The 62,068-nt window shown below is 44.0% G+C and overlaps 1 protein-coding gene across 1 annotated transcript; it reads right to left on the bottom strand.

Moving 5' to 3' along the window:
• Window positions 1–1,673: 1,673 nt before the first annotated feature.
• LOC119299467 (acetyl-CoA acetyltransferase, cytosolic 1-like) lies at window positions 1,674–43,822 on the bottom strand. Its single transcript, XM_037576694.1, has 15 exons — window positions 43,711–43,822; window positions 7,490–7,733; window positions 7,263–7,306; window positions 6,463–6,561; window positions 6,195–6,368; window positions 5,987–6,092; window positions 5,540–5,678; window positions 4,482–4,559; window positions 4,337–4,402; window positions 3,979–4,064; window positions 3,270–3,369; window positions 2,959–3,069; window positions 2,831–2,872; window positions 2,572–2,658; window positions 1,674–2,111 (listed from the first exon to the last, which is right to left on the bottom strand). Exons 1-15 carry the CDS (start codon window positions 43,820–43,822, stop codon window positions 2,022–2,024), a joined length of 1,578 nt encoding a protein of 525 aa, XP_037432591.1. The 3' UTR covers window positions 1,674–2,021.
• Between the last annotated feature and the right edge of the window lie 18,246 nt (window positions 43,823–62,068).

The following is a 62,068-nucleotide window of genomic DNA, read 5'->3' as shown; positions in this document are numbered from 1 at the left end:
TGGGCCCAAAGTAGTGGAAGAGGAGAGGCAGCAGGAGGTGGCGCGCAGCCCCCCTTGCCCCAATCCGAATTGGGAAAGGGAAGGGGGCGCGGCCCCCCTTCTCCTTCCTTCTCTCCACCTCCTCCTTCCCCCTTCTCCTAGTTGGAATAGGAAAGGGGGGCAAAACCTACTTGGAGTAGGATTGCCCCCCCTTGGGCGCGCCTCCTCCTCTTGGCCGGCCCCCTCCTCCTCCACTCATTTATATACGTGGCCAAGGGGGCACCCCATAGACACAACAATTGATCTCTTGATCTCTTAGCCGTGTGCGGTGCCCCCTTCCACCATAATCCACCTCGATCATATCGTAGCGGTGCTTAGGCGAAGCCCTGCGACGGTAGAACATCATCATCGTCACCACGCCGTCGTGCTGACGGAACTCTCCCGTGAAGCTCTACTGGATTGGAGTTCGCGGGACGTCATCGAGCTGAACGTGTGTTGAACTCGGAGGTGTCGTGCGTTCGGTACTTGGATCGGTCGGATCGTGAAGACATACGACTACATCAACCGCATTGTGCTAACGCTTCCGCTTTCGGTCTACGAGGGTACATAGACAACACTCTCCCCTCTCGTTGCGATGCATCACCATGATCTTGCGTGTGCGTAGGAATTTTATTGAAATTACTATGTTCCCCAACACGTAGATGGGAGGCCAACACTGGTTGGAATCACTGAGTCATGGGGGGTTGGCGGGGCTGCACTTGCCGTTCGGAGGGTGGCATCACCTCCGCACCCAAGAGCACAAGATTTGGCAAAAGGGGGCTTTGAGGCGTACACGGTAGGGTGGGCGACGAGGCAAACCACGTGGGGGTTTTGCCGCGACGGCGTCCAACGACGCCGGCAAGCAAGGACCGAAAGCACGCAGATCCGAGTTGTCGTGGCCTTGACCGTCATGATCTCGATTAGCCAGATAAGCTGGAAGGGGCGCAGCTACCCGGTCGCCAGGCCGGAGCAACCCGGTGGAGGACGCCGGCAGCGAGGGACACCGGAGAGACGCGGGGCTATAGCCGTCGGGGACGGAACATCACAAGCAAAGACACGCCGCGAGGGGCCCAGAGCCAGCCACAACCGCGTACACGTCGCCGCCTCTGCGCGAGAGCCATCATCGTGGCTTGGGGGAGGGCCGTCGGAGACAAGGGGGGCGCCTGCACGGGAGGGCAGGCCGTGAATGCCCCGCAACTGGCCATCACCGCCAACCGGCAGGCTCGAGCAGCAATTGGAAGGGGCCCGAGAATCGCCGGAAGGAGAACGGGTCGCGAGCAGAAGGGGGAGGCGTGTAGGGAGGGGCATTCGCTGCGACCGAGGATAGCGAGACAGGGGGCCGCAACCGGCTAGAGACGCGTGGGGCCAGGCCACCCCGGGGGTGGCCGGATCCCCCGCCGCCAGACCAACAACGGAGGGTGCCGCCGCGGCAAGGTAGAGTGGCGGGCGGTGTGTCTTGGGGTGTCATCAGAGGAGGGTGACGCGGGGGAGGGAGGGGGCAGGGCAGATAAGCCGAGATTGTTGGCAAAGGAGAGACTAAGAGAGGGTAGAAGATAAAGTTCAATAAACAAAGGGAGGGTAGAAGATACTTTTTCTTCCAAAATTAAGTTTGACTCGATCATCATTGGACAAAACCACCACTTTCTGAGAGTACCTTTGGTAGCACAATAATGCTTTATTGCAACAATTATTATCATTATTAAATCAAGAATGTCCAAAACAGCTACTTCCTCCGTCCGAAAATACTTGTCATCAAAATGGATGAAAAAGGATGTATCTAGAACTAAAATACGTCTAAATGCATCTCTTTTTATCTATTTTGATGACAAGTATTTCCGGACAGAGGGAGTAGTACAAGAGAAAATAAAATAAAAACAATCTAGAGTAAGATCAGAAACCGGCACACAAATTCTAAGTTAATCAATTACTTAATCTGACACAGCACTATGAAATACAGTACATAGAATTTTACATGCAGACTCCATCTTTGGTGTCAGAGCTCATTACGCGAGCTCCATAACGAGCGCAGATGCACCGCCACCGCCGTTGCAGACACCAGCAACTCCGATCTTGCCACTCTTCTCCCTAAGAACCTATTGAGAAGAAAGAACACCGTATTGCTTAGTTTAATTTTAAAAGAACTATGAGAAACGGGCATTGAAGACACGATGACCTAATTAAGATGCTGACAACATCTGAACAAGTGAGGATAGAACCACTGAAGACATGGTAAATGAAATCACGGAATATAACTTCCACATATCCTTTTTAAGCCTCAATGTGGAACAATTGTACGGGTTACAGATTAAACTCCTTTCTGCATATATTTTGGACGCAAAAAGGAGTCATGAAGATGGCCAAATAGTTGTAACAAAAATGTCTTACCCCTTATTGTTTGTGGTATTCTGCAGGCAAGATGTTTATTCCTATGATTACTACTTGATATCATTATTTACTCATGAAATAGCTTCTACTAGAAAATAGGATCCATGCTGAAAAACAGACTGACACGGATGATCAAAATGCAAAACAACACCTCAAGAAAGAACTTACACCAAGAAGGGTGACCAAAATGCGAGCACCACTGCACCCAAGTGGGTGTCCTAAAGATACAGCTCCTCCATGTACATTTATCTTTTCCTGCAAGCATAGCCGTTGTCAGCATGGGAGTTGTAACTATCATCTGGTAATCGGATTAATAAGTATTGCTGGTTAATAGCGAGTCACAGTAACCAAGATTTAGTTTCTGGCAAGAATGTTGACTTATTTTCAGGTGCAAACGTAATTTTGGTTGAAACAAGGAAGCACTTACTGAAGGAATTCCGAGAAGCTTTTGATTTGCAAGTGCAACAGCCTGTTTTCAGAAATAAAAATAAATACCATTTCAAATAATGTAATTAACTAATTACTAAGAAATAAACAGAAATGATCAAGAGATACCGAAAAGGCTTCGTTGATTTCATAAAAATCAACACGAGAGGACTCTAGGCCAGCATTATTGAGAGCCTTTGGTATGGCAAGTGCTGGGGTAGTGGTAAATAGTTCAGGAGCCTGCGTAACATGGGAATTGAAAAATATCATTAAGGGATTCAATTTTGGTAGCAAATAACCTTCACTGATTACAATTACATAAAAGTATTCCAGGAAAGACGGACTCCTGTAACCTTCCAGAACCTACATAATTATATGCACTTGCCTATAATTGTACTCACTACCAGCTAAGATAAACAAAAAAGGGTACTGTAGCTTACTTGGGCTGCATCGGCAAATCCCTTGATCCTTGCAAGGACTTGCAATCCAAGTTCTTGAGCCTTCTTCCCACTCACCAATACTAATGCTGCAGCACCATCACTATTCCACTCAAAAGAAAACAGATGTTACTCAGTGCAGATGCATCACATTTTTCAGTGCATAAACAAACACACGACGAAGTTGGAGGGAGTACATAGAATGCCCGTCAAAGACAGTCAGTGCAGGTACTTAGTTTCTAGCTTAGCGTTCCTTGATTGGCCTCTCTAGGAAGTTAATGTATATGAGGATTCCTAATCTATCAATAAACATTGCATCGAGACACTACATTTGCATTTTCTTGAAAAGTTTAATACACAATAGGAACCTCGGCAATTTTTTTCTTGAAAATGAACCAATTTCAGTTATAAATACAAAATAATATATACCATCTCTTGGGCTGAAGTAAAAACATTCTGAGCCGCCCAAACATAAATGTTAAACAGGAGTAGCACTTGGAAACAAAGAGCAGTTGAATATGGCATTGCAGGACAACAATAACACAAATAAAATTAAATGCATAGTGTAGATTGTAGAACAAAGTATAAAATGTCAAAATAGAAAGAAAGAAGGAAAACCACATCTTTCAGAATATCATGCAGTGGTTTCAAAACAATATGTGACAGAAGGACTTCAAAAGGCTTGTAAATAAAATAAGTAACAAGCAGGTACCTTATACTAGAAGCATTTCCAGCAGTAACAGTACCAGCACTCTCCTTGAATGCTGGTCGTAGCTTCTTCAGCTTGGCTGCGTCAAACTACGAGACAGACAATAGTTATATGATGCAGATGAGAGCCTAGACATTTATTCACAAGATACAAATAAATGCAAACTACATATTTTCCTTCTTGCAGTTAACTATATGATGAAGATAAAGTATTGAAATGTTTACCAACAACAAAATACGTACTGATTATTAGTACTTTTTTAGCCTAGTACGTGAAAGCACTGCATTAGGACCAGATACATGCTGCCCCAAATAATCTTCTTGTTTATAGCTTATTTGTGCCATCTTATTAGAAAATTTACCTTGTCTAGGCTCTCATCTTTGTCAACAAGTACTGCAGGTTTCCCTCTACCAACAGGAACTTCAATCTGGATGATAGGACATAGAACATTAGGGAAACAAATAAAGGAACAGTTTCTTACTTTGCCAAAGAGACAGAAAAATCACCGGAACAATCTCCCATGCAAAAGCACCACTGTCACGAGCAGCAATTCCACGCTCATTACTTTGAATAGCATATGCATCCTACATAAAGAACATATAAATTTCAGATGTCACGAATAATAAATATATGGATTACAGATTAAGAACAAAACAGCGAATCTTAGAAGATTTTGGAGGCATCCGACAGGTTTAACGCTGGTATATCAAATTCACCGACGACAACAATAAAACACAAAAGGGAGTACCCAATACCGAAATCTCCCACAGATTCTGGGGAACGGAATTTCTAGGCAGCACTTCCCTTGCCTTTCTTTTTGCAAGGAGGCTGATTCAATCCCAGACCCAGGAAACAAATGGAGATAATCTATGATGCGCAAGGCCCACCCTTCTTAGAATTTTTTACAAAAACTAATTGCAAAGTGATTTAAAGTGCAAAGCATATTGTTCTGCACGGAAGACCAACCTATAAGATAATACTCCCTCCATTCCTAAATATAAGTCTTTCTAGAGATTCCAATATGGACTACATACGGAGCAAAATGAGTGAATCTACACACTCTGAAGTATGTCTATAGACATCCGTATGTAGTCCATACTGAAATCTCTAAAAAGACTTATATTTAGAAACGGAGGGAGTATAAAAGTAATATCTACATGTCTCAAGCAACCATACAAACAAAATATGTGAAATCATGTTCGAAGCAAGCAACGAAGGATCATTTACTCAACCTACCCTAACTAGTAGTGCAAACTAATAGTGGATAATAGACACTGGCAGTAATGCAGAATTGCAGCTATTGCTTCAAAGCATACATGATGATTTATGAGATGAAGAAAAAAGATATAAAACAATGAACCTGCATGAAAATGGTGATTATGGCAGTGATCAGTTCACACTGGAAAGACTGATTGTATGTGCACTTTTGTATTTGGTATTAATCTTCACCGCTACTGAATCTCCGTACATAATAACTAAGACAATGTGTGCCCTTTTGGCACTAGACAAATATAAGAATTATAATTACATCAGAATATGGTTATTGCAATTTGTGGCAAGTTACCTGGTCTTCCCTTGTCAGGGCATGATTGTCAGCACAAAGCTCAGCGCACACTCCCATGGCACAATCACCGTATACATCCCAAAGGCCATCCTTAAGCATGCCATCAACGAGGCTGTCATGTCCGAAACGAGATCCTTTTCTGCATTTGATTGCACAAATCAGTAAGTCAACACCAAGACGTAAACAGCCATACATTAACAGTAAAGTTTTAAATCCATGTTAACCAAGATCCAAGAACATAATATAGTGTAAACATGTTAATAAATAATGAATGAATGAGCGACACGAGAGTACTGAAAAGGCAATCTAAACTTAAGGTCTGACACACAAAATTTTGAACAGATATTTTGGCATTGTATTCCCTAGTATGCTTAGTGTATGCAAGAAAATGATCGTACTTCATTTATGCACTACACAAAAGTAGAACCAGAAGAACACTTGGCTGACCTAGCTTCAGCGATGTATTTCGGAGCATTCGACATGCTTTCCATCCCACCTGCCACAACAATGTCATTGATTCCCAGTTGAATTGATTGCGCAGCAAACATGGTCGCTGTATAGAAAGGAAGGAAAACGGATCATGGTCAGAAAAAATTGGTTCCCTTCAGGAAATTTAGTACACAGATTATACAAGCATGGTCACAAGAATTCAGACCTTTCATGCCAGATGCGCAAACTTTGTTGACTGTGGTGCAAACAACCGTATTTGGTATCCCTGCACCTAAAGCAGCTTGTCTTGCAGGAGCTTGCCCCAAGTTAGCACTCAAGACATTGCCAAAGAAGACCTCCTGCACAAGGGATGGATCGACATTTGCTCTTCTCAGAGCAGCTGATCACCCCGGTAATTATTTTAATATTAAGATGTTACCAAACCGAACAAAGTATACCATCTGGGGTACACAGAGAGAAAGTATTGATATCACCTTCAATTGCTATAGAGCCAAGTTTCGTAGCAGGCAAGGAAGACAAGCCACCAAGGAAACTACCCATAGGGGTGCGTGCAACCCCAACAACACATACATCTGTCAGTAATAAAAGGAAAAGTTACTAATTGCAGCATACAGCAAAACCATCTAGCAGGCTCCCATGCAATTGCTAACTACACAGAGCATGATTATACTCTGAACTTCTGAAGGCATGACTAAACACTGAAGATCAGGGAAGCCATCTGGTAGATGCCAGATTTCTCTTTATTTGTACAAGTTTGCGCAAGGCACCAAACAAAAAATATAAGAATCTGTGATCTGGCATGATGTCACGCTACTAGCGAATCAACTGTTTCCTTTTTCTTGCGGTTGGAATCAATTGTTTCCAGTGGTAATGCAGCAAAAAAAAGATAACCAAGCTGATCTAGAGGAGGAAAAGGGAAATTAGCCTATAGTCAATGATGGACATTATCACCATGTATGCTGCGTAAGCATATCAACTACTCATGGAGTATGTTATACTGGCAACCGCACAGCATAATTCAAATATGCCAAGGATCGAGAAAGAAAACAAAAACCAATATCATTGGCAAGTACGAATAAGGATTAAAACAAAAGACTGACTGCCAATTGGTGCCTATCAACACCTTAGATCAATGTGTTTATCTGAACCGAGTCAAGGCCACAATCCTTTCGATGCAGATCGCTTATGTAGTAGTTACAGAAAAACTGAGTCTCACTGAACTACTGACAGTGAGCAGCTCATTGCCTTGGAAAAAGCTGGGAGGAAACAATACCTCTGGGGTCTGAACCCATGGCCGCTCCAAAGCCCAGCTCCGACCTGCAAAATCAGAACAAGCAACCCAGCGTCAGCCACCTCACACGCAAGCGCGCCACGGAATCAAGCGAAGAGCCGTCGCATCGCGCACGCGATCCCTCGACAGCAGGGGTGAATGGGGGGAGGATTCAATTCGATTCGATTCTGCAGGTGACAAAGGACAGGGGGGAGCGAGAGCGAGCGTGCCTCGATCTGGCGGCGGCGGAGTGCACGAGGACGAGACCTGGAGGAGCCGAGATCGGGGAGAGGGAACAAGACACTGAAACAGAGAACGGAGGTGGACTGGAGTGCTCGACTGCCCCGCCTTCGCTGTTGTTATATTGGGCTCCTCGGACCGTTGATGGTTGGGCGTTGTTTAGATGGCATCTCGACCATCCGCAGTCGACATCGCCATGGCTGTAAAAGAAGAGAAGGCTGAGTTTTTCTTTTTCTTTTTTGGAAGGGTGGGGGTTAATTTGGTTACAAGTTTAATGGCGGTTGAACAAAAATAAGAGTCTCGTAATTAGAAGATGGAAGGTAGTAATAAGCTCCTATTCCCGTACAATCTGATTTCCCTGATTTGGGGGGATTTTTTTCAAGATCAAGACTTAAACGGATTAATAGGAGGGTGCATGCAGCGGTCAGCCTTGCAGGCCAAAAAAATTGTTTTGACCTTGTCTGACCATGTTTTAAAGTTTGCTCAGATTTGACCCCTTTTGCTACCGCCAAATACCCCGAAGGTAGGATTAATGGGCTATCGCCAGCGGTCGTAGACCCCCAGCTATGTCATTTGGTCATGCCTGCGTGTCAAAGTAGGCCACTGGCCCCGGCAATAGCCTTCTAACCCTACCGTCATAGGCGCCGATGATAAACACCTAGAGAGGTAAGGCGCTGGAGGCCTTGGGGTTGAGGGTTTCATTCATATGGTCACTAACAAATGGCTCTATCTGGCCGAGCATTGTGTCAGGTTTGTTGGGCCATTTTGATGACTCGCGGATGTGTTGGTGAAAGCGCGGGTTTACTCCCAGAGAGGGTGAACGGAAATTTTTAGAAATTCGTCAAACTCTGATAAATTTGACGAAGATCAGAGTGAAGAAATAAAAACAGGAGCGACACTAATTCATCACAGAAACATAAAGCATACATATAAGATAGATGCAAGTGAAAAACGTGCAATCATACAAGCATTCTGGCATACGGAAGATGTACTGAAGAAATGAAAAACAACATGATGAAAGTCTTCGGTTCAAATTCTTCAGTAAGTAGATCACAGATTCTTCAACAACGGAATAACAGAAGTAAGGGGTTGAGGAATGTGAAACCAGGTAGACTTGGCGATGCCACGATGATTTGATAGATCAGTTCCAGTTGTTGTATCAACTATATGTCCGGTTGAGGCGGCTGAGAATGAACTCCTAAGACACTAAGTCTTCACCGTATTCGTCTTCAGCTAAGGTCACAACAGACCTAGCCCAATCACTCGTGGTAAGTCTTTAAGGTAAACTTTCAAAACCTTCATAGACTCGTTCACTGGTACACCACAAGTACTCTTGGGTGCTCAGAACATGACGCCTAACTGTCTGGAAGAATGACAGTCTTCAAAGGTAATAGGCGTCGGATCACCCAGATCAAACTCTTTAGTGATGCTCAATCACTTTGGCTCTGGTTGGGTTTTTCCTCACTTGGGTTTCTCATAAAGTCATCAGAGGAAGGGTTGCTCTCAAATGACAAGTATCAATTTCTCTCTAGAGCAGCCAACCAACTAGTAGTTGTGGGGGACGGCTGATAGCCAGGGGCAACCCGACATAAATTGTCATAAATGCCCCTTGGAACATGACAATTCTCAGGATAAGGATTCACTCGACGGCTGTCACTCTGCACAACAACGGTCGAAATTTGGACTCTCAAATTCGTCGGGCACTCAATTTCCTCACAGTATGCAGATCGCTCTGGCAAAATCCTAACAGTCAGACCAAATTTGTCAGTGACCAGAAGAACTGCATCTCCGTCTCTCACAAATTTGTCAGCACTGCCGGAGATTTTCAAAGTATTCACTTGAAGAATTAAGCTTTGTATAGGTTTTGAGCATCACCCCGGAAATACGATTTATGTATCACCTAGACCCCCTTTAACAGTATGGTGTTTCTGAAGAAAATATGCCCTAGAGGCAACAAAGTTGTTATTTTATATTTCCTTATTCATGATAAAGGTTTATTATTCATGCTATAATTGTATTGATCGGAAACCTTACATGTGTGAATACAAAAACAAACACCATGTCCCTAGTGAGCCTCTACTAGACTAGCTCGTTCATCAAAGATGGTTAAGATTTCCTAACCATGGACATGAGTTGTCATTTGATAATGGGATCACATCATTAGAAGAATGATGTGATGGACAAGACCTATCCATTAGTTTAGCATTTGATTGCTCTGTTTATTGCTACTGATTTCATGTATGTGAAATACATATTCCTTTGACTATGAGATCATGCAACTCTCGGATACCAGAGAAATGCCTTGTGTGCTATCAAACGTCACAACATAACTGGGTGATTATAAAGATGCTCTACAGGTATCTCTGAAGGTGTCCTGTTTGGGTTGGCATGAATCGAGATTAGAATTTGTCACTCCGAGTATCGAAGAGGTATCTCTGGGCCCTCTCGGTAATACACATCATAGTAAGCCTTGCAAGCAAATGACTAATGAGTTAGTCACGGGATGATGTATGTGATTGCCTGGCTTATTAGGGATGATAGTGTTGGTGTCAAAACCGGCAGATCTCGGGTAGGGGGTCCCAAGCTGTGTATCATGGATCGATGGGTAACAAGAGACAGGGGACACGATGTTTACCCAGGTTTGGGCCCTCTTGATGGAGGTAAAACCCTACGTCCTGCTCTTGTTTATATTGATGGAGTATCGAGTACAGAGCTGATCTACCTCGAGATCTGCTACGTCTTGAGCTAGCGTTGGTTTTCCCCGAAGAGGAGGGGGTGATGCAGCACAGTAGCGAAGTATTTCCCTCAGTTTTTGAGAACCAAGGTATCAATCCAGTAGGAGGTCACGCACAAGTCCCTCATACCTGCACAAAACGGTAGCAACTCGCAACCAACGCTTAGGGGTTGTCAATCCCTTCACGGTCACTTACGAGAGTGAGATCTGATAGAGATAATATTTTTGGTATTTTTGGTATAAAGATGCAAAGTGAAAAGTAAAAGCAAAACAAGTAAAATAAAGTAATGGAGATTGATATGATGAGAATAGACCCGGGGGCCATAGGTTTCACTAGTGGCTTCTCTCAAGAGCATAGATATTCTACGGTGGGTGAACAAATTACTGTTGAGCAATTGATAGAATTTAGCATAGTTATGAGGTTATCTAGGTATGATCATGTATATAGGCATCACGTCCGTGACAAGTAGACCGACTCCTGCCTGCATCTACTACTATTACTCCACTCATCGACCGCTATCCAGCATGCATCTAGAGTATTAAGTTAAAAACAGAGTAACGCCTTAAGCAAGATGACATGATGTAGAGGAATAAATTCATGCAATATGATAAATACCCCATCTTGTTATCCTCGATGGCAACAATACAATACGTGCCTTGCAACTCTTTCTGTCACTGAGTAAGGACACCGCAAGATTGAACCCAAAGCTAAGCACTTCTCCCATTGCAAGAACTACCAATCTAGTTGGCCAAACCAAACGAATAATTCGAAGAGACTTGCAAAGATAACTCAATCATACATAAAAGAATTCAGAGAAGATTCAAATATTATTCATAGATAAGTTGGATCATAAACCCACAATTCATCGGTCTCAACAAACACACCGTAAAAAGAAGATTACATCGAATAGATCTCCACGAGAGAGGGGGAGAACATTGTATTGAGATCCAAAAAGAGAGAAGAAGCCATCTAGCTACTAGCTATGGACCCGAAGGTCTGAAGTAAACTACTCACACTTCATCGGAAGGGCTATGGTGTTGATGTAGAAGCCCTCCGTGATGGATGCCCTCTCCGGCGAAGCTCCGGAATAGGCCCCAAGATGGGATCTCGTGGATACAGGAAGTTGCAGCGGTGGAATTAGGTTTTTGGCTCCTTCTTTGGTCTAATGGGGGTATGTAGGTATATATAGGAGGAAGGAGCACGTCGGTGGAGCTCCGAGGGGCCCACGAGGCAGGGGGGCGCGCCTAGGGCGGGCGCGCCCTCCACCCTCGTGACCTCCCCGGAAACTTCTTGGAGTAGGGTCTAAGTCTCCTGGATCACGTTCGGTGAGAAGATCACGTTCTTGAAGGTTTCATTCCATTTGGACTCCGTTTGATATTCTGTTTCCTCGAAATACTAAAATAGGCAAAAAACAGCAATTCTGGGTTGGGCCTCCGGTTAATAGGTTAGTCCCAAAAATAATATAAAAGTGGAAAATAAAGCCCTATATAGTCCAAAACAGTAGATAAAGTAGCATGGAGCAATCAAAAATTATAGATACGTTGGAGACGTATCAGGCATCCCCAAGCTTAATTCCTGCTCGTCCTCGAGTAGGTAAATGATAAAAAGAGAATTTTTGATGCGGAGTGATACTTTGGCATAATTTCAATGTAAATCTTCTTAATCATGGTATGAATATTCAGATCCGAAAGGTTCAAGACAAAAGTTCATATTGACATAAAAATGATAATACTTCAAGCATACTAATCAAACAATTATGTCATCTCAAAATAACATGGCCAAAGGAAGTTCATCCCTACAAAATCATATAGTTAGGCTATGCTTCATTTTCGTCACACAAAGATGTTCCCAACTTATATACCCCCGATGACAAGCCAAGAAATTGTTTCATACTCAAATAATCTCAAACTTTTTCAAACTTCACGCAATACATGAGCGCGAGCCATGGACATAGCACTATGGGTGGTATAGAATATGATGATGGGGATTGTGTGGAGAAGACAAAAAAGGAGAAAGTCTCACATCAACGAGGCTAATCAATGAGCTATGGAGATGCCCATCAATTGATGTTAATGCAAGGAGTAGGGATTGCCATGCAACGGATGCACTAGAGCTAAGAATGCTCAACAAAAGAAAACTAGTGGGTGTGCATCCAACTTGCTTGCTCATGAAGACCTAGGGCATTTTGAGGAAGCCCATCGTTGGAATATACAAGCCAAGTTCTATAATGAAAAATTCCCACTAGTATGAACAAGATAACTTATGAGACTCACTATATGAAAATCATGGTGCTACTTTGAAGCACAATATATGAGACTCACTACATGAAGAATAAGGTGCTACTTTGAAGCACAAGTGTGGAAAAAGAGATAGTAGCATTGCCCTTTTTATTTTCTCTTTTTTTGGGCCTTTCTTTTTTTCTTTTTGGCCTTTCTCTTTTTTTTTGATTGGGCAATGCTCTAATAATGATGATCATCACACGTCTATTGATTACAACATAATGATTACAACTCGATACTAGAACAAGATATGACTCTATATGAATGCCTCCGGCGGTGTACCGGGTGTTGGGGAACGTAGCAGAAATTCAAAATTTTCCTACGTGTCACCAAGATCTATCTATGGAGAAACCAGCAACGAGGGGAAGGAGAGTGCATCTACATACCCTTGTAGATCGCTAAGCGGAAGCGTTCATGAGAACGGGGTTGAAGGAGTCGTACTCGTCGTGATCCAAATCACCGGAGATCCTAGTGCCGAACGGACGGCACCTCCGCGTTCAACACACGTACAGCCCGGTGACGTCTCCCACGCCTTGATCCAGCAAGGAGAGAGGGAGAGGTTGAGGAAGACTCCGTCCAGCAGCAGCACAACGGCGTGGTGGTGGTGGAGGAGCGTGGCAATCCAGCAGGGCTTCGCCAAGCACCATGGGAGAGGAGGAGGAGGGAGAGGGGCAAGGCTGCACCAAGAGGAGAAGTTCTCATGTGTATGGCAGCCCCAAACCTCAACTATATATAGGGGGAAGGGGGGGCTGCGCCCCCTTTAGGGTTTCCCACCCCAAGGGGTGCGGCCAGCCCTAGATCCCATCTAGGGGGGCGGCCAAGGGGGGAGGAGTGCCTCCCAAGTCAAGTGGAGGCCTCCCCCTTTAGGGTTTCCCCTTTCCCATGCGCATGGGCCTTGGGGGGGCTTGTTCCCCTGGCCCATTAAGGCTAGGGCGCCCCCTTACAGCCCATGCTACTGTATTGGAGGTGGTGGAACAATTTCCGGACCTCCGGACCCCTCCGGAATCCTCCGGAACCTTCTGGAAGCTTTCCGGTACAATACCGAAAAAACCCGAACTTTTTTCGGAACCTGAACAACAACTTTCCATATATAAATCTTTACCTCCGGACCATTCCGGAACTCCTTGTGATGTCCGGGATCTCATCTGGGACTCCGAACAACATTCGGTAACCACATACAAACTTCCTTTATAACCCTAGCGTCATCGAACCTTAAGTGTGTAGACCATACGGGTTCGGGAGACAAGCAGACATGACCGAGACGTTCTCCGGTCAATAACCAACAGCGGGATCTGGATACCCATGTTGGCTCCCACATGTTCCACGATGATCTCATCGGGTGAACCACGATGTCAAGGACTCAATCGATCCCGTATACAATTCCCTTTGTCTAGCGGTATTGTACTTGCCCGAAATTCGATCGTCGGTATACCGATACCTTGTTCAATCTCGTTACCGGCAAGTCTCTTTACTCGTTCCATAACACATCATCCCGTGATCAACTCCTTGATCACATTGTGCACATTATGATGATGTCCTACAGAGTGGGCCCAGAGATACCTCTCTGTTTTCACGGAGTGACAAATCCCAGTCTCGATTCGTGCCAACCCAACAGACACTTTCGGAGATACCTGTAATGCACCTTTATAGCCACCCAGTTACGTTGTGACGTTTGGTACACCCAAAGCATTCCTACGGTATCCGGGAGTTGCACAATCTCATGGTCTAAGGAAAAGATACTTGACATTAGAAAAGCTTTAGCATACGAACTACACGATCTGTGCTAGGCTTAGGATTGGGTCTTGTCCATCACATCATTCTCCTAATGATGTGATCCCGTTATCAACGACATCCAATGTCCATGGTCAGGAAACCGTAACCATCTATTGATCAACGAGCTAGTCAACTAGAGGCTTACTAGGGACATGGTGTTGTCTATATATCCACACATGTATCTGAGTTTCCTATCAATACAATTATAGCATGGACAATAAACGATTATCATGAACAAGGAAATATAATAATAACCAATTTATTATTGCCTCTAGTTCACATCACTATGTGATTAACACTCAATGAGTTCTGGGTTTGATCATGTTGCTTGTGAGAGAGGTTTTAGTCAACGGGTCTGAACCTTTCAGATCCGTGTGTGCTTTACAAATCTTTATGTCATCTCCTAGATGCAGCTACCACGCTCTATTTGGAGCTATTCCAAATAACTGTTCTACTTGGAGCTATTCTAAATTGTTTCTCCATTATACGTATCCGGTATCTCTACTCAGAGCTATCCGGATAGGTGTTAAGCTTGCATCGTCGTAACTCTTTACGTTGAACTCTTTATCACCTCCATAACCGAGAAAATTCCTTAGTCCACTAGTTACTAAGGATAACTTTGACCGCTGTACTGTGATCTATTCTTGGATCACTCTTGTACCCCTTGACTGACTCATGGCAAGGCACACTTCAGGTGCGGTACACAGCATAGCATACTGTAGAGCCTACGTCTAAAGCATAGGGGACGACCTTCGTCCTTTCTCTCTTTTCTGCCGAGGTCGAGCTTTAAGTCTTAACTTCGTACCTTACAACTCAGGCAAGAACTTCTTCTTTGACTGATCCATCTTGAACACCTTCAAGATCATGTCAAGGTATGTGCTCATTTGAAAGTATTATTAAGCATTTTGATCTATCCTTATAGATCTTGATGCTCAATGTTCAAGTAGCTTAATCCAGGTTTTCTATTGAAAAACACCTTTCAAATAACCCTATATGCTTTCTAGAAAATCTACGTCATCTCTGATTTATGATATGTCGACAACATATATTCATCAGAAATTCTATAGTGCTCCCACTCACTTCTTTGGAAATACAAGTTTCTCATGAACTTTGTATAAACCCAAAATCTTTGATCATTTCATCAAAGCGCACATTCCAACTCCGAGATGCTTATCCAGTCCTTAGAAGGATTGTTGGAGCTAGCATACCTTTTAGCATCCTTAGGATCGACAAAACCTTTCTGATTGTATCACATACAACCTTTCCTTACGAAACTTGGTAAGGAAACTCGTTTTGACATCCATCTGCCAGATTTCATAAATGCTGCTTATGCTAACATGATTCCGACGGACTTAAGCATTGCTACGGATGAGAAAAACTCATCATAGTCAACTCCTTGAACTTGTGAAAAACTCTTCGCCACAAGTCGAGCTTCATAGATGGTGACATTACCATCCACGTCTGTCTTCTTCTTAAAAGATCCATTTATCAAATGGCTTGCCGATCATTGGGCAAGTCCGCCAAAGTCCATGCTTTGTTCTGATACATGGATCCTATCTCGGATTTCATGGTTTCTTAACCATTTGTCGGAATTTGGGCCCACCATCGCTTTCCCCATAGCTCGTAGGTTCATTGTTGTCTAGTAACATGACCTTCAAGACAGGATCACCGTACCACTCTGAAGTAGTACGCATCCTTGTCACCCTACGAGGTACGGCAGTGACTTGATCCGAAACTTCATGATCACTATCATAAGCTTCTACTTCAATTGGTGTAGGTGCCACATGAACAACTTCCTGTGCCCTGATACACACTGGTTGAAGTGACGGTTCAATAACCACATCAAGTCTCCACCATCCTCCCACTCAACTTTTCGAGAGAAACCTTTCCTCGAGAAAGGACCTGATTCAAGAAACAATCCATATTGCTTTCGGATCTGAATTAGGAGGTATACCCAACTGTTTTGGGTGTCCTATGAAGATGCATTTTATCCGGTTTGGGTTCGAGCTTATCAACCTGAAACTTTTTCACATAAGCGTCACAGCCCCAAACCTTTAAGAAATGACAGCATAGGTTTCTCTAAACCGGTGTCATCTCAACGGAATTACGTGGTACCCTATTAAAGTGAGTGCGGTTGTCTCTAATGCCTAACCCATGAACGATAGTGGTAATTCGATAAGAGACATCATGGTACCCACCATATCCAATAGGGTGCAACTATGATGTTCGGACACACCATCACACTATGGTGTTCCAGGCGGTATTAATTGTAAAACAATTTCCACAATGTCTTAATTGCGTGCCAAAACTCGTAACTCAGATATTCATCTCTATGATCATATCATAGACATTTTATCCTCTTGTCACAATGATCTTCTACTTCACTCTGAAATTACTTGAACCATTCAATAATTCAGACTTGTGTTTCATCAAGAAAATATTCTCAACATCTACTCGAATCATCTGTGAAGTAAGAACATAACGATATTCACTGCATGCCTCAGCACTTATTGGACTGCACACATCAAAATGTGTTACTTCCAACGAGTTGCTATCTTGTTCCGTCTTACTAAAACGAGGCTTTCAGTCATCTTGCCCATGTGGTATGATTTGCATGTCTCAAGTGATTCAAAATCAAGTGAGTTCAAATGGTCCATTTGCATGGAGTTTCTTCATGCATATACACCAATAGACATGGTTCGCATGTCTCAAACTTTTCAAAAATGAGTGAGTCCAAAGATCCATCAACATGGAGCTTCTTCATGCATTTTATACCGATATGACTTACGTGGCAGTGCCACAAGTAGGTGGTACTATCATTACTATCTTTTGGCATGAACATGTGTATCACCACGATCGAGATTTCAATGAACCATTCATTTTAGGTGCAAGACCATTGAAGGTATTATTCAAATAAATAGAGTAACCATTATTCTCTTTAAATGAATAACCGTATTGCGATAGTCATAATCCAATCATGTCTATGCTCAATGCAAACACCAAATAACAATTATTCAGGTTTTAACACCAATCTCGATGGTAGAGGGAGCATGCGATGCTTGATCATATTAACATTGGAAACATTTCCAACACATATCGTCAGCTCACCTTTAGCTAGTCTCCGTTTATTCCGTAGCTTTTATTTCGAGTTACTAACACTTAGCAACCGAACCGGTATCTAATACCCTGGTGCTACTAGGAGTAATAGTAAAGTACACATCAACACAATGTATATCCTATATACTTCTATCGACCTTGCCAGCCTTCTCATCTACCAAGTATCTAGGGTAATTCTGCTCCAGTGGCTGTTCCCTTTATTACAGAAGCACTTAGTCTTGGGTTTGGGTTCAACCTTGGGTTTCTTCACTAGAGCAGCAGCTGAATTGCCGTTTCATGAAGTATCCCTTTGTTCCCTTGCCCTTCTTGAAACTAGTGGTTTCACCAACCATCAACAATTGATGCCCCTTCTTGATTTCTACTTTCGCGATGTCAAACAACGCGAATACCTCAAGGATCATCATCTCTATCCTTGATATGTTATAGTTCATCACGAAGCTCTAGCAGCTTGGTGGTAATGACTTTGGAGAAACATCACTATCTCATCTGGAGGATCAACTCCCACTCGATTCAAGTGATTGTTGCACTCAGACAATCTGAGCACAAGCTCAACGATTGAGCTTTTCCCCCTTAGTTTGCAGGCTAAGAAAATCGTCGGAGGTCTAATACCTCTTGACGTGGGCACGAGCCTGAAATCCCAATTTCAGCCCTCGAAAACATCTCATATGTTCCGCGACGTTTCGAAAAATGTCTTTGGTGCCTCAACTCTAAACCGTTTAACTGAACTATCACGTAGTTATCAAAACGTGTATGTCCGATGTTCGCAACATCCACAAAGGGCGTTTGGGGTTCGGCACACTGAGCAGTGCATTAAGGACATAAGCTTTCTACTGTCCGCATAATTGCTACTTTCAACTTTCAACTATATTTTCTCTAGGAACATATCTAAAACAGTAGAACTAAAGCGCGAGCTACGACATAATTTGCAAAATCCTTTTTGACTATGTTCAGGATAATTAAGTTCATCTTATGAACTCCCACTCAGATAGACATCCCTCTGGTCATCTAAGTGATTACATGATCCGAGTCAACTAGGCCGTGTCCGATCATCACGTGAGACGGACTAGTCATCATCGATGAACATCTTCATGTTGATCGTATCTACTATACGACTCATGCTCGACCTTTCGGTCTCCGTGTTCCGAGGCCATGTCTGTACATGCTAGGCTCGTCAAGTTAACCCTAAGTGTATTGCATGTGTAAATCTGTCTTACACCCGTTGTATGTGAACGTAAGGATCTATCACACCCGATCATCACGTGGTGCTTCGAAACGACGAACTGTAGCAACGGTGCACAGTTAGGGGAGAACACTTCTTGAAATTGTTGTAAGGGATCATATTATTTACTACCGTCGTTCTAAGTAAACAAGATGCATAAACATGATAAACATCACATGCAATCAAATAGTGACATGATATGGCCAATATTATTTTGCTCCTTTTGATCTCCATCTTCGGGGCTCCATGATCATCATCGTCACCGGCATGACACCATGATCTCCATCATCATGATCTCCATCATCGTGTCTTCATGAAGTTGTCTCGCCAACTATTACTTCTACTACTATGGCTACCGGTTAGCAATAAAGTAAAGTAATTACATGGCGTTGTTCAATGACACGCAGGTCATACAATAAATAAAGACAACTCCTATGGCTCCTGCCGGTTGTCATACTCATCGACATGCAAGTCGTGAATCCTATTACAAGAACATGATCAATCTCATACATCACATATCATTCATCACATTCTTCTTGGCCATATCACATCACATAGCATACCCTGCAAAAACAAGTTAGACGTCCTCTAATTGTTGTTTGCATGTTTTACGTGGCTGCTATGGGTTTCTAGCAAGAACGTTTCTTACCTACGCAAAACCACAACGTGATATGCCAATTGCTATTTACCCTTCACAAGGACCCTTTTCATCGAATCCGTTCCGACTAAAGTGGGAGAGACTGGCACCCGCTAGCCACCTTATGCACCAAGTGCATGTCAGTCGGTGGAACCTGTCTCACGTAAGAGTACGTGTAAGGTCGGTCCGGGCCGCTTCATCCCACAATACCGTCGAAACAAGATTGGACTACTAACGGTAAGCATATTGAACAAAATCAACGCCCACAACTACTTTGTGTTCTACTCGTGCAAAGAATCTACGCAATAGACCTAGCTCATGATGCCACTGTTGGGGAACGTAGCAGAAATTCAAAATTTTCCTACGTGTCACCAAGATCTATCTATGGAGAAACCAGCAACGAGGGGAAGGAGAGTGCATCTACATACCCTTGTAGATCGCTAAGCGGAAGCGTTCATGAGAACGGGGTTGAAGGAGTCGTACTCGTCGTGATCCAAATCACCGGAGATCCTAGTGCCGAACGGACGGCACCTCCGCGTTCAACACACGTACAGCCCGGTGACGTCTCCCACGCCTTGATCCAGCAAGGAGAGAGTGAGAGGTTGAGGAAGACTCCGTCCAGCAGCAGCACAACGGCGTGGTGGTGGTGGAGGAGCGTGGCAATCTAGCAGGGCTTCGCCAAGCACCATGGGAGAGGAGGAGGAGGGAGAGGGGCAAGGCTGCACCAAGAGGAGAAGTTCTCATGTGTATGGCAGCCCAAACCTCAACTATATATAGGGAGAAGGGGGGGGCTGCGCCCCCTTTAGGGTTTCCCACCCCAAGGGGTGCGGCCAGCCCTAGATCCCATCTAGGGGGGCGGCCAAGGGGGGAGGAGTGCCTCCCAAGTCAAGTGGAGGCCTCCCCCTTTAGGGTTTCCCCTTTCCCATGCGCATGGGCCTTGGGGGGGCTGGTTCCCCTGGCCCATTAAGGCTAGGGCGCCCCCTTACAGCCCATGCTACTGTATTGGACGTGGTGGAACAATTTCCGGACCTCCGGACCCCTCCGGAATCCTCCGGAACCTTCTGGAAGCTTCCCGGTACAATACCGAAAAAACCCGAACTTTTTCCGGAACCCGAACAACAACTTTCCATATATAAATCTTTACCTCCGGACCATTCTGGAACTCCTCGTGACGTCCGGGATCTCATCCGAGACTCCGAACAACATTCGGTAACCACATACAAACTTCCTTTATAACCCTAGCGTCATCGAACCTTAAGTGTGTAGACCCTACGGGTTCGGGAGACAAGCAGACATGACCGAGACGTTCTCCGGTCAATAACCAACAGCGGGATCTAGATACCCATGTTGGCTCCCACATGTTCCACGATGATCTCATCGGATGAACCACGATGTCAAGGACTCAATCGATCCCGTATACAATTCCCTTTGTCTAGCGGTATTGTACTTGCCCGAGATTCGATCGTCGGTATACCGATACCTTGTTCAATCTCGTTACCGGCAAGTCTCTTTACTCGTTCCATAACACATCATCCCGTGATCAACTCCTTGATCACATTGTGCACATTATGATGATGTCCTACAGAGTGGGCCCAGAGATACCTCTCCATTTTCACGGAGTGACAAATCCCAGTCTCGATTCGTGCCAACCCAACAGACACTTTCGGAGATACCTGTAATGCACCTTTATAGCCACCCAGTTACGTTGTGACGTTTGGTACACCCAAAGCATTCCTACGGTATCCGGGAGTTGCACAATCTCATGGTCTAAGGAAAAGATACTTGACATTAGAAAAGCTTTAGCATATGAACTACACGATCTGTGCTAGGCTTAGGATTGGGTCTTGTCCATCACATCATTCTCCTAATGATGTGATCCCGTTATCAACGACATCCAATGTCCATGGTCAGGAAACCGTAACCATCTATTGATCAACGAGCTAGTCAACTAGAGGCTTACTAGGGACATGGTGTTGTCTATATATCCACACATGTATCTGAGTTTCCTATCAATACAATTATAGCATGGACAATAAACGATTATCATGAACAAGGAAATATAATAATAACCAATTTATTATTGCCTCTAGGGCATATTTCCAACACCGGGATGGTGCAATGAATCAAGAGTGACATGTATGAAAAATAATGCATGGTGGCTTTGCCACAAATACGATGTCAACTACAAGATCATGCAATGGCAATATGACAAAAGTAAAGCATGTCATGATGATGATGATGATGATGGTGGAAGTTGCATGGCAATATATCTCCAAATGGCTATGGAAATGCCATGATAGGTAGGTATGGTGGCTGTTTTGAGGAAGATATAAGGAGGTTTATGTGTGAAAGAGCGTATCATATCACGGGGTTTGGATGCACCGGCGAAGTTTGCACCAACTCTCAATGTGAGAAAGGTCAATGCACGGTACCGAAGAGGCTAGCAAATGGCGAAAAGGTAAAAGTGCGTATAATCCATGGACTCAACATTAGTCAAAAGAACTCATATACTTATTGCAAAGATTTAGAAGTCATCAAAAATCAAGTACTACGCGCATGCTCCTAGGGGGATAGATTGGTAGGAAAAGACCATCGCTCGTCCCCGACCGCCACTCATAAGGATACACAAGCCAGGTACACTTCATGCTTCAAATTTGTTACACAACTTTAACCATACGTGCATGCTACGGGACTTGCTAACTTCAACACAAGTATTTCTCAAATTCACAACTACTCAACTAGCACGACTATGATATTATCACCTCCATATCTCAAAACAATTATCAAGCATCAAACTTATCTTAGTATTCAACCCACTAAAAAGAAAGTTTCACATATCTTGAATACCAAGTATATTAACATTAAGCAAATTACCATGCTATTAACGACTCTCAAAATAATCTAAGTGAAGCATGAGAGATCAAGTTTCTTTAAAACAAACCACCACCGTGCTCTAAAAGATCTAAGTGAAGCACTAGAGCAAAAATTATCACGCTCAAAAAGATATAAGTGAAGCACATAGAGTAAACTATCAAGCTTAAAAGATATAAGTGAAGCACATAGAGTATTGTAACAAATTTCAATTCATACGTGGCTCTCTCAAAAGGTGTGTACAGCAAGGATGATTGTGGTAGAATAACAAGCAAAGACACAAATAATACAAGACGCTCCAAGCAAAATACATATCATGTGGTGAATAAAAATATAGCTCCAAGTAAATTACCGATGGAAGTGGACGGAAGAGGGGATGCCTTCCGAGGCATCCCCAAGCTTTGACTTTTTTGTGTCCTTGAATTATCTTGGGGGTGCCATGGGCATACCCAATCTTAGGCTCTTGCCACTCCTTGTTCCATAATCCATCAAAAGAATTCACCCAAAACTTGAAAACTTCACAACACAAAACTCAATAGAAATCTCGTGAGCTCCGTTAGAGAAAGAAAACAAAAGACTACTTTAAGGTACTGTAGTGAACTTGTTCTTTATTTGTATTGGTGTTAAACCTACTGTATTCCAACTTCTCTATGGTTTATAAACTATTTTACTAGCCATAGATTCATCAAAATAAGCAAACAACACACGCAAAACAGAATCTGTCAAAAACAGAACAGTCTGTAGTAATCTGTTACTAACGCAAACTTCTGGAACCCAAAAACTTCTACCAAAATTAGACGACCTGGGAAATTTGTTTATTGATCAGCAGCAATTGGAATCACTATTTTATCACGTTCTGGTGATTTTTGACAATTCGGGCACTGAGCGCAAAGATTCTGGAAATTACAGCAAGATCAAATAACTATCTTCCAAGAAGATCTAATAGGTTTAACTTGGCACAAACACTAATTAAAAGATAAAACCACATCTAAACAGAATCTAGATGGATTATTTATTCCTAAACAGAACCAAAAACAAAAAACACAAAATAAAATTGGGTTGCCTCCCAACAAGCGCTATCGTTTAACGCCCCCAGCTAGGCATAAAAGCAAGGCTAGATCTAGGTATTGCCATCTTTGGTAGGCAATCCATAAGTGGCTCTCATGATAGATTCATATGGTAATTTTATTTTCTTTCTAGGAAAGTGTTTCATGCCCTTTGTTAAGGGAAATTGGAATTTAATATTCCCTTCCTTCATATCAATAATTGCACCAATCGTTCTAAGGAAAGGTCTACCAAGAATAATAGGACATGAATGATTGCAATCTATATCAAGAACGATAAAATCTACGGGCACATAATTCCTATTTGTAACAATAAGAACATCATTAATTCTTCCCATAGGCTTTTTAATAGTGGAATCCGCAATATGCAAGTTTAGAGAGCAATCATCAAAGTCACGGAAATCTAACAAATCACACAAAGCTTTGGGGATAGTAGAGACACTAGCACCCAAATCACACAAAGCATGAAACTCGTAATTTTTAATTTTAATCTTAATTGTAGGTTCCCACTCATCATGAAGTTTTTTAGGAATAAAAACTTTCAACTCAAGCTTTTCTTCATAAGATTGCATTAAGGCGTCAACAATGTGTTCGGTAAAGGCCTTATTTCGACTATAAGCATGAGGAGAATTTAACATGGATTGCAACAAGGAAATACAATCAATTGAAGAGCAATTTTCATAGTTAAATTCCTTGAGATCCAAAATAGTGGGTTTAGCAATATCTAGATTTTTATTTCTTTCAATCCCTTTTTTATCAATTTCATCATCAGGATCTAAAAACTCAGAATTCTTAGAACGCCTTCTAGGTAAGGGAAGATCATAATCAGATTCATCAAGATTCATATTGCAAAACAAAGATTTAATAGGGGACACATCAATAACTTTTAGATCTTCATCTTGATTCTCATAGTTATTAGAAGAACACGCTTTAATAAAGGCATCTTTGTAAGCACGCATCCTAGCGGTTCTTTCTTTGCACTCATCAATGGAAATTCTCATGGCTTTGAGAGACTCATTGATATCATGCTTAGGAGGAATAGATCTAAGCTTTAAAGAATCAACCTCAAGAGAAATTCTATCAATGTTCCTAGCCAAATCATCAACTTTAAGCAATTTCTCTTCAAGCAAAACATTGAAATTATTTTGCGAATTCATAAACTCTTTAACACTACTCTCAAACTCAGAGGGCATCTTATTAAAATTTCCATAAGAGTTGTTGTAGGAATTTCCATAATTATTAGAAGGATTACTAGGTTAAGGCCTAGAATTAAAATTCCCTCTATACGCGTTGTTACCAAAACTATTCCTACCAACAAAATTCACATCCATAGATTCATTATTATTCTCAAGAAAAGTAGATAAAGGCATATTATTGGGATCAGAAGAAACACTCTTAACAAATAAATTCCTAAGTTCATCCATCTTTTCACTCAAAACATTGATTTCTTCTATAGCATGCACTTTTTTATTAGTAGATCTTTCAGTATGCCATTGAGAATAATTGACCATAATATTATCTAGGAGTTTAGTAGCATCTCCTAAAGTGATTTCCATAAAAGTGCCTCCCATGGCCGAATCTAAAAGATTTCTAGAAGCAAAATTCAATCCAGCATAAAAATTTTGTATAATCATCCATAAGTTCAAACCATGAGTAGGACAATTACGTAGCATTAATTTCATTCTCTCCCAAGCTTGTGCAACATGTTCATGATCAAGTTGCTTAAAATTCATAATATCGTTCCTAAGAGAGATAATCTTAGCGGGAGGAAAATACTTAGAGATAAAAGCATCTTTGCACTTGTTCCAAGAATCAATACTATTTTTAGGCAAAGAAGAAAACCACGCTTTAGCACGATCTCTAAGCGAAAAAGGAAATAGCTTAAATTTAACGACATCATTATCGACATCCTTTTTCTTTTGCATATCACATAAATCAACAAAGCCATTTAGATGAGTAGCGGCATCTTCACTAGGAAGGCCGGCGAATTGATCTTTCATAACAAGATTCAACAAAGCAGTATTGATTTCACAAGATTTAGTATTGGCAAGAGGAGAAATCGGAGTGCTAAGGAAATCATTGTTATTGGTATTGGTGAAATCACACAATTTGGTAGCATCTTGGGCCATCACGACAAGCAAGCAAATTAACACACGAGCAAACAAAAGGCAAAGGGAAAGAGAGGGCGAATAAAACGGCAAGGGTGAAGTGGGGGAGAGGAAAACGAGAGGCAAATGGCAAATAATGTAATGCGAGAGATAGAGATTGTGATGGGTACTTGGTATGTTGACTTTTGCGTAGGCTTCCCCGGCGACGCGCCAGAAATGGCTCATTGATGGGAGAGTAAATCTTGACTTGACTTGGCGTAGGCCTCCCCGGCAGCGGCGCCAGAAATCCTTCTTGCTACGTCTCGAGCTAGCGTTGGTTTTCCCCGAAGAGGAGGGGGTGATGCAGCACAGTAGTGTAAGTATTTCCCTCAGTTTTTGAGAACCAAGGTATCAATCCAGTAGGAGGTCACGCACAAGTCCCTCGTACCTGCACAAAACGGTAGCAACTCGCAACCAACGCTTAGGGGTTGTCAATCCCTTCAAGGTCACTTACGAGAGTGAGATCTGATAGAGATAATATTTTTGATATTTTTGGTATAAAGATGCAAAGTGAAAAGTAAAAGCAAAACAAGTAAAATAAAGTAATGGAGATTGATATGATGAGAATAGACCCGGGGGCCATAGGTTTCACTAGTGGCTTCTCTCAAGAGCATAGATATTCTACGGTGGGTGAACAAATTACTATTGAGCAATTGATAGAATTTAGCATAGTTATGAGGTTATCTAGGTATGATCACGTATATAGGCATCACGTCCGTGACAAGTAGACCGACTCCTGCCTGCATCTACTACTATTACTCCACTCATCGACCGCTATCCAGCATGCATCTAGAGTATTAAGTTAAAAACAGAGTAACGCCTTAAGCAAGATGACATGATGTAGAGGAATAAATTCATGCAATATGATAAATACCCCATCTTGTTATCCTCGATGGCAACAATACAATACGTGCCTTGCAACTCTTTCTGTCACTGAGTAAGGACACCGCAAGATTGAACCCAAAGCTAAGCACTTCTCCCATTGCAAGAACTACCAATCTAGTTGGCCAAACCAAACGGATAATTCGAAGAGACTTGCAAAGATAACTCAATCATACATAAAAGAATTCATAGAAGATTCAAATATTATTCATAGATGAGTTGGATCATAAACCCATAATTCATCGGTCTCAACAAACACACCGTAAAAATAAGATTACATCGAATAGATCTCCACGAGAGAGGGGGAGAACATTGTATTGAGATCCAAAAAGAGAGAAGAAGCCATCTAGCTACTAGCTATGGACCCGAAGGTCTGAAGTAAACTACTCACACTTCATCGGAAGGGCTATGGTGTTGATGTAGAAGCCCTCTGTGATGGATGCCCTCTCTGGCGGAGCTCCGGAATAGGCCCCAAGATGGGATCTCGTGGATACAGGAAGTTGCGGCGGTGGAATTAGGTTTTTGGCTCCTTCTTTGGTCTAATGGGGGTACGTAGGCATATATAGGAGGAAGGAGCACGTCGGTGGAGCTCCGAGGGGCCCACGAGGCAGGGGGCGCGCCTAGGGGGGGGAGCCCTCCACCCTCGTGACCTCCCCGGAAACTTCTTGGAGTAGGGTCCAAGTCTCCTGGATCACGTTCGGTGAGAAGATCACGTTCCCGAAGGTTTCATTCCGTTTGGACTCCATTTGATATTCTGTTTCCTCGAAATACTGAAATAGGCAAAAAACATCAATTCTGGGCTGGGCCTCCGGTTAATAGGTTAGTCCCAAAAATAATATAAAAGTGGAAAATAAAGCCCAATATAGTCCAAAACAGTAGATAAAGTAGCATGGAGCAATAAAAAATTATAGATACGTTGGAGACGTATCAAGATCATATGTTGTGGTCTAAAACCTAAGGGTATGATGAATAATGTCATAATCATCTATTGACTAGCCTGGCCTCGGCTTATATAACATACCAGAGGCCTAGGATAACAAGAGTCCTAGTCGAATATGTCGGTGGAGAGGAGTCCTTGTCTTGATCACCAAGTCTTGTGGAATCTTCCTCGTATATGTCCTCGGCTACCCGAACTGGCCCATGAGTAACCGGCCATGGGGGTCCTCGGCCCAATCCAACTGATCAGGAGATGATGTGGTGAGTACCTCCTAGTCCAGGACACCGTCAGTAGCCCCCTGAACCGGTCTTCAAGTTGGGGACGCTCCTCGGTTCTTCTGAACTGTTCTTCGTCTTCGGTCGTCGGTCTTGAAAACTGGTTCAACAAATCTTCCCATCTTCTATCTTGAGGATTGCCGAGCTAAATCTGAAGATCTCACACGTCGGGTATCCGAGGAGCCCTTTAAGTCTTCGGCCTTTATCAATGCCTTGTTATTTTTATGCCACACCTCGGGTTTGAAGTCGTTCCTGGGCGGCAGTGTCCTCTTGCGTTCAAGCTCAAATGTCGGACTATATTCGAGGTATATTTTGCAGATGAGCACCAACACCGGACCGCTTTCGAGCTCCAATGCCAGACCGCTTCCGATCTCCAACGCCGGAATGTATCCGAGCTCCAACGCCGGACTATGTCCAAGCTCCAACGCCGGACTATGTCCAAGCTCCAACGACGGACTATATCCGAGGTATCATAGATCACCTTGGTTCAAAAAGGTTGAAGGAGTCTAGCCGAGCTTAATGCCGGAAATGCCCTCTATGGGGCCAGCCACTGGCGCCCGAGCTTTATGTCGGACTGCTTCCGAGGTGGTGCACCACCCCGACTGTGAGCCGATTTTTTGTCAATATTTTTGATTGATGCAATTTATTCTCTGCCGAGATATATAGCCAGTAGCCTCAAGGTGTGTATCCGTCTAAAACCAGAGATGCACCTGAAGGATGACGTAAGACCGCTGATCCCAGTAGCCGCTGAGACTCAGGTTGATTTGAAAAATCGGCCTGAGGATCAAGTCCTAGCTCGGCAGAATACTTCGGGACACAAAAAGCGACGTGCTCAGTCCTCGAGACTCAGGTTGGGTGCGGCCGACCAACCTAAGGATCAAAATTTCCTCAGAAACTATATTGCACATAAAATTTTCTGCATTGGACAGGCAATGCAGTAGCCCCCGAGACACTGGTCGGGTGGCAACACCAGATTAGGGGATCGATGTGTCCCTTTAATATTTGTAAATAATAAACCCGAAGCCCAGTAGCCCCCGAGCCTTAATGTGGGCATGGGTGACCGAATTAAGGATCGATATCCATAGTAAAATCACAAATTATGTGTAATGACTCTATGTATCCAAGTACTTTACGTCATTAATGCTCGGATCCGCGTTGTACAAAACTTTGTTGACCGACCATCGGCTTCCACCTCCTCGGCCATTAGCCGAGGAGTGTTTGTCCTACTTTATAAAGCCTTTATGAGGGCAAAGATTTACGACAAACAAGGCAATATGACCATACGGTTTTATAAACAATGGTACGCAGAGAGATATGTTATATTACTGTTTAACATAAAGAATGTCCTCCAAAGAAAATAGTCCCGCCATCGGTTCCTTTCTTTAGGTTGTCATGCTAAGTATGATCATGAAACCTTAGCTCTAATGTAAGAGCAAAATATTGAGGATTTAGTTTGGGAGGCCAGTTACTAGCCCCCGGTAGTGTTCGGTGATAGTCGAGGTCAAGCCGTAAACACTTAGACCAATGTTATGAATGGCCCGTCATTTAACACAGTCATCGGATCGCTGACCAGTTTACACTTATTGTGACAGTTAGTTTTTGGCTTTCTCCACTGAGGTGCTTAACCATGTGAGCTGGAAGCACAATCGCAGTGGTTCTCCCTTTGCACACCTAGCCGAATGATACATCTCCAACGTATCTATAATTTTTGATTGCTCCATGCTATATTATCTACTGCTTTGGACTATATTGGGCTTTATTTTCCACTTTTATATTATTTTTTGGGACTAACCTATTAACCGGAGGCCCAGCCTAGAATTGCTGTTTTTTGCCTATTTCAGTGTTTCGGAGAAACATAATATCAAACGGAGTCCAAACCGAATGAAACCTTCGAAAACGTGATTTTCTCATCAGATAAGATCCAGGAGACTTGGACCCTCCGTCAAGAAAGCCACGAGGCGGTCACGAGGGTGGAGGGCGCCCCCCTAGGGCGCGCCCCCTGCCTTGTGGGCCCCTCGAAGCTCCATCGACGTACTTCTTCCTCCTATATATATCCACGTACCCCCAAACGACCGGGGACGGAGCCAAAAACCTAATTCCACTGCCGCAACTTGCTGTATCCATGAGATCCCATCTTGGGGCCTGTTCCGGAGCTCCGCCGGAGGGGGCATCGATCACGGAGGGCTTCTACATCATCATCCAAGCCTCTCCGATGAAGTGTGAGTAGTTTATTTCAGACCTACGGGTCCATAGTTAGTAGCTAGATGGCTTCTTCTCTCTTTTTGGATCTCAACACAATGTTCTCCCCCTCTCTTGTGGAGATCTATTCGATGTAATCTTGTTTTTGCGGTGTGTTTGTTGAGATCGATGAATTGTGGGTTTATGATCAAGTCTATCTATGAATAATATTTGAATCTTCTCTGAATTCTTTTATGTATGATTGATTATCTTTGCAAGTCTCTTCGAATTATTAGTTTGGTTTGGCCTACTAGATTGGTTGTTCTTGCCATGGGAGAAGTGCTTAGCTTTGGGTTCAATCTTGCGGTGTCCTTTCCCAGTGACAGAAGGGGCAGCAAGGCACGTATTGTATTGTTGCCATCGAGGATAACAAGATGGTTTTTTATCATATTGCATGAAACTATCCCTCTACATCATGTCATCTTGCTTAAGGTGTTACTCTGTTTTTAACTTAATACTCTAGATGCATGCTGGATAGCGGTTGATGAGTGGAGTAATAGTAGTAGATGCAGAATCGTTTCGGTCTACTTGTCTCAGACGTGATGCCTATATACATGATCATACCTAGATATTCTCATAACTATGCTCAATTCTGTCAATTGCTCAACAGTAATTTGTTTACCCACTGTAGAATACTTATGCTCTTGAGAGAAGCCACTAGTGAAACCTATGGCCCCGGGTCTCTTTCTCATCATATTAATCTCCATCACTTTATTATTGCTTTGCTTTTACTTTGCCTTTTACTTTTCACTTTGCATCTCTATACCAAAAATATCAAAAATATTATTTATCATCTCTATCAGATCTCACTTTCATAAGTGACCGTGAAGGGATTGACAACCCCTAAGCGCGTTGGTTGCGTTGAGCTATTGTTTTTGTGTAGGTACAAGGGATTTGAGCGTAGCCTCCTACTGGATTGATACCTTGGTTCTCAAAAACTGAGGGAAATACTTACGCTACTTTGCTGCATCATCCCTTCCTCTTTGGGGAAATCCAACACAGTGCTCAAGAGGTAGCAAGAATAATTTCTGGCGTCGTTGCCGGGGAGTCTGCGCAAAAGTCAACATACCAAGTACCCATCACAATCCCTATCGACCGCATTACATTATTTGCCATTTGCCTCTCGTTTTCCTCTCCCCCACTTCACCCTTGCCGTTTTATTCGCCCTCTCTCTCTATCCTCCCTCTCTATTTGCCTCTCTTTGCCCATTTGCTTTTTGTTTGCTTGTGTGTTAGTTTGCTTGTTTGTCATGATGGCTCAAGATAATACTAAATTGTGTGACTTCACCAATACCAACAACAATGATTTCCTCTGCACTCCGATTGCTCCTCTTACCGATGCTAAATCTTGTGAAATTAATACTGCTTTGCTGAATCTTGTCATGAAAGATCCGTTCTCCGGCCTTCCTAGTGAAGATGCCGCTACCCATCTTAATAGCTTCATTGATTTGTGTGGCATGCAAAAGAAGAAAGATGTCGATAATGATATTGTTAAATTGAAGCTATTTCCTTTTTCTCTTAGAGATCGTGCTAAAGCTTGGTTTTCATCTTTGCCTAAAAATAATATTGATTCATGGAACAAGTGCAAAGATGCTTTTATCTCTAAGTATTTTCCTCCCGCTAAGATCATCTCTCTTAGAAACGATATTATGAATTTTAAGCAACTTGATCATGAACATGTTGCACAAGCTTGGGAGAGAATGAAATTAATGATACGTAATTGCCCTACCCATGGTTTAAATTTATGGATGATTGTACAAAAAATTTATGCCGGATTGAATTTTGCTTCTAGAAATCTTTTAGATTCGGCCACGGGAGGCACTTTTATGGAAATCACCTTAGGAGAAGCTATTAAACTCCTAGATAATATTATGGTTAATTATTCTCAATGGCATACTGAAAGATCTACTAATAAAAAGGTGCATGTGATAGAAGAAATTAATGTTTTGAGTGGAAAGATGGATGAACTTATGAAATTATTTGCTAATAAGAGTGTTTCTTCTGATCCTAATGATGTGCCCTTGTCTACTTTGATTGAGAATAATAATGAATCTATGGATGTGAATTTTGTTGGTAGGAACAATTTTGGCAACAACGCGTATAGAGGAAATTTCAATCCTAGGCCTTATCCTAGTAATCCCTCTAATAATTATGGTAATTCCTACAATAATTATTATGGAAATTATAATAAGATACCCTCTGATTTTGAATCTAATATTAAAGAAACTATTTCTTCACAAAAGAATTTTAATGCTATGATTGAAGAAAAAATTGCTTAAGATTGATGATTTGGCTAGGAACGTTGATAGAATTGCTCTTGATGTTGATTCTTTGAAACTTAGATCTATTCCACCTAAGCATGATATCAATGAGTCTCTCAAAACCATGAGAATTTGCATTGACGAGTGCAAAGAAAGAACCGCTAGGATGCGTGCTAAGAAAGATGCCTTTATAAAAGCGTGTTCTTCTAGTTCCTATGAAAATAATGATGAAGATCTAAAAGTTATTGATGTGTCCCCTATTAAATCTTTGTTTTGCAATATGAATCTTGATAATGATGGGACTGAATATGATCCACCTTTACCTAGAAGGCGTTCTAAAAATTCAGAGTATTTAGATCTTGATGCTAAATTTGATAAAAGTGGGATTGAAGAAATTAAAACCCTAGATGTTGCTAAACCCACTATTATGGATTTCAAGGAATTTAACTATGAAAATTTCTCTTTGATTTATTGTATTTCCTTGTTGCAATCCGTGCTAAATTCTCCTCACGCTTATAGTCAAAATAAAGCGTTTACTAAACATATCGTTGATGCCTTGATGCAATCTTATGAAGAAAAACTTGAATTGGAAGTTTCTATCCCTAGAAAATTTTATGATGAGTGGGAACCAACTATTAAAATTAAAATTAAAGGTCATGAGTTTTATGCTTTGTGTGATTTGGGTGCTAGTGTCTCTACTATTCCCAAAACTTTGTGTGATTTGCTAGATTTCCGTAATTTTGATGATTGCTCTCTAAACTTGCATCTTGCGGATTCCTATATTAAGAAACCTATGGGAAGAATTAATGATGTTCTTATTGTTGCAAATAGGAATTATGTGCCCGTAGATTTTATCGTTCTTGATATAGATTGCAATCCTTCTTGCCCTATTATTCTCGGTAGACCTTTCCTTAGAATGGTTGGTGCAATTATTGATATGAAGGAAGGGAATATTAGATTTCAATTTCCATTAAAAAAGGGTATGGAACACTTCCCTAGAAAGAAAATAAAATTACCATATGAATCTATCATGAGAGCCACTTATGGATTGCCTACCAAAGATGGCAATACCTAGATCTATTCTTGCTTGTTATGCCTAGTTAGGAGCGTTAAACGTTAGCGCTTGTTGGTAGGCAACCCAATTTTATTTTTATTCCTTGATTTTTGCTCCTGTTTAGTAATAAATAAATTATTTAGCCTCTGTTTTGGTTGTGTTTTTTTGTGTTTAATTAGTGTTTGTGCCAAGTAGAACCGTTGGGAAGACTTGGGGAAAGTCTTGTTGAACTTGCTGTAAAAAACAGAAACTTTAGCGCTTATTTGGAAAGTGATATTTAGTTAATTATTTTTTCAGATGATTAATAGATAAATTCCTCACGTCCAGCAATTTATTTTAGAATTTTGGGGTTCCAGATCTTGCGCTAGCTTCAGATTACTACAGGCTGTTCTGTTTTTGACAGATTCTGTTTTTCGTGTGTTGTTTGCTTATTTTGATGAATCTATGGCTAGTAAAATAGTTTATAAACCATACAGAAGTTGGAATACAGTAGGTATAACACCCATTTAAATAAATTATGAGTTCATTACAGAACCTTGAAGTGCTCTTTTGTTTTCTTTCGCTAACGGAGCTCATGAGATTTTCTACTTTAAGTTTTGTGTTGTGAAGTTTTCAAGTTTTGGGTAAAGATTTGATGGATTATGGAACAAGGAGTGGCAAGAGCCTAAGCTTGGGGACGCCCATGACACCCCCAAGATAATCTAAGGACACCTAAAAGCCAAAGCTTGGGGATGCCCCGGAAGGCATCCCCTCTTTCGTCTACTTCTATCGGTAACTTTACTTGGAGTTATATTTTTATTCACCACATGATATGTGTTTTGCTTGGAGCGTCTTTTATAATTTGAGTCTTTGCTTATTAGTTTACCACAATCATCTTTGATGTACACACCTTTTGAGAGAGCCATACATAATTTGGAATTTGATAGAATACTCTATGTGCTTCACTTATATCTTTTGAGCTTTATAGTTTTGCTCTAGTGCTTCACTTATATCTTTTAGAGCACGGTGGTGGATTTGTTTTATAGAAACTATTGATCTCTCATGCTTCACTTAGATTATTTTGAGCGTATTAATAGCATGGTAATTTACTTAAAATCCTAATATGCTTGGTATGCAAGATTAACAATAAAACTTTCTTATGAGTGTGTTGAATACTAAGAAAAGTTTGATGCTTGATGATTGTTTTGAGATATGGAGGTAATAATATCAAAGTCATGCTAGTTGAGTAGTTGTGAAATTGAGAAATACTTGTGTTGAGGTTTTCAAGTCCCGTAGCATGCACATACGGTAAACGTTATGCAACAAATTTGAAACATGAGGTGTTATTTGATTGTCTTCCTTATGAGTGGCGGTCGGGGACGAGCGATGGTCTTTTCCTACCAATCTATCCCCCTAGGAGAATGCGCGTAGTACCGAGGTTTTTGATGACTTGTAGATTTTTGCAATAAGTATGTGAGTTCTTTATGACTAATGTTGAGTCCATGGATTATATGTACTCTCACCCTTCCATCCTTGCTATCCTCTTTGGTACCGTGCATTGCCCTTTCTCACATTGAGAGTTGGCGCAAACTTCGCCAGTGCATCCAAAACCCATGATATGATACGCTCTTTCACACATAAACCTCCTTATATCTTCCTCAAAACAACCACCATACCTACCTATTATGGCATTTCCATAGCCATTCCCAGATATATTGCCATGCAACTTTCCATCATTCCGTTCATCATGACACATTCATCATTGTCATATTGCTTAGCATGATCATGTAGTTGACATAGTATTTGTGGCAAAGCCACCGTTCATACTTCTTTCATACATATCACTCTTGGTTCATTGCATATCCCTGTACACCGCCGGAGGCATTCATATAGAGTCATCTTTGTTCTAGTATCGAGTTGTAATCATTGAGTTGTAAATAAATAAAAGTGTGATGATCATCATTATTAGAGCATTGTCCCAAGTGAGGAATAAAAAAAAAGGAAAGACCATAAAAAAGGAGAAGGCCCCAAAAAAAGAGAAAGGCCATAAAAAAAGAAGAGAAGGCCCACAAAAATGAGAGAAAAAGGGAGAAGGGACAATGTTACTATCCTTTTACCACACTTGTGCTTCAAAGTAGCACCATGATCTTCATAGTAGAGAGTCTCTCATGTTATCACTTTCATATACTAGTGGGAATTTTTCATTATAGAACTTGGCTTGTATATTCCAACAATGGGCCTCCTCAAGTGCCCTAGGTCTTCGTGAGCAAGCAAGTTGGATGCACACCCACTAGTTTCTTTTGTTGAGCTTTCATACATTTATAGCTCTAGTGCATCCGTTGCATGGTAATCCCTACTCCTTGCATTAACATCAGTCGGTGGGCATCTCCATAGCCCATTGATTAGCCTCGTTGATGTGAGACTTCCTCCTTTTTTGTCTTCTCCACATAACCCCCTCATTATATTCTATTCCACCTATAGTGCTATGTCCATGGGTCGCGCTCATATATTGCGTGAAAGTTTATAGGTTTGAGATTACTAAAGTATGGAACAATTGCTTGGCTTGTCATCGGGGTTGTGCATGATGATATCATTCTTGTGTGACGAAAATGAAACATGACTAAACTATATGATTTTGTAGGGATGAACTTTCTTTGGCCATGTTATTTTGAGAAGACATAATTGCTTAGTTAGTATGCTTGAAGTATTATCATTTTTATGTCAATATGAACTTTTGTCTTGAATCTTTCGGATCTGAATATTCATACCACAATTAAGAAGAATTACATTAAAATTATGCCAAGTAGCACTCCACATCAAAAATTCTGTTTTTATCATTTACCTACTCGAGGACGAGCAGGAATTAAGCTTGGGGATGCTTGATACGTCTCCAACGTATCTATAATTTTTGATTGCTCCATGCTATATTATCTACTGTTTTGGACTATATTGGGCTTTATTTTCCGCTTTTATATATAATTTTTTGGGACTAACCTATTAACCGGAGGCTCAACCCAGAACTGCTGTTTTTTTTTGCCTATTTCAGTGTTTCGGAGAAACAAAATATAAAACAGAGTCCAAACAGAATGAAACCTTCGGAAACGTGATTTTCTCATTAGATAAGATCCAGGAGACTTGGACCCTCCGTCAAGAAAGCCACGAGGCGATCACGAGGGTGGAGGGCGCGCCCCCCTAGGGCACGCCCCTGCCTCGTGGGCCCCTCGAAGGTCCACCGACGTACTTCTTCCTCCTATATATATCCACGTACCCCCAAACGATCGGGGACAGAGCCAAAAACCTAATTCCACCGCCGAAACTTTCTGTATCCACGAGATCCCATCTTGGGGCCTGTTCCGGAGCTCCATCGGAGGGGGCATCGATCATGGAGGGCTTCTACATCATCATCCAAGCCTCTTCGATGAAGTGTGAGTAGTTTATTTCAGACCTACGGGTCCATAGTTAGTAGCTAGATGGCTTCTTCTCTCTTTTTGGATCTCAATACAATGTTCTCCCTCTCTCTTGTGGAGATCTATTCGATGTAATCTTCTTTTTGAGGTGTGTTTGTTGAGAACGATGAATTGTGGGTTTATGATCAAGTCTATCTATGAATAATATTTGAATCTTCTCTGAACTCTTTTATGTATGATTGGTTATCTTTGCAAGTCTCTTCGAATTGTCAGTTTGGTTTGGCCTACTAGATTGGTTGTTCTTGCCATGGGAGAAGTGCTTAGCTTTGGGTTCAATCTTGCAGTGTCCTTTCACAGTGACAGAAGGGGCAGCAAGGCACGTATTGTATTGTTGCCATCGAGGATAACAAGATGGGTTTTTTATCATATTGCATGAAACAATCCCTCTACATCATGCCATGTTGCTTAAGGCGTTACTCTGTCTTTAACTTAATACTCTAGATGCATGCTGGATAGCGGTCGATGAGTGGAGTAATAGTAGTAGATGCAGAATCGTTTTGGTCTACTTGTCTCGGACGTGATGCCTATATACATGATCATATCTAGATATTCTCATAACTATGCTCAATTCTGTCAATTGCTCAACAGTAATTTGTTCACCCACCGTAGAATACTTATGCTCTTGAGAGAAGCCACTAGTGAAACCTATGGCCCCGGGTCTCTTTCTCATCATATTAATCTCCATCACTTTTATTATTGCTTTGATTTTACTTTGCCTTTTACTTTTCACTTTGCATCTGTATACCAAAAATACCAAAAATAATATTTATCATCTCTATCAGATCTCACTTCCGTAAGTGACCTGAAGGGATTGACAACCCCTAAGCGCGTTGGTTGCATTGAGCTATTGTTTTTGTGTAGGTACAAGGGACTTGAGCGTAGCCTCCTACTGGATTGATACCTTGGTTCTCGAAAACTGAGGGAAATACTTACGCTACTTTGCTGCATCATCCCTTCCTCTTCGGGGAATCCAACACAGTGCTCAAGAGGTAGCACCGAACAAAGTGGAATGTAGGAGGCAAGCGCAGGAGCCGGGCAACCCAACTATTGACCGAAGACACAATTCGAAACCGATGCATATATAGCAATATCCGAGAATGTTTTTGCCGAATCTCTAAAGGTGTCCGGCGTTGCACTGCGAGACTTGTGCTAAAAACACACAAATAGTTTGAAAGTGCCATAAGCTTGGAATACCAAAAAAAACGTCAGTAAAAACTTGACGTTCGAACAAGATCAAGTGTTCGGTGCCAATCCTAAAATTGGAAAAAATTGTGCTTCTGTCGTGCTTTAACATGACACATCCGATCTCAAGACTTCACGCGGGTCAGCCTACGGCTTCAAGCTCCTTATCCAAAAGGCGGAGTACTTCTCCGAGGACAGTTTAGCAAACTAAACTCAAGCGGCTTTCAGAGAGAAGATAGGCTATCCGGCTATTAACCATAAACTCGAGTCGAAAAAGGAGCGGTAGAAAAAGACTTTGCAACGACCAAGAAGAAAACACATTTACTATAAAACAGCTCATATAAATTTTAAGAGCCCCCAATTGACTTGGGTAAAAGAATTTTATGTATAATGATTGTATGTACCGAAGTACTTATATCATATATGTGTTCACCCGAACTTTAAACGCATCTTAACCGACCGTCGGCTTCTCCCTCTTCGGCCAAGGGCTGAAAAGTGTCATGTACTCCACCTGTCGAGAGTATCGACGGTGTTTCCAATGACCAGGCAATCAGGCCATAAGGCTGTAACAAACAAAGCGCGCTCAGGGAACTTATGCTATATTACTGACGAAGTGTAAGAAGCATCTTCGAAGAAAATAGTACCCCCACCGATACCTTTCTTCGGTGCTCATTATTACTATAAGACTTGTGCAATAGATTTTTTGTACTCATGAGTTCCGTTGTGTGCCGACCATGATTGAAAACAATAAGAGCGCTAGCTTTCGGCTTCACCCAGTCTGAGGTCAGAGCTCGGATGACCCGGTCGTGACAATCGCAGATGTGCTCCCTTTACTCCCTAGCTGAACAATCGGGAACATAGGGGTAAGCATAGGAGCCAGGCAACCCAACTTATTGAACACTTAAGTCAATATGGTGCATATTGTGGCGTAATATGCGAACAAGGAACAAAGCCGTACAAGTATAATCATATGCAAGAGGAAAAGCTTCATGAAGGAAGCCCCCAAGTAAACGGGGTATTTGAATTTGTGCGTATAGACAAAGTTTTGACAAGGAAGTATGACGCTTGGTCGAACCGGGAAAAAAATTTAAAGTCGAAAGTTTTGAGCATGAAAGCTACTTAGCTTGTTAATGTGTTCAGCATTGATGACGCGGTCCAAGCTTGATGCAGGACAAGGTTCCATCCCCCAAGCCAGTCCCAAGGTGGCGGAGCGAAGAGCTCGGCACTCTGAAGTGGTGGCATAGCACGACCAAAGCGGGCCGGTAGAGTGACGCCGAAGCCCCCAGTGCGGGTTAATGAAGTGTTGACAAAACCTCCCGTCCAGCCGAGGAGACAGCACTGCCCAACTCGATTCATTTACCTGTGCACAAAAAATAGTGCAAACCGGATATAATGGTAATAATGATGAATAAAATTGTTGCAGAATAAATAATTTATGCAAAGTCAGTAATAAAAGAAGTATGGCATGTGCGCCGAACACTCGATGAGGTAGAGCTCTCTCGGCGACGCCGAAGTCCCTGAGGTAACCGAACACGTTGGTATGGCAACACGACAAACAAGATGATCACGCAAGCCGATTTATGCCAATTTGAGACAGTGGCGTTGGATTGCCGAAGCGACCGCGTAACACAGTCGAAGTCGATCACCTACACGCATAAAATAGTGCGGTCCAAAAAGAATAATATATATATATATATATATATATAATCCTTGCATAATTGCTTTTCGCAAAAATAATTTATTTAAAGAGATATGGTCTGGCGCTGAAGTCAATGTTGATGCAGAGCGTCGGCGTGACGCGATGAAGGCATGGCAAAAGCCCGAATTCACATGCCGGTCCGAGTTCCGGATTCGGCGTTTGCCGGACTATATACGGAAACTGACCGTACCACCGCGTGACCATCGATAATGCATCCGCCATTTGACAGGCCTGCGTAGAGATGATGGAACAAACCGGAGTAATAATTCTTTGGGGAGAATAGACCCAAACAAGCAAAAATTACTGGGAAAATAGCACCTGGTTTATTTATTGTAGTAATCCGAAGAAAGGTGACTCCCAACATTGGGAGTCAATCCGCACACCCATTGCCTGATGGGTGATAAAGCGCCGGCATGGCGATGCTGGCAAAGGTTGGCTTGCCGAGACAAAGCCCTTGGTCCAGCTAATCGTGACGAAGCTGGTCGGATGGTGATGCCAAAGTCGCCGGAGTAGGTTGATGAAGGGATGATGAAGCCCCCGGTCTAGCCGAGGTGTTGGAGCGGCTCGCCGAAGAGATGCCGGAGTCTACCTGTCAGCCGATGTGTCGAAACAGGTCAGCGTGTTTGATGATGATTTGAAGAAGAGGCAGCATGGTGATGCTGACGCATGTCAAGACTTGTGACGCGATCGACGCTAGCTTGATGCAGCTACCGCGTGGCGATGCCGGTGTGCCCGCTTCGTGTAGTCCGTGGGGCAGCGACGTTGATGATGATTTCTCCTTCGCGATGTCGAACTCTTGTTCGGCTTGCCGAGATGTGTATCCAAGGAGTTGAGCTCGGCTCAATAAAGCGGCGACGTGTCTAGCGCAGGCTGGCAGCCGTGGAGTAATACTACCGGACTGGTTTGACACCAGCATGATGGTGAAGATTATCTCGGAGGAGGCTTAAAATTTTATGGATACGTGTTTAAAAACACTGCACAATACCATAGAAGAAAATTCCTTAAAAAGGTTGTCCAATATCACGTCCATAAAGAAACATGAATTCTCGTCGGACCCATATTCGCGCAGAAAACAGATCCAAAAATCGTTGCGCTCATCGGAGGTTTCCCGGGGTTTGAACGATCGGATCGAGCTGAAATTTTGAGGGGTGCTAGATAGAGTAATTCCGCAGCCGATCAACGGTTGGATCTTCCAAAGGATGTCCGAGCTAGATTCTGGACGCCACGCTCCGAACTCGTCCAGATTCCTGTCCAGATTCGAAACGGCTCTGGTATATCATAGATTGCCAGAGATTCCTCCATCGGAACTCGATGAAATTTTTCATGGTTGTTGTAGACTCAATTCCGCACAATCCCACCAAAGCAATCATCAAAGCGATACTCGAGGAGGCGGTGGTGGCAGATACGAGCTCGCTATCCACAAAAACAGCACGGTCGCTCGAGGGCAATGTTGACATTGAGGCCCCGAGCTCCATGGATGATCCCTCCATGATCTTGATAGAGATCGGAGTTGATGTTTGATGAAGGCCCTCGTCCGAACATGGTGATCCGAACACGAGGCGCAGTTCTTGGTCGAACCAAGGTGACCAGTCGAGCTGGTGACGAAGATGCCGAAGTCGTAGTTGATCTGCAGGCGAGCCATCGATCCTTTGTCGATCACACAACGGAACTCTTAATGAAAGCACCACTGTCGGTGTCAAAACCGGCAGATCTCGGGTAGGGGGTCCCAAGCTGTGTATCATGGATCGATGGATACAAGAGACAGGGGACACGATGTTTACCCAGATTCGGGCCCTCTTGATGGAGGTAAAACCCTATGTCCTGCTCTTGTTTATATTGATGGAGTATCGAGTACAGAGTCTAAAACCTAAGGGTATGATGAATAATGTCAAAATCATCTATTGACTAGCCCGGCCTCGGCTTATATAACATACCAGAGGCCTAGGATAACAAGAGTTCTAGTCGAATATGTCGGTGGAGAGGAGTCCTTGTCTTGATCACCAAGTCTTGTGGAATCTTCCTCGTATATGTCCTCGGCTATCCAAACTGGCCCATGAGTAACCGGCCATGGGGGTCCTCGGTCCAATCCAACTGATCGGGAGACGATGTGGCGAGTACCCCCTAGTCCAGGACACCGTCAGATAGACTACTCATATCAATAAGGAATTCCTTCTTTTCCGGGAGCCCATTCTGACAGAACTCCAAAGTTAAGCGTGCTTAGCTTGGAGTAGTTTCAGGATGGGTGACCGACCGGGAAGTTGCTCCCGGGTGCGCATGAGTGAGGATAAAGTGCGCTAAGAAGACTAGTATTGATCTGTGGGGCCAGTCTAGATCCCGCCAGGAGTAACAACCACCGACGGGTGTGTACGGGGCGTTACAAGTTGGTATCAGAGCCGACCCTCGCGGTTACACGGATGTTTGCGGACAGGTGTGCAGTCATGTTGTTCTTGACGTTTGTGACCCGTCGTGGCACACGGTATGGCACATGTATCGGAGTGGAAGCACAGACGTATGTGCCAAGAGTGAATGTTCCTGTGGCCCGACAAGGATGTCGGTTCCTCTGAGTGGGGGTGTATGTGATTGCCTGGCTTATTAGGGATGATAGACTACTCATATCAATAAGGAATTCCTTATTTTCCGGGATCCCATTCTGACAGAACTCCAAAGTTAAGCGTGCTCAGCTTGGAGTAGTTTCAGGATGGGTGACTGACCGGGAAGTTGCTCCCGGGTGCGCACGAGTGAGGACAAAGTACGCAGAAAAGACTAGTATTGATCTATGGGGCCAGTCTAGATCCTGCCAGGAGTAACGACCACCGGCGGGTGTGTCCGGGGCGTTACAATGTATTACAGAACGAGTAAAGAGACTTGCCGGTAACGAGATTGAACTAGGTATAGAGATACCGACGATCGAATCTCGGGCAAGTAACATATCGACGGACAAAGGCAAATGTGTATGTTGTCATAACAGTTCGACCGATAAAGATCTTCGTAGAATATGTACGAGCCAATATGAGCATCCAAGTTCCATTGGTATTTACCGAAAAGGTGTCTCGATCATGTCTACATAGTTCTCGAACCCGTAGGGTCCGCATGCTTAACATTCGTTGACGATATAGTACTATATGAGTTATGTGATTTGGTGACCAAATGTTGTTTGGAGTCCCGGATGAGATCATGGACATTAAGAGGAGTCTCGAAATGGTCGGGAGATAAATATTGATATATAGGACGATGGTATTCGGACATCGGAAGTGTTTCGTAGTGTATCGGGTACTTATCGGGTCACCGAAAGGTGTTTCGGGTGCCCCGGGAAAAAGTCATGGGCCTAATGGGCCAACAGAGGGAATGCACCAGCCACAAGGGGCTGGTGTGCCCCCCATAGCAGGCCATCCTAAGTGGAGAAGGAAATGGGAGGAGGAAAGGAAGGAGAGGGAATAGGATCCCCCCTTCCTTCCCCCTCTGCCCTCTTTCCTCCCCCTTCCGTATAGAAGGAAAGGAGGGCGCAAGACATGGCAGGGCCCCTTGGGGGTGGCGGCCAAGCCCTAGGGCGCCCTGGCAGCCTCCGCTCCCACCTATATATATGTGGGGACGGGGCGCCTCACAAGCACACAACATCAACTGTTAGTCGTGTGCGACGCCCGCCTCCACACTTTACGCCTCCGGTAATATCTTCGTAGTGCTTAGGCGAAGCCCTGCGTGGATCACTTCACCATGACTGTCATGTAACACCCAGGATGTAACTTACCATATTTGTACTCCGACTCTTGCCATTTTCGGCTTTAAGTTATGAGATTCGTGGTTGGGTTTTTGTCTTCGTTTTGCATTTTGTCCACGTCATGCATCTCATATCATGTTATCATGTGCATCGCATTTGCATACGCGTTCGTCTCATGCATCTGAACATTTTCCCCGTTGTCTGTTTTGCGATCCGGCACTCCTACGTCCTCTGGCGCCCCCTTTTGCCTCTTTTCATGTGCGGATGTTAAACTTTCTCGGAATGGGCCGAGATTTGCCAAGCGGCCTTGGTACACCACCGGTAGACCGCCTGTCACGTTTCGTGCCATTTGAAGTCCGTTTGATACTCCAACGGTTAACCGGGGAACCGCAAAGGCCTCATGTGTGTTGCAGCCCAACACCCCTCCAAAGTGGCCCAACAACCCATCCAAAACCCCTCCATCCTCTCGGCCATTCGATCACGATCGCGTGGCCGAAAACCACTCTCCATTTGGACACTCCCACCTCCTTCTATGTATAAATATGTGATCCCCTCCATTTTCTCGCGCAGACGAAACCCTAACCTAGACCTCTCTGCCGCCGGACACGTCCGGCCATCGCCGGACGAAACCGCCACCGCACCCGCACCACTGGCGTGCCACCACGTGTCCGCTCCACCCACCTCCGCCGTCTGGCCCGCAGCAGGCCAGCGCGGCCGCGTGTCGCCGACGCCGCCCGAGCGCCCCCGCCGCCGCCTCGCTTCCCCGCTTCTCCGCCCGACGCCACCGCGCCATCACCGGGGTGCGCCGCCCCAGCCCTCCGCCGACGCCGCCCGCTCCGACCACCGAGCTCCCCGCCGCCGACCGGCGACCTCCGCCCGCGCCTCCGCGCTGCTCCCTCGCCGCGCCGAGCACCGGATCCGGCCGGTTCCTCTCGCCGGCGAGCTCCTCCGTCCTCTCCGGCCATCGCAGCACTGCTACTCCGGCGAGATTCCGTCCAACCTCGATCTCCGTGCCAGATCCAGATCCAGATCTAGTCTAACCCTAGGTTGACCCCGATTTTCGCCTAAGTCATTTTCATCTGCTATATTTTCAAGCACTGTTCAACATGTCGTAACTCCTCATTTGTAGATTCGTTTTGCATGCATAATATATCAAAATGTTCATCATGATGTGTTATTCATTTTGTTCCATTGTTCCATGCTTGTTTGAGTCCATCTTGATGCCCAAATCGTTGATGCAAGAGTGCTATAAAATGTTAGGTGCTGATTCTTAGCAGAGTATGAGCATTTGTCATTTTTGCTACATTTGTTGTGTGTTGCATATGGTCATGTGCTCTACATGTGTTTTGGTCTATGCCATGCCATCTTTACAGGGGTGTATGCCATGTATTTTTGTGATCATTGTGGTGACTAGCACAAGCATGCAAAGTATCTCTCGTGATATTGCTGATTTCAGGGACTTAGAATTTCACTAAGGCATTTCCCTGCTGTTATTTTTATGCCATGTATTAATGTTGCTACAGAGAGATCCATGCTTCTTTTGAGTATGTTAAGTAAGGATGATTTGGACATATGGTTATGCTCTATCCATCCATGCCCCTGTTTGAATTTATGGAGTACCCTAGCATGACTTAATCTTGCGCTACTTTTGCTATAAAATGTTCCTGGCAGATTGTTTACGTGTTAATCAATTTTGCCAAGGTTGTTGTAGTTGATCCATGCATGCTATGAGCTTGTTCTTGCTTTGGTTAGCATCATGATCATGTCTTCTTGATATTAGTATGCTTATCTTGTCATGCAATGCCTTGTGATGAGTGAATCGAGCTTGCAAAGATGGCTTCATAATTCTGTTTTGCCATGTCCAGTTTTCTACCAAGTCTGAATCTATTAATGGAACTTGCTATGTTTACATGGGTGCCATCATATTTTCTGTGCCCTTTTGGCTTATGGTCAGTAAGGGACGTTTGTTCTATGCTTTGAGTAGATTCATGCCATGCCTTGTTTTGCTATGATCTGACCTGTAGCATGTTGTTATCTTGCTCTAAACATTGCTTCCTGATGTTAATTCCTGGCATGTTAGTATTTTCACTAAGTCTGTGAAGCTGATATCTTTTGCACTTTTGCCATGCTTGTTTGAACCTGCTCTTGTGTGATTTAGCCATAGCTCAGTGTTCATCTTTTTTCAAGCATCTTGAGTAGGTCATTTCCATGTGCTTTGTCGTTATGTTGGAGTGCAGTAGCTTAGCTTCTTGGTGCATTCTATATGGCATCGTGCTGTTGATTGCAGAATTGTGTCATTCTTGTTTTGCTTGCCATTTGCAAACCGTGCATCCGATTCCGGTGATCTTTATATCGATTTTGACCGAAATCAACTCATCTTTCCAGCGGCACACTTGGTTTGCCAAGTTGATGCCTTGATCAATCTTTTCCTTCCGGAACACGCATATGCATTGCATATCACATCCCGCATATCATGCCATGTTTTGCATCATGTTGCTTGCGCATTGCACCATGGTTGATTGCCGTTTCCTTTGCTTGTGTTCTTGCTTTGGGTAGAGCCGGGAGACGACTACATGATCGAGGAACCCGTTGAGTACGCTTACGAGGATCAAGCTTATGTCAACTCGGAGAACTTTGCAGGCAAGATGATCATACCCTCGAAATCACTTCTATCTTTGCTTGCTAGTTGCTCGCTCTATTGCTATGCCGCGATACCTACCACTTGCTATATCATGCCTCCCATATTGTCATGTCAAACCTCTAACCCACCTTGTCCTAGCAAACCGTTGTTTGGCTATGTTACCGCTTTGCTCAACCCCTCTTATAGCGTTGCTAGTTGTAGGTGAAGTTGAAGTTTGTTCCTTGTTGGAACATGATTATTGTCGGGATATCATTATTATATCTTGTTTACTTTAATGCATCTATATACTTGGTAAAGAGTGGAAGGCTCGACCTTATGCCTGGTGTTTTGTTCCACTCTTCCCGCCCTAGTTTCCGTCATACCGGTGTTATGTTCCTTGATTTTGCGTTCCTTATGCGGTTGGGTGTTATGGGAACCCCTTGACAGTTCGCTTTGAATAAAACTCCTCCAGCAAGGCCCAACCTTGGTTTTACCATTTGCCTACCTACCACCATATACCTTCCCTTGGGTTCTGCACACTCAAGGGTCATCTTATTTTAAACCCCCCTGGGCCAGTGCTCCTCTGAATGTTGGTCCAAACCGAGCTGCCTGCGGGGCCACCTCAGGGAAACTTGAGGTTTGGTTTTACTCATAGCTAGTCTCATCCGGTGTTGCCCTGAGAATGAGATACGTGTGACTCCTATCGGGATTTGTCGGCACGTCGGGTGGCTTTGCTGGTCTTGTTTTACCATTGTCGAAATGTCTTGTAACCGGGATTCCGAGACTGATCGGGTCTTCCCGCTAGAAGGAATATCCTTCATTGACCGTGAGAGCTTGTGATGGGCTAAGTTGGGACACCCCTGCAGGGTTTTGAACTTTTGAAAGTCGTGCCCGCGGTTATGGGCAGATGGGAATTTGTTAATATTCGGTTGTAGAAAACCTGACACTTAACTTAATTAAAATGAATCAACCGCGTGCGTAGCCATGATGGTCTCTTTTCGGCGGAGTCCAGGAAGAGAACACGGTCTCGTGTTATGCTTGAACATAAGTAGTTTCAGGATCGCTTCTTGATCATTATAGCTTCTCGACCGTGTTTTGCTTCTCTTCTCGCTCTCATTTGCGTAAGTTAGCCACCATATATGCTAGTGCTTGCTGCAGCTCCACCTCACTACCTTTTCCTACCCCTTAAGCTTAAATAGTCTTGATCGTGAGGGTGTGAGATTGCTGAGTCCCGGTGACTCAAAGATTACTTCCAAAACCAGATGCAGGTGCCGACGATGCCAGTGTAGGGGACGCGACCAAACTCAAGTGGGAGTTCGACGAGGATTCGGGACGTTACTATGTTTCCTTTCCGGATGATCAGTAAAGGAGCCCAGTTGGGATGATCAGGGATCTATGCATTTGGGGTCGTCTTTATTTATGTTGGTTCCGTAGTCGGACCTTGATTGTATTCTGGATGATGTAATGCTATATTTATGTATTGTTGTGAAGTGGCGATTGTAAGCCAACTCTTTATCCCTTTCTTATTCAGTACATGGGATTTGTAAAGATTACTCCTCTTGCGACATGCCTACTATGCGGTTATGCCTCTAAGTCATGCTCCGACACGTGGGAGATATAGCCGCATCGTGGGTGTTACACGTCACCACGCCGTCGTGCTGATGAAACTCATCTACTACCTCGACAACTTGCTGGATCAAGAAGGCGAGGGACGTCACCGAGCTGAACGTGTGCAGAACTCGGAGGTGTCGTATGTTCGGTTCTTGATTGGTCGGAGCTAGAAGAAAGTTTGACTACATCAACCGTGTTGTGAAAATCTTCCGCTTTCGGTCTACAAGGGTACATGGAAAAACTCTCCCCCTCTCGTTGCTATGCATCTCCTAGATAGATCTTGCGTGAGCGTAGGAAATTTTTGAAATTGCATGCTACGTTTCCCAACAGTGGCATCCGAGCCAGGTCTATGCGTAGATGATATGCATGAGTAGAACAAAAAGAGTTGTGGGCGGTGATAGCCATACTTCTTACCACCAACATTTTATTTTGATTCGGCGGTATTGTTGGATGAAGCGGCCCGGACCAACCTTACATGACCACGTTCATGAGACCGGTTCCACTGACAGACATGCAACTAGTTTTGCATAAAGGTGGCTGGCGGGTGTCTGTTTCTCCTACTTTAGTTGAATCGAATTTGACTACGGCCGGTCCTTGAAGAAGGTTAAAACAACAAACTTGATGAAACACCATTGTGGTTTTGATGCGTAGGTAAGAACGGTTCTTGCTAGAAGCCCATAGCAGCCACATAAAACTTGCAACAAGAAAGTAGAGGACGTCTAACTTTTTTTTGTAGGGCATGTTGTGATGTGATATGGTCAAGACATGATGTGATGAACGTTATTGTATGAGATGATCATGTTTTGTAAGATATCTGACAACCGGCAGGAGCCTTATGGTTGTCTCTTTATTGTATGAAATGCAAACGCCATGTAATTGCTTTACTTTATCACTATGTGTTAGCGATAGTTATAGAAGCAATAGTTGGCGAGACGACCACGACGCTACGATGGAGATCAAGGTGTCGAGTTGGTGACGATGGAGATCATGACGAGCTTTGGAGATGGAGATCAAAAGCACAAGATGATGATGGCCATATCATGTCACATATTTTGATTGCATGTGATGTTTATCTTTTATGCATCTTATTTTGCTTAGTATGGCGGTAGCATTATAAGATGATCCCTTAACTAAATTTCAAGGTATAAGTGTTCTCCTTGAGTATGCACCGTTGCGACAGTTCATCATGTTGACACACCACGTGATGATCGGGTGTGATAGACTCTACATTCATATACAATGGGTGCAAGACAGTTTTGCACATGCAGAATACTCAGGTTAAACTTGACGAGCCTGGCATGTATAGACATGGCCTCGGAACACTGGAGATCGAAAGGTCGAACGTGAATCGTATAGTAGATATGATCAACAAAGAGATGTTCACCATTGATGACTACTCCATCTCACGTGATGATCGGACATGGTTTAGTTGATTTAGATCACGTATCATTTAGATGACTTGAGGGATGTCTATCTAAGTGGAAGTTCTTAAGGAATTTGATTAATTGAACTTAATTTATCATGAACTTAGTCCTGATAGTATTTGCATATCTATGTTGTAGATCAATATCTCACGATATAGCTCCCCTGTTTTTGATTTGTTCCTATAGTAGCAATGATGCGGACTGGGTCCGTGATCTGAGGATTATCCTCATTGCTGAGCAGAAGAATTATGTCCTTGATGCACCGCTAGGTGACAAACCTATTGCAGGAGCAGATGCAGATCTTATGAACATTTGGCAAGCTCGATCTGATGACTACTTGATAGTTTAGTGCACCATGCTTTACGGCTTAGAACCGGGACTTCAAAACATTTTGAACGCCATAGAGCATATGAGATGTTCCAAGAGCTGAAATTGGTATTTCAGACTCATTCCCGTGTCGAGAGGCATGAGACCTCTGCCAAGTACTTTGCCTACAAGATGGATGAGAATAGTTCAGTCAGTGAGCATGTACTCAGAATGTCTGATTACTACAATCGCTTGAATCAAGTGGGAGTTAATCTTCCAGATAAGATAGTGATTGATAGAGTTCTCTAGTCACCATCACCAAGCTACTTGAACTTCATGATGAACTATAACATGCAAGGGATGACGAAAACGATTCTCGAGCTCTTCACGATGCTAAAATCGGCGAAGGTAGAAATCAAGAAAGAGCATCAAATGTTGATGGTTAACAAGACCACTAGTTTCAAGAAAAAAGGGCAAGGGAAAGAGAGGGAACTTCAAGAAGAATGGCAAGCAAGTTGCCACTCCCGGGAAGAAGCCCAAAGCTGGACCCAAGCCTGAAACTGAGTGCTTCTACTGCAAAGGGAATGATCACTGGAAGTGGAACTGCCCTAGATACTTGAAAGATAAGAAGGATGGCAAAGTGAATAAAGGTATATTTGATATTCATATTATTGACGTGTACTTTACTAGTGTTCTTAGCAACCCCTGGGTAGTCGATACCGGTTCAGTTGCTAAGATTAGTAACTCGAAACGGGAGTTGCAGAATGAACAGAGACTAGTTAAGGACGAGGTGATGATGTGTGTTTGAAGTGATTCCAAGGTTGATACGATCACCATCACACACTCCCTCTACCTTCGGGATTAGTGTTGAACCTAAATAAATGTTATTTGGTGTTTGCGTTGAGAATGAATATGATTGAATCATGTTTATTGCAATACGGTCATTCATTTAAGTCAGAGAATAATTGTTGTTCTGTTTACATGAATAAAACCTTCGATGGTCATACACCCAATGTTAATGGTTTACTGAATCTCGATTGTAGCGATACACATATTCATAATATTGATGCCAAAAAATACAAAGTTGATAATGATAGTGCAACATACTTGTGGCACTGTCATTTAGGTCATATTGGTGTAAAGCGCATGAAGAAACTCCATGCAGATGGGCTTTTGGAATCACCTGATTATGAATCATTTCATACTTGTGAACCATGCCTCATGGGAAAGATGACTAAAACTCCATTCCATAGAACAATGGAGCAAGCTAATGACTTATTGGAAATAATACATACCGATATATGCGGTCCGATGAGTGTTGAATCACACGGCAGGTATCGTTATTTTCTCACCTTCATAGATGATTTGAGTAGATATGGGTATATCTACTTAATGAAACACAAGTCTGAAACATTTGAAAAGTTCAAAGAATTTCAGAGTGAAGTGGAGAATCATCGTAACAAGAAAAATAAAAGTTTCTATGATCTGATCGCGGAGGCGAATATTTGAGTTGTGAGTTTGGCCTTCATTTAAAACAATGTGGAATAGTTTCACTACTCACGCCACCTAGAACACCACAACGTAATGGTGTGTCCGAACGCCGTGACCGTACTTTATTAGATATTGTGCGTTCTATGATGTCTCTTGCCGATTTACCACTGTCATTTTGTGGGCTTATGCATTAGAGACAGCTACATTCACGTTAAATAGGGCACCGTCTAAATCCGTTGAGACAACACCGTATGAACTATGGTTTGGCAAGAAACCTAAGCTCTCGTTTCTTAAAATTTGGGGTTGCGACACTTATGTCAAAAGGCTTCAGCCTGATAAGCTCGAACCCAGATTGGAGAAGTGCGCCTTCATAGCATACCCTAAGGAAACAAATGGGAACACCTTCTACCACATATCCGAAAGTGTTGGGGATATAGCTATCGGTTATGACCCGCCCAGGAGGGGCCGTGTCAGCCCCAATGGCGGGTCACAAGGGAAGCCCAGTAAACATTCAAGGTGATAGTTTATTAAAACTTATAGAAGGCCTAAAGGCCTAGAGGCGGCTTAAGGCCCAATATTGTAAACCGTCGTATATAAGGAAAGACTTGTAAGGAAAGGCAGGTAAAAGAAGTCACCGAGCCGGACACGATTTATGAGCCGGCCGGGACTCTATAGGCCACCAGGCGTCAACCCGTGCATATAAGGGGATGACCCGGTGGCGGCTTAGGGCAAGAAACAAGAGATCGATAACCAAGCCAGTGAACTAGCCTCTTGGTGATCGAAAACCCAGCAATATCAACACAACTAGACGTAGGCTTTTACCTTCATCGTAAGGGGCCGAACTAGTATAAAACCTCTCATGTCCTTTGTCCCGATTAACCCCTTTAAGCTTCCTAATTGCGATGGCCCTATGACTAAGTCCTTCTTCGAGGACATCTGCCGTGACAATTCCACGACAGTTGGCACCCACCGTGGGGCCAGCGCACGGTGGATTTGAGTTCTTGAAGGGCAACTTCGAAGGGCTCAAGGGATACGCTATGGGCTGGATGACCAAGAGTCGTCGCGGCAAGCTCTACATCGACGATGAAGGCTGGGGCCCCAAGGCCGGCTCAATAGAGTACGGATATCGGGTCCCCTTCGGCGGAATTCATGTCTTCATTGGCTGGATCGGCGAATCGGGCCCTGAGCCGAACGTCCACACCAACCTCGTCAAAATGGCTCAGCGCACGAGGTCCACCCGTGTTCAATCTATCGTGAGGCATGCCTTCGTAGGTTGCATCCACGACGGCGAATACTCTGAAGGATCGGTGGATGGCGGTACATCATCAACGGGCGAGACAAACTCTTTGTATCAGCTGCAGGATGGCATGCTCGGGGGCTGTTCCGATGGCGGCAGTATTCCGGACCCCTTTGAGCCGCCAAATCGGGCCGGAGTCTTCATGGCAGGCACGCAGCCCGGGCAGAACTCCACAGCTGCAGTAGCAACAACCACCAGGTCGGCAGCGGCTACGTCAGGAGACTCCACGCGCCCCCAGCTCAGATTCTAATGGACCTCACAGATAAGCTGACGACTCTGTTGACTGCCGTGGTGGAGCCGGTGGATAAGGTTCAGCACGACGCGGAGGTGGCACGCGTACGTGAAGAGATGGTACAAGCTAAGGAGAATTTAGCAGCAGAAGAGGTTAGGATGGCCGCGGAGCGGGCGGCTTTGGACGCTCATGCTCAGCAGCTTCAAGCGGAGACTTTCCGGCTCTCGGTGGATCTGAACGCGTCAAACAAGGTCATGAGAAGAAGGCATCAGAAAACTCAGTCACGGCTACCTCTAACGCTCGATCCTAGGAACCTTTTCCATACGCCCGGGGCCGGCCCAAGTAGCCCACCAGAGGCAATTCGGATCACGACACCCGGGGCACCGGTTCAGCCGCGCGCCATGGAACCACCTCGTGTACATACCTCTCCGCCTCATTATGTGCCAACACCACCGGGTCACTTCTCCAATCCTTTGGAAAACCTCATTGCTGCGTCGACTCATTTGGAGGCTCTCCCGATGGAAGGCGACTCTCCGGCGGCGATCGAAACGTGAAGGGTGAGAGAACTTCTTCAGACAGCTCTGGCGCAGCAGGATGCGTACTCTTACAGTCGAGACAGGATCCATTCAACCCCTCGCCCGAGCCGGAGCCCAAGCTACAGTAGGCATATGGATTCAGCTGATATGTCAAGCAATTCCCAACGCCGCAACCGGCCGCACAGGCATGAGCCGGCATAGGCTGGAGCCCTTAACTTAGCGGATCAGGAGAGGATCCGACAAGAGGCTGAGCGAGCGGTTCAACTGGCAGCGGACCAGGCGGCTCATCAGACTTTTCTGACTTATCCAGCAACCTTGGTTGAGGCAGTAGTGGCCACAAGAACCGGAGGTGTCACTTGCCTGGTGCCGACCATACGTAATGAGTGTTTGCCAAAGGACTTCAAGGGGCCTCGTAAGGTGCCTAATTACACGGCCGACTTGCAGCCTGGGGCCTGGATTGAGAGTTATGAGATGGCAATGGAGCTGTTGGAGGTCAGCGACGCGGCAATGGCTAAGTATTTCACCATGATGTTGGATGGAACAGCTCGCACATGGCTAAAAGGATTGCCCCCCAATTCCATCGGCTCATGGGCGGAGTTAAAAGCCCGGTTCATTCAGAACTTCAAGGACACATGCAAACAACCTATGTCCATCATGGACCTGACTAATTGTAAACAATAGGAAGGTGAGTCCACAACCCATTAGGTGCGCCGGGTCAAAGAGATAATTCATTCATCTGATAAGATGGATGCCGGCTCGGCAGTCTTAATGTTGGAGAAAAATTGCCGTTTTGAACCTCTGAAGCAGAAGCTGGGGCAGCTTAAACGTGAATGCAATGACATGGGCCAGTTGATGGCGGCTCTCGTCAAGTATGCTGATTCTGATAATACCAAGGACCCTGTGTCTGATGAAGAAAAGACAGGGAAGGGAAAGAAGAACGGCAACGGCAAGGGTCACCAGCATAACCCGGCGAATCAAGGAGGTAATAAACATAAGGCTGACAAATTTGTGGCTAACACCAATGCGCAGGGCAACAATCAACGGCGCAAGGGTAGGCAACCCCCTCGGTCGGGCGGGTTAGGTCCCACCCTTGAGCAACTATTGAATGAACCTTGTACAAGACACGGCACCCGGGAGAAGCCAGCCACCCATCTGTGGAAGGACTGCACAATCATGAAGGCGTTTAAAAATTCAAATACATTTGATGGAAGTCACGGCCCTGGCGGCGGTTCAGGTGGAGGCGGTTTTCATGGCCCGGCCGCTGGTTCAGGTGGAGGCGGCTTTCACGGTCAGGGTCATACGGGTAACCAAGGAGGTTATAATCCACAACCTGGCCAAGGTAATCAGCAGCAATCTGGATATCAGAGCAACCCAAAACAGTTGAACAGTGGGCAATATCATGTATTTACCACTAGCTTGTGCAAGAGGGACCAAAAGCTTCACAAGAGGGCTGTCAATGCCATTGAGCCGGCGATTCCGCGTTACTTACGGTGGTCAGAACAACCTATTGTGTGGAGCAGAGAGGATCATCCTCCCCGGGTAGACAATCCGAGTCACTTGGCCTTGGTAGTAGTGCCTCAAGTTGGTGGATATAAATCCACTAAAGTGCTCATGGATGGAGGCAGTAGCATCAATATCCTCTACTATGAGACGTTTCACCGGATGGGGTTGACTGATAAGAGTCTTAAGCAATCCAACATTGTTTTTCACGGTGTGGTACCTAGCAAGTAGGCATACCCAGTTGGAAAGATTGAACTGGAGGTAGCCTTTGGGGATGAATATGATTCCAGAGCGGAGAAATTAACCTTTGAGGTGGTTAAGATCAAAAGCCCATATCATGCTTTGTTTGGACGGCCGGCTTACGCCAAGTTCATGGCTCGGCCGTGTTATGTGTATCTGCAGCTCAAGATGCCGGGTTATAAGGGCACCATTATAGTACATGGAAGCCTGAAAATAGCCCTGGAGTGTGAAGAAGGAGATGCTGCATACGCTGAGTCTGTTTGTGCAACAGAGGAGCTAAAGTTTTATAAAGATAATGTTGACCTGGCAGACATGACATCTTTAAAGAAGCCAACAATGGAGCATGAACCGGTGTTGAAATTCAAGTCAGCTGATGACACCAAGACGGTTGATTTTGTGCCCGACGACTCATCCAAGCAGTTCATCATCAGTGCCAACTTGGATCCAAAATAGGAAAGCGCGCTCATCGAGTTCATCCGTGAGAACTGGGACATCTTTGCATGGAAACCTTCTGACATGCCGGGTGTCCCGAGAGAACTCGCTGAGCACACTCTCAATATTGATCCAAAGTTTAAGCCGGTCAGGCAATTTCTCTGACGATTCAACGAGGAAAGGCGCAAGGCCATTGGAGAAGAGGTGGCCCGGCTCTTGGCGGCCGGGTTCATTGTGGAAGTCTTTCACCCAGAGTGGTTGGCCAACCCGGTGCTTGTACTAAAAAAGAACGGCACCTGGCATATGTGTGTGGATTACACTGATTTAAATAAGGCTTGTCCGGCTGACCCTTTTGCTCTCCCCCGTATTGATCAGATCATCGGTGCTACGGCGGGTTGCGCACGTTTGAGTTTTTTGGATGCTTATTCAGGTTATCATCAGATCAAGATGGCAGTCAAGGACCAGGAGAAGACAGCTTTCATCACTCCGTTTGGAGCCTTCTGCTATGTGTTTATGCCCTTCGGGCTCAAGAGTGCCCAGGCAACTTATCAATGGTGTATGCAGAATTGCCTTCATAATCAGATTGGGCGTAATGTTCATGCTTACGTGGATATAGTGGTAAAGTCCAGGAAAGAGGAAACCTTGGTCACAGATCTGAAAGAGACCTTTGATAACCTCCGAGTCTACAAAATGATGCTTAACCCGGCCAAGTGTGTTTTTGGAGTCCCAGCGGGCAAGCTCTTGGGTTTTTTGGTGTCCAACCGCGGTATTGAAGCTAACCCAGAGAAGATTAAGGCAATCACATCCCTGGCCAAACCAACATGCATTAATGACGTTCAACGGCTGGCGGGTCGTGTTGCTGCTTTGAGCCGGTTCATAAGCCAGTTAGGGGAGAAGGCGATGCCTTTGTATCAGCTGGTGAAGAAAGCAGATGATTTTGTTTGGAGCGATGCTGCGAACTCTGCTTTTGAGGATCTAAAGAAACAGCTTGCTGAGCCGCCGGTCCTTGCTGCTCCAGTTGAGAAAGAGCCGCTATTGTTATACGTAGCCGCCAACTCATGAGCTGTTAGTGTGGCAATTGTGGTGGAGCGCAAGGAGGTTGGCAAGGAACATCCGGTTCACCGGCCGGTTTACTACGTCAGTGAGGTGTTGATTGAATCTAAACAAAGATATCCACATTGGCAGAAGCTTGTGTATGGCGTGTTCATGGCGAGACGGAAGCTCAAACATTACTTTCAGGGTCACCCAATCACTGTGGTTAGCTCTGCTCCTTTGGGAGACATCATTCAAAATAGAGAAGCCACTAGACAAGTCGCCAAGTGGGCCATTGAGCTTGGGTCTCATGGGTTGAAGTATGTACCACATACTGCGATCAAGTCTCAAGCACTGGTTGACTTTATTAATGACTGGACAGAGATGCAGATGCCGAAGGAGAAACCAGACAACACATATTGGACTATTCACTTTGATGGTTCCAGACAGTTGGAAGGCTCGGGGGCTGGAGTTGTTTTAACCTCCCCTCGAGGTGACAAATTTTGTTATGTGTTGCGGCTGATGTTTCCTTGCACTAAGAATGCAGCGGAATATGAAGCGTTGCTCCATGGTCTTTGAATGGCTAAAGAGATGAGCCTGAGCCGGGTCCGGTGTCTTGGTGACTCAGATTTGGTAGCTCAACAAGTCTCAGGCAAGTGGGATTCCAAAGATCCTCTCATGGTGGCTTATCGCCGTGAAGTTGATGCTGTTGTAGGGCATTTTAAAGGTTATCAGGTGGAGCACATTGACCGTAGGAAGAACGAAGCAGCTGATGCTTTAAGCCAGTTGAAATCTCAGCGTAAGCCGGTGCCACCTAACACCTTTTTGGATATTTTGCATAACCCGTTTGTTAAGTTACCTACAGAAGAAGATCTAGCCGTTCCTGACCCGGAGGCGCAGTTGGTGGCGGCTCTTCACGTCATCCTAGATTGGACAGTGCCGTTCTTGGCTTACATGACCCGGGGCGAGCTGCCAGCGGATGAGACCCTGGCCCGAGAGATAACCTGGCGGTCTAAGTCAATGACGATTTCTGACGGAGAACTATACCACCGCAGCGTCTCTGGAGTGTTTCAGCGGTGTGTTTCCCCTGAAGAAGGCCAAGAAATACTTCGTGAGATCCATGAAGGCGATTGTGGTCATCACGCCGGGTCAAAATCTCTAGTGGCCAAAGCTTTCCGTCATGGTTTTTACTGGTTGATGGCTCACGCTGATGCAGAAGATCTGGTCAGTAGATGTGATGGATGTCAAAAATTCGCACGACGAGCACATGTGCCGGCTCAAGAGTTGCGGATGATTCCAATCACTTGGCCGTTTGCGGTCTGGGGGCTTGACATGGTTGGACCTTTCAAAAGGTCTAAGGATAAAAAGACACATCTTTTAGTGGCAGTTGACAAATTCACAAAGTGGGTTGAGGCAGAACCAGTGAGTAAGTGTGATGCTGCCACAGCGGTTCAGTTCATGAAAAAGGTGATCTTCCATTTTGGTTTTCCATGCAGCATTATCACTAACAATGGCACTAATCTATCCCAAGGGGCTATGGAGGAGTTCTGTCAGCGCGAGCATATCCGGCTTGATGTTTCTTCTATAGCTCATCCTCAATCCAATGCTCAGGCTGAGAGAGCAAATCAGGAAATCTTAAAAGGCCTCAAGCCCCGGCTTATGGTTCCCTTGCAGCAAACGCCGGGTTGTTGGGTAGAGGAGTTACCCTCGGTGCTGTGGAGTATCAACACCACCCCTAACAGGTCTACAGGTTATACACCTTTCTTCATGGTTTATGGAGCGGAAGCAGTGTTGCCTAGTGACATCCGTCATGACTCGCCCCGTGTGGCGGCTTATGTTGAAGCTAACAATGAACAAGCCAGACAGGTTGCACTTGACTTGTTAGATGAGGAAAGAGACTTAGCAGCGGCTCGATCAACAATTTATCAACAGGACCTGCGCCGTTATCACAGCCGCCGGGTTAAGTCCATGACTTTTCAAGAAGGTGACCTAGTGCTCCAGCTCATCCAGGATCCATTAGATGCACACAAGCTATCCCCGCCTTGGGAAGGACCCTTTGTGGTCAGCAAGAACTTAAACATCGGGTCATATTACCTCATCGACGTTCGAGAGCACAAAGACTCGTGTAAGTCGGAAGAGGAGACCCGCCAGCCGTGGAACATTGCTCAACTTCGGCCATACTACACCTCAGCCACCGGCTCTCATCATGTACATATTTTGAGGTTGTATATACTATGATAAGTAATAAAGCAGGACAATCGGTCTCTTTTCTTTTCAAAGATTACACATATTTACTATTTTTTACTACTATTTTCAAATGACTATTAAGGAGCTGATCATATTTGAATCAAGTCTAACTTTTTTTGGTCCGGCTTATGATCATATTTGAATCTAGCTACAAACTATCAAGGTCACTTGGGGGCTTCCTGTTCAAACATAGGCCGTATTCGAACCAAAGAGAACATAGCTGTCGTAACCCTCTTTATCGGCTCAAAGCCAAACTCATTAGGGGGCTTCTTGATTGTATTTGAATCACAGCTTAACCCCTTTTTGGGTCCGACTTGGATTGTATTCGAATCAGGGTCGTTAAAAACCTCTCAAGGTCATTTGGGGGCTTCTTGTTCAAACATAGGTCGTATTCAAACCAAAGAGAACATAGCCGTCGGCACCCTCTTGATCGGCGCAACGCCAAAGCCACTGGGGGCTATATGATCGTATTCAAATCTTAGCTTAACCCCTTTGGTCCGATTTACTGATCATATTCGAATCAGAAAACCCCCAATCTTTAGTTACAAGGCTAATTTTGGTTACCACCTGTTATTTGTCTTATTGGTTTTTTGTTGACTCAATTTCAAAATACTCAATCATGGTCTTTTCACCGGCTTGACTATTTGACAACAAGCCGCCATGGCATGATAATCGTGAGGTATTCAGAAGCATTGACTTCTCGCAAAGACTTGATTATCAACCTCATCCCTGGGTCATATAAACCGGTGGTCCGGAGGTCAAAGATACAGGTATGGCTATTGTTTATGAATAGTTTCCTTCTGTATTAGTCAAAGGTTATTTCAACCTTGTTTTCTTTTTACGTCTGGTTCTGTTTTCTACTATGATAAAAATATTGGCTATAGACCGGGTATTCTGACCCGTTCGGTACTAAGCCGCCAAGCCAGCTTTTCCCTTTTATCTACAGGAACAGAGCAGAAATATTGCAGGGACAACCATAAATATGATGCATATATTGACATCAGTAAACACAGAATCACACACGATGTCTTATGTGCGATGGCATAGGCAAATTATGCAGTGTTTTCACAGCTAATCTATTACAAGTCTTTTAAAAGCCCATGAAGATGGTCTTCACTCCTCCCTCGCCGGCTCACCACCTTCTGCTAATTGGAAGTTAGATTTTGACCAGTCAAAATCGTCTACAGCGGTAAATTCTGCTTCTTCATCAATCAAGCCAGCTGGATCAATATCCAGAGCAAATGTATGTTGACGAACCGGTGGGATAAGGCCGGTCACTTTGTAGGAGGGAGTCGCCATCTTCTTATTGTCCAAGTCAAAACCCAGCTAGTATTTGTCGATATTTGTTTCATCTCCAAGAATGGTGGCCTGAGGTCACACCTCCCTCACGCAAGCAACAAAGTCATCATGTTCAAACAGCGACCCGTCTTCCTTTACCGTGGGGTACCCTCTGGCTACATCCGTCGGGTCTAGATCTGGCACCCAAGCCTTGGAGCGGCTTATGGTAGTTAAAGCCCCGGCTCTAGCATAGGAGCGCTTGACTTCTTGGAACCTGGCGGGTAAGATTGACAGCTTCTTTAAGATATCACTGAGCCAGTTAGGTCCTTGATTGGCAGGAGAGATAGCGGCAAGTGCCCGTTGTGCGCCAATGTACAATTGTTCCACTAAGGTATACACCACCTTTAGTTTAGTCACGTTGTCTTGGCTCAGGTTCTTGCTTCGTGGGCCTGCACATGGTTTTTAAACAAAGGGTCAGCTAGCGGTTTGTATTCCGGGTCAAAAGAAGGTCAAAAAGGCCAGTACAGATGACTTACCGAAGATGGCGGACACCATTTGAGACACCCGGTCTTTTAACACGGTCAGCTCCGTTGTAACCTCTTCAAGGGCTGCTTCAGCTTTCTCGGCGCGTTGTGTCAGCAGCGTTTTTTCCTCAGCCCAAGTTTTCTTCTTGAATGTCAAGCTGGTTTTCAAATTTTCCGTCTTAGCAAGACTCAGTTGCAGCTTGGAGTCAGCAGACTTGATTTCTGCTTCCTGATCCGCCAGCCGGGTCTTCGCATCAGTTAATTGCGAGCTCAATTCAGATAAGGCATTCTACAAAATGTACACAGATGTGTCAAGGTTTCAATTAAAGTCCAAGAGTCAAGATTCAAGTCTCATGTACTTTTGCATTGCAAAACCACTTGGGGCTAATGTATGCCAAAACAATTTCTTATGACTCTAAAAATACTTCAAGTCCCAAGTACTTTACAAAGTAACAACACCTGGCACTTGGGGGCTAATGTATGATATTCAGCACAGTCTCTCAAGGTTAAGCCGGATTACAATATTTATTGGATTCAGTACAAGACAGTTATGAAATTCAAAGTACCGACTCATTTATGGTTAAGTGAACCGGCCCTTGGGGACTACAGGTGAAGCTTTGTTCTATTTTATTGGACTTCAGAAAAATATAAAGGTAAAGTCTTAGCCTATATCATAAAGTCTACAGATCATTCTGGTTTTCTCATAATCTGAAGACTTGGGGGCTGACAGAATATAAGTAAGCCGGAAGAACATACCTCGTACTTCAGCTGCAACTACTTGACCATTTCGATCTCTGAGTCACAGCTGGAGTGCACTGATACATCTCCAACGTATCTATAATTTTTGATTGCTCCATGCTATATTATCTACTGTTTTGGACTATATTGGGCTTTATTTTCCACTTTTATATTATTTTTGGGACTAACTTATTAACCGGAGGCCCAACCCAGAATTGCTGTTTTTTTGCCTGTTTTGGGGTTTCGAAGAAAAGGAATATCAAACGGAGTCGAAACGGAATGAAACCTTCAGAAACGTGATTTTCTCATCAGATAAGATCCAGGAGACTTGGACCCTCCGTCAAGAAAGCCTCGAGGAGGTCACGAGGGTGGAGGGCGCCCCCTAGGGCGCGCCCCCTACCTCGTGGGCCCCTCGAAGCTCCACCGACGTACTTCTTCCTCCTATATATATCCACGTACCCCCAAACGATCGGGGACGGAGCCAAAATCCTAATTCCACCGCCGTAACTTTCTGTATCCATGAGATCCCATCTTGGGGCCTGTTCCGGAGCTCCGCCGGAGGGGGTATCGATCACGGAGGGCTTCTACATCATCATCCAAGCCTCTCCGATGAAGTGTGAGTAGTTTATTTCAGACCTACGGGTCCATAGTTAGTAGCTAGATGGCTTCTTTCTCTTTTTGGATCTCAATACAATGTTCTCCCCCTCTCTCGTGGAGATCTATTCGATGTAATCTTCTTTTTGCGGTGTGTTTATTGAGACCGATGAATTGTGGGTTTATGATCAAGTCTATCTATGAATAATATTTGAATCTTCTCTAAATTCTTTTGTGTATGATTGGTTATCTTTGCAAGTCTCTTCAAATTATCAGTTTGGTTTGGCCTACTAGATTGGTTGTTCTTGCCATGGGAGAAGTGCTTAGCTTTGGGTTCAATCTTGCGGTGTCCTTTCCCAGTGACAGAAGGGGCAGCAAGGCACGCATTGTATTGTTGCCATCGAGGATAACAAGATGGTTTTTTTTATCACATTGCATGAAACTATCCCTCTACATCATGTCATCTTGCTTAAGGCGTTACTCTGTTTTTAACTTAATACTCTAGTGCATGCTGGATAGCGGTCGATGAGTGGAGTAATAGTAGTAGATGCAAAATCATTACGGTCTACTTGTCTCGGACGTGATGCCTATATACATGATCATACATAGATATTCTCATAACTATGCTCAATTCTGTCAATTGCTCAGCAGTAATTTGTTCATCCACCGTAGAATACTTATGCTCTTGAGAGAAGCCACTAGTGAAACCTATGGCCCCCGAGTCTCTTTCTCATCATATTAATCTCCATCACTTTATTATTGTTTTGCTTTTACTTTGCCTTTTACTTTTTACTTTGCATCTCTATACCAAAAATACCAAAAAAATATTATTTATCATCTCTATCAGATCTCACTTTCGTAAGTGACCGTGAAGGGATTGACAACCCCTAAGCACGTTGGTTGCGTTGAGCTATTGTTTTTGTGTAGGTACAAGGGA

The sequence above is a fragment of the Triticum dicoccoides genome, chromosome 5A, assembly GCF_002162155.2.
Source record: "Triticum dicoccoides isolate Atlit2015 ecotype Zavitan chromosome 5A, WEW_v2.0, whole genome shotgun sequence".
NCBI lineage: Eukaryota > Viridiplantae > Streptophyta > Magnoliopsida > Poales > Poaceae > Triticum > Triticum dicoccoides.
Note: the sequence above shows the minus strand (reverse complement) of the source record. Positions and strands in the feature narration are given on the sequence as shown.

Excerpts from the sequence above, each read along its gene's own strand:
- LOC119299467 (XM_037576694.1), bottom strand. The coding sequence starts at position 43,822 with ATGGCGCGGTGGCGTCGGGCGGAGAAGCGGGGAAGCGAGGCGGCGGCG. Across the intron at positions 3,370-3,978 it reads GGAAATGCTTCTAGTATAAG|TGATGGTGCTGCAGCATTAG; the intron begins GTACCTGCTTGT and ends TGAGTGGAATAG. Across the intron at positions 3,070-3,269 it reads GATTTGCCGATGCAGCCCAA|GCTCCTGAACTATTTACCAC; the intron begins GTAAGCTACAGT and ends CATGTTACGCAG.